The 72,089-nt window shown below is 48.4% G+C and overlaps 1 protein-coding gene across 1 annotated transcript; it reads right to left on the bottom strand.

Moving 5' to 3' along the window:
• Positions 1-41,974: 41,974 nt before the first annotated feature.
• LOC142587538 (uncharacterized) lies at positions 41,975-66,079 on the bottom strand. The gene is made up of 5 exons (XM_075698622.1): positions 65,698-66,079; positions 64,686-64,784; positions 59,840-59,959; positions 46,037-46,335; positions 41,975-43,605 (listed from the first exon to the last, which is right to left on the bottom strand). The coding sequence occupies exons 1-5, from the start codon at positions 65,917-65,919 to the stop codon at positions 43,326-43,328; spliced, it is 1,020 nt and encodes a 339-aa protein (XP_075554737.1). The 5' UTR covers positions 65,920-66,079; the 3' UTR covers positions 41,975-43,325.
• Between the last annotated feature and the right edge of the window lie 6,010 nt (positions 66,080-72,089).

The following is a 72,089-nucleotide window of genomic DNA, read 5'->3' as shown; positions in this document are numbered from 1 at the left end:
ACGTTCACACTCCTATTCTAAAGCATTGAAACAATGCTGAAACAATTGTCCGCTAGAGCAGGACAGGGATCGACCACGAATGGCGTTTCCCCGAGTAAAAGCGCTCGAGAGACTGACCCACTAGAAATGCGCTGGAGAGGATGGCCCACTATAGCATCCCTCTTCCACTTTACAATTACTCCCAGGAGCGAAAAGGGAGCCATCTGGTGACCTAATAGCTCCTCACTACGAGTGGGCCGTAGTGCGGCTTGAGGCACTCGAAGTTGACAATGTCTTGTTCACGACGGCGCGTGAACGAGTTTGATCACGGAGTTGGCGAGGGATGCGCATTCAACGACATGGTAGGACCATTCAAATGTCGATAGTAGTTTTGAAGGGAGACAAGCTGCAGCGGAAAGAACATAAGTGCTCCACAAAGGAAAGTGGAGCCAGAAGTGGTGTCACCACGAGTGCTCTTCTGGCGCTCTTAGTCATTGGAGGTAAAGGCCCGAGTGAGGTCGCGGCACTCTTCAGCACACCTTGCCGTTGCAGAAATGGGCGCACATTCAGATGCATCCGGCCGGTATGATGGAATTATGTCGATGGTGTGCGACGGGTGCCAACCGTACAGTAAGATAAAGGATGAAAAACCGGTAGTGCTCTGAGTAGCGGTGTTGTACGCCTAAGTAACGAATGGTGCAAGGTTGAAGCGTTCCACAGGGCCATTGGTTTGAGGATGGTCGCCGTATTTGTGCGATGAACAACGTGGCAGTCTTTAAGAATGGCTTCAACTACTTCGAACAGGAACACACGTCCGCGATCACTGAGCAGTTCCTGAGGTGGCTCATGACGCCGAAAGAATTGACGAAGCAGGAAGGAGGCAACATCGCGCGCTGGAGCAGCCTAGAAGGCGGCAGTTTCGGGGTATCGCGTAAAGTGGTCAACTGCAACAATGGCCCAGCGGTTTCCAACGAATGTCAGGGAAGGGGCACATGCAAATCGATGCCGACGCAGAAGAGATGCAGACGAGAGGCGGGTGAAGATTTCTTGCGCTGACAATCAGGACAAAAGCCAACGGAATTCTGAACGTAGCTCTACATCATTCGCCTATAGTACCGCTGTAGAAGGCGCTGGTATGTTTTGAGAACTCCCAAGAATGCACACTGTAGATCGGCGTGGAAAGCTGCGCAAATTTCGGAATGGAGACTGCGAGGTACTATTAACAACCACTGGCGCCTGTCGGAGTTATAGTTGCGTCAATGACGAAGGTTGTCGTGAATGGCGAAACGGTGAGCTTGACGACGCAATGTGCGAGTGGTTGGTTGTGTTGATGATCCAGGAAGCAAGTCTATAAGGGAGGCAATGCAATGTTTCTTGCGCTGCTCAGAAGCGATGGTGCTAAGGTCGAGCTAAGAAGCGGCAAACTGGGACAGTGAGCACCAGGCATTGTCTTCAGGTAAGGGAGAGCGCAAGAGGGCGTCGGCGTCAGAATGCTGGCGTCCGCTGCGGTACAGCACGCGGATAACAGACCTGCAGGCGAAGCGCTCATCGGGCAAGACGGCCTGACATATCTTTCAAGGACAACAGCAGTGAGACTACATCAAGTGGCCGGCCATACAAATAAGGCCGGAACTTTGTAGGAGCCCAGATGATTTTCGCATTTCGCACGCGAAAATTTGCATTTGCAATTCGCATGACCTTAGCGACCACTTACCAGTTCTCCCTCTTTCTTCCGTTACACCTAATAAACCTAATTGCACCGACAAAACGTATCGCGTCATAAATCAGCTCGCATTTCAAAAATTTATCTCGGAAATAGCGCTTAAGAACTGGTTTTTTTTTTTGTGTGTGTTTACTCCGGACAGGATTCCGATCGCGCATATAGCGTTTTCTTTCCTAAGGTATCCCACACATTAAACAAAAAGGAAATTCGTAAGCCAGGGATTAGCACAAGCCTTCACAAAAGAATCAAGATAAAAAATTGGCAGTGGCTTAGCTCGGCTATGCCAGGATACACGTAGCGAAAGCTAAGGCATAGCATGGTTAGCTTTGGTTAATCTTGATTGCAAGTCCAGGTTAATCTCGTTGTCTAGCTATGTTGCGGCGTTTAGCCAGTCGTTCGGCGCACTGTTTGTCTGTTTCCTGGGCGATTCGTTTCCTCTTCATCTTGTTCCGATGTCGATTCCAGGCCTCCTCCTGCTTATCAGAATTATCGCCGTCCATACTGCCGCCTCAACTGGGGTCGCGGCGCACGCGAGCTCTCCTTTTCAATCCTCCGACATGTTATCAGGTATGCGACGCAGCTGCCGAAGCGAGCGGAGGCGAGCGTAACGACGACGAATGCGGTCTGACGTCATACCAAAAGGCGCCGGCGGGAAGGCGTGGCGCTGCGCAGCGGCGGTACACCTGTGGCGCGGGCTACTAGTGGCGCATGCGCAGTAGTGACTAGAGAGCGAGAGAGAAAGAAATATCCGTGGCGAGGCGCGCGGTGTGACATCATGTGCCTCCTCGGAGCACCGCCACGGCAAAATCGCAAGTTCGCGGCCAGTAAAGCTTTCGCTTTAAAACAATATGTATCATAACTTTGTTCGAACACGAGACCTAGCCACTCTAAAAAAAATTCGAAACATACCGCAATAAACCAAATGCCCACACACGAAAAGCCAAGATGATCTATTACGAATGCCTATTCGCCAATATGTATAATGAACCTCGCAAACTGTGGAATGCAGTGAATAATCTCGGACAATTTGCCCAAAACAAAACGCGTTTCCACGTCAAGGCCTTCTTCCAAGACATGAGCGATGATGCACGAATATTTTGCCCACTCCGATGGCTATTTGCCACCTTCAGAACAGATAATGCAAGAAAGAATTTTTTGTAGAGCGAGACAGCCTAACACAATTAGTTTAGCCCCAGTGCCACCTTTTAAGCTATTGAGCTTGGTAAATATACTATGTAACAACGCCCCCACAGGCTGTGATGAATTAAGTGCTGCGCCTATGAAGTATATTGGGATGTCATCTCAGAGCCCCTGACTCATATTGTCACGTAGTAGTGACGGTGAAGAAGGCAGTAAAACCGTGATTAATGAATCTAGAGTTTTATGGGCGAAATTGTGCCCTCAAAAGCAGGCTACACTCAAAGAACAACAACAGCGGCGAACACACTCGGCAATCATCGAAAATCTGATCAGCGGCTCAAGCGCGTCGGTTTTTTATACATCAGTCGGCGAATGTACCAGAGTAATCGTTGGAACCCGCGTGTCTTCCACAAAGTTCTACACTATTCGCGGTGCGCATACATGCAATAAGATTACACAAGGTTCGGTAACCGACAGCGGATGGAATCATTGATAACATTCCACAAACTTCCGATACATGCAGGCGGGTTGTGCGATGTGCGATAACATTTGTTAGGTGGTGAAACGTGGTCTCCCGACAAAGATAAACAAGTACACGTGTCGATATCATTAATTGTATTGACACGTGAACTCGTTTATCATTTACGGGTGAGCGCTTTTAACGAGTGAGAAATGTTATCACTAAGCGAAGGACGCGTCTACATGTATCGGAAGTTTCTAGAATGTTATCGATGCTTCTATCCGCTGTCTCTTGTCGCCGAACCTTGTGTAATCTGATTGCATGTATGCGCGACGCAAATGGTGTAGAACTTTGTGGAAGGCACGAGGGTCCCAGCGGTTATTCTGGAACATTCGACGACTGATCTATAAAAGCCGACGCGCTTGATCCACTGATCAGATTTTCGACGATCGCCGAGTGTGTTCGCCGCTATCGTTGTTTTTGGAGTGTAGCCGCTTTTGAGAGCACAAGTTCGCCCAATGAAACGCTAGCTTCGTTAATCACAGATTTGCTGACTTTTTCACCGTTACTACTACGCCACATCTGGTGGAGGTGCTTTTCGTTCATGTACCGGACGCCCCCGACAAGCCGGGACCCAAGCCCTGACCGCGAAGAGAACACCAACGTAGTCCTGGACCATCTAGCAAGCCGCCGTCTTCAACAGCTGCCGCCGGAGCACGGACTTCTACCTGAGAAGACCAAGAAGATTGTGGCCAAGGCAACCACAATGGCAGCCCCAGTGCCACCCATCGTATTTCAACAGCCCAGACAGCCCCGTACCTTCCGTGGAGCTACGTCGGAGGATCCGAAAACCTGGCTCGAAACCTCCGAAAGGATCTCGACATTCAACAACTGGACCTCTGAGGATAAGCTACGATATGTGTACTTCTCCTTGGAAGATGCCGCGAGGACTTGGTTCGAGAACCGGGAGTCCACCCTTACGACATGGCACCTGTTCCGCAGCAACTTCCTAAGGACGTTCACGAGCGTTGTCCGTAAAAAAAGGGCCGAGTTCTGCTGGAAGCCCGAGGCCAACTACCCAATGAGACCATCGTCATCTTCACGGATGAGATGACCCGTCTTTTCCGGCACGCTCACCCGAAAATTTTCGAAGAGAAAAAAGTGCGTTTCATGATGCGAGGCGTAAAGCACGAACTTTTCGCCGGACTGATCCGAACCCAACCGAAGACAGTAGCCAAGTTCTGGATAGAGGCAACGACGATTGAAGAAACATTAGAAATGCGCACTCGGCAAAATAACCGCCAAGTGCGCACGCCTCAGTCAGCCATCCAAGCACTGGGCTCCGGTGATCTCCAAGAGACCATCAGGGCCATTGTGCACGAAGAACTGCGCAAGGTCTTGACTTCGTCGCAGCGTCGATCGCTGACATCGTGAAAGATTAGGTTCAGCGATCGCTGGGAGTTCCTAAGGTGCAACCTCAATTACCGCAGCCCCAACCAGAAGCGATGACCTACGCCACCGTCACACGCCGTCAAGGTCCCCATCCGCGAACGCCCCAATTCCGTCGTCCGCCGCCGCCGCCGCCGCCAGCAAGCACACCCGTCGCCCAGCGCACCTACGCGAGGAAGAAGGCCCTTTGGCGCGCCCCCGACCCCCACCCGCTCTGCTACCACTGCGGCGAAGCCGGCAATGTGTACCGCCGATGCCCATACCGCGACCTGCGATTGAGAGGCTTCGCCGTCAACGCAGGGCGCCCGACGTAAGGTGAACGCCGTCGTGACATCGCCGACTACCTCGCCGCTACTCAGTGGAGCCCTCGACAACCGTCCTGTTCGGCGTCACCAGGTCGCTACCTGTCGCCGCAGCGCCATCCATATACTGCCCCAGCCCGGGGCGGTCCGTGAGCCCATATCCGGCAAACTAAAAGCAGCAACCAATGGAGGTGCGTTCACTGTTCGTCGAACTGACGAAAATCCTCCGCTACCTACGAAGACTACGAAGAGGCTACCTCGACGACATAAGGACACGTCGCCGTTCCGACGAAGTTTGGAAGCAAGGACTGCGCAGACGAAAGACCACCTGACGACGCCACGTACCAGCTACAGGTCAACGCGACGCAGCCGTGATCCGACGCCAAGACCCAACTGCAATGCAAGACAAAGAACCACCGACCTCGACGTGCTTCTAGACGGCCACGCAGTCACCGCCTTAGTAGACACAGGAGCCGATTACTCTGTCATGAGTGGACCCATCGCCGCCCAGTTGAAGAAAGTTAAGACTGCATGCGAATATACCTCATAACGCCGACTGGAATCTGCACGGCAAGAATTACCATTCATGACCGGACTTACCTAACCACCCTCGTTATCCTCCAACAGTGTTCACGAGACGTCATTCTCGGCATGGACTTCCTGAACCAACACGGCGCAATCATCGACCTGAAGTCGAAGTCAATAACGCTGTCGGAAGATCAAGCTATACCGCCGGAAAGCCCTCGTAGTTACCACGCCTTCAGTGTGCTCGAAGATCAAGTGTGCATCCCGCCTCGCTCCAGCATTGTTATTTCGGTCGGCACCCAAACACCCGCTGACGTAGAAGGCGTCATTGAAGGTGAACAACGTCTAGAGGGATCGCTCGACTGCGTGCAGGAAACACGAAAGTGTTGCTGACAAACTTCAGCCAGGAGTTCAAGCACATTACCAAGGGCACGACGATCGCAGATCGCATACATCGAGGAAATCCTGGAGACCAGCAATGCGTTTGTCATCTCGGATTCTGCCGCATCTACCCCGACGACCGTAGTTCCCGAGCCAGACTTCGACATAAAACCAAGTCTCCCCGTGATTGAGCCGCAACAGCTCAGAAGTCTGCTTTGAGGATACAAAGACTGCTTTTCCACGTCATCAAGAATTCGACAAACACTAGTCACAAAGCATCCCATATTAACCGAAGAGTGCGCTCGACCACTCCGCCAGAGCCCTTACCGAGTTTCGACGCAAGAACGCGAAGCTATAAGACAACAAGTCGACGAAATGCTGCGCGACGACATCATCCAGCCGTCGAAAAGCCAGTGGGCGTCTCCTGTTGTCCTAATGAAGAAAAGGGACGGAACCCTACGTTTCTGCGTCGATTATCGTCGACTGAACAAGATCACGAAGAAGGACGTATACCCCCTCTCACGGATAGACGACGCATTGGATCGTCTCTGCAACGCTAAATACTTCTCGTCAATGGACCACAAGTCTGGCTATTGGCAAATAGAAGTCGATGACAGGGATCGCGCAAAGACCGCCTTCATCACGCCAGACGGCATCTACGAGTTCAAGGTTATGCCATTTGGACTGTGCTCGGCGCCTGCAACGTTTCAGCGCGTGATCGACACAGTTTTAGCGGGATTGAAGTGGCAGACCTGCCTTGTTTACTTGGATGACGTCGTCGTCTTCGCCGTAAATTTCGACGATCACCTTAGAAGGCTTGCGACAGTACTAGAGGCCATCAATCATCAGGGCTTACTCGGAAGCCTGAAAAGTGCCGCTTTGCTTATGATGAGCTTCTGTTTCTAGGCCACGTCATCAGCAAATCTGGAGACCGCCCCGACCCGCAGAAGACAGCTGCCATCGCAAACTTCCCGCAGCCCATCGACAAGAAGGCAGTGCGTAGATTCTTTGGCATGTGTGCCTAATATGGGCGCTTTGTAAAGGACTTTTCGCGCATCGCGGAGCCGCTAACTTATCTAACCAAATGTAATGTCGAGCTCAAGTGGGAAACGCCGCAGGCCGATCCATTTCAAGAACTCAAACGACGCATGCTGTCGCCGCCGGTACTTGCGCACTTCGACGAGGACGCCGATACCGAAATCCACACTGACGCCAGTAGCCTAGGCCTCGATGCCGTCCTAGTCCTGAGGAAAGACGGACTTGAACGGGTGATATCTTATGCTAGCCGGTCGCTGTCAAAAGCGGAAGGCAATTATTCTACGACTGAAAAGGAATGCCTCGCCATCACTTGGACTTCAGCGAAATTCCGCCCTTGCCTATATGGCGGGCTATTCAATGTGGTCAGCGACCATCACGCGTTGTGTTGGCTAGCTAACTTAAAGGACCCCTCAGGATGATTGGCACAGTGCAGCCTCAGACTGCAGGATTATGACGTGACGGTAATCTACAAGTCAGGACGAAAACACTCTAACGCCGACTGCCTATTGCGCGCCCCCATCGATCCCCCGCCGCAAGACGACGAGGACGACGACGTCGTCCTTGGAATAATAAACGCGGAAGATTTCACTAAACAGCAACGAGCAGACCCGGAGCTAAAAGGCCTCGTCAAGTATTTGGAAGGGAAAACCGACGTTGTCCCTAGGGCATTTAAGAGTGGATTGTCTTCGTTCACGCTATAAGACAACCTGCGCGTGAAGAACGTCTCACCAGTCCGCGCCAACGACCTTCTTTTTGTTCCGTTAGCACTGCGTCCAGATATACTGCACGCCCTACATGACGATCTAACCACTGAGCACCTCGGATTCTCCCGGATGCTGTCGAGGATAGAGGAAAGGTATTACTGGCCGCGTCTGACCACCGACGTCGCCCATTACGTCAAGACGTGCCGAGACTGTCAGCGACGCGAGAAACCACGGAAAAGGCCAGTAGGATTACTACAGCTGATCGAACCTCCTTGCCGACCATTTCAGCAGATCGGGATGAATTTGTTGGGACCGTTTCCGACGTCAACATCCGGAAATAAGTGGATCATCGCGGCGACGGACTATCTCACGCGCTTCGCTGAAACTAGAGCTCTACCGAAAGGCAGCGCAGCCGAATTGGCGAAATTTTTCGTCGAGAACATCCTGCTACGGCATGGTGCTCCAGAAGTCTTCATCGCTGACAGAGGAACGGCCTTTACACAGCAGAGTTCACCCAAGCCATTTTGCAATACAGCCGGACAAGCCACAGGAGGACAACTGCCTACCACCCGCAGACGAATGGTCTCACGGAGCTCCTGAACAAAACCCTCGCCGACATGCTAGCAATGAACGTCGACGTCGAGCACAAGACGTGGGACGCGGTCCTGCCGTACGTAACCTTTGCTTACAACACGGCGGTGCAAGAAACAACACAGATCACGCCATTCAAGCTGGTTTACGGCAGGTATGCGACATCCACGCTTGACGCCATGCTGCTGCACGTCTGTGACGAAGAGAATCTTGACGTCGCCGCCTATCTCCAGCGCGCCGAAGAAGCCCGACAGATCGCCCGCCCGCGTATCGAGAACCAACAGAGGACCGACAGCCGACACTACAACCTTCGACGACGCTACGTCGTGTACCAGCCCGCCGACCGTGTTTGGGTTTGGACCCCTATACGGCGACGAGGACTGAACGATAAGCTTTTACGCCGCTATTTCGAACCATACAAGATCCGACGCATTGGGGCACTCGACTATGAGGTCGTGCCAGACGGCATTTCGCTATCACAGCGGCGCCGCTCGCAACCTGAAGTAGTTCATGTTGTGCGACTTAAGCCATTCAACCAGCGTTAATGAACTTTCGGGACATCGCATAGCTGAACTTTGGACTTCTTTTGGATTGTGTCACCTAGGGCTTTGTTGCTGTTGCTAACAAGTGACCTTTCGTGTTTCACTCTCGTGTTATGTGTGTAGCATCGGGACGATGCCTTTTGAGAGAGGGGAATCGACACGTGAACTCGTTTATCTTTTACGGGTGAGCGCTTTCAAAGTCTAAGAAATGTTATCGCTCCAGCGCAGGACGCATCTACATATATCGGAAGTTTCTAGAATGTTATCGATGCTTCTATCCGCTGTCTGTTGTCGCCGAACCTTGTGTAATCTGATTGCATGTATGCGCGACGCGAATAGTGTAGAACTTTGTGTTAGGCACGTGGGTCCCAGCGGTTCCTCTGGAACATTCGACGACTGATCTATAAAAGCCGACGCTCTTGACCCACTGATCAGATTATGATTGCCGAGTGTGGTCGCCGCATCGTTGTTCTTTATGTGTAGCCTGCTTTTGAGGGCACAAGTTCGCCCAATAAAACGCTAGCTTCGTTAATCACAGTTTTGCTGACTTCTTCACCGTCACTACAACGCGACAGTATGTTCGTTTCTGGACTTTTGCCTTCCAGTCTCAAGGTTGCGCGTGTAGTCCCTGTGCATAAAGGCGGTGCTCTAAATAAAATTTCGATCTATAGGTCAATCTCTGTCTTGCCTGTACTATCGAAGATGTTTGAATCTGCCATAAATTGCGGAGTAAGGAACTTTCTTAGTAAGCATAATAAACAATGTTCAACACGGATTCCAGAAAGGCAAGCCCACCGAATCAGCCCTATTAAACGTAAAAGAAGAGATACCAAACAATAAGGAAAAAGGACTATATACAGTTGCATTGATTCTTTATCTGAGAAAGGCTTTTGATAGCGTAAAACATGATACCCTAGCACAAAAATTATTCGACCACAGAACACGCTGTGCTGTTCTTTAACTTAGTAAAAATTACTTATCTGCCAGAAAACAATAGGGTAAAGTCGGAAGCTTAACGTCGGCAGAAACTGAACTTAAGTAAGGCGTGCCACAAGATTCGATCTTAGGAAACTTATTATTTATACTTTACATTAATGATACATGTATTATATCTCTTACACAGAAAGACTAGTTATGTATGCCGATGCCACGAACGTCTTTTTTAGCGCTGAATCAATGAACATTCTCCAAGTTACTGTGACCAGTTATTTAAGGCATCTGGAACTATGGCTCCATGAAAACAAACTTGCATTAAGCGCAATAAAAGAAGAAACGTTATTTTTAGGCCTACGAACAAACCATGTACTAACTTGAAATTCTCCTTTCAAGCGACTTCGTTAGAGTGCGTTAGTATGCAAAAATATCTAGGTGTTTAGTTTGAGCCAAACAGGTCGTAGATTACCCATGTGTCAAAGCTTGCTTCTGAATTAGGCAAAACAGTAGGCTGCCTGTACAGGTTATCAAATGTAGTACCATTATGGCTAAAGAAAAAGCTATATATTACGCCCACTTCTCCTCTCGCTTGTCTTACTGCCTGCTAGTATGGGCAAGAGCGTCTGCCTAAACCTAAACAGACTCGAGATGTTGCAGAAAAAGGTTCTAAGAATACTTGATAATTTTTATGCGCACCCTCGCGAACTATGTACTCATCAGCTGTTTATAAATCACGATATTACTAGAGCAAGTGATCTTTATACATTTATATTACTACTTCATACAAAGAAAACCAAGCTTAATTCGCATTCATTTGATAGATCGCCCCGACACAGTCTCCGAAATCAATCCATACCAGTTCCTTTACCCCGTACAATCTACGGAGAGTGTCTTCTTCAGTGCCATATACCAGCAATATTGAACAAATTTTTAACTTGTACCAATTTCGACCTGCCTGAATGTAAATTCAAGAAACATGTGCAAACTGTGCTTTTAAACGTATAGTAACCGCTGGAACACCAATATCTTTCTTTGTTATCTTGATGTATGATACATTTTATGCATAAAATTATTTTTTTGTCATTGCGCAAGTGTTTGCACGGATTGTGTTACATATGTATTACGTAGGGTTGCGTTGTGTGAATTCTATTTCATGTCTAAATTTTGGCACATCCTTGTACTGTGTTTCAGGTGATTACTTTTACTAACTGCCTGCTGCTGTTTAATGGGTCTTTGGGCACTCTCAAGGTGTATGTGCCACCTTTTCGCCTATGGAACTCCGACTCGATGTTGGAAATAAACTTTACATCGTACAGGGGACCGAGAAAGGATGTGTTCAATCGTTTCTATGGTTGCACAAAAGTCCCACATGGGCGTATCCCCCATTGCAATGCGGAACGAGTAGGCCTTCGTAAATGTCACCCTGAGCCAGAGGCGGCCCAATACTGTCGCCTCAGAACGGGAAACTTCTGATGGCACTTGTAGTTTTAAGGATGGATGAAGCCTACGAAGATGACACTTCGGGAGGTTGGAAGAGGACCAATGTTTGTGTGCCTAGTTTTAGCCAAGATCTGAAGCTTTCTTGCAGCGCTGGTTCTGAATAAGGGGATTGGAATTGATCGGGTTTCCAGATGGGCAGACCGGGCGGCTTTGTCGGCGGTGTCATTACCAGCAATGCCGGTAAGCACAGGTGGCCACTGAAATATAATTTCATGCCCTTTAGCGATAGCTTAATGGTGGTCTTCTCTTCTTTCATACGTCAGCTGCTCATGAGTCCTATGATATAGGGCAAAATGCAGACTCTGAAGTGCTACCTTAGAGTCGCAAAAGATGACCCATTTCTGAAGTGTCTCTTGCAGGAGATATTCGGCAGCACTACGCAGGGCAGCAAGCTCTGCCACCGCTGATGTTGTCATGTGTGACAGTTTGAATTTTATTGTGATTTCTTTAGCCGAAATGACAACGACACCTGAAGAGCTGGTAGATGACACCGAACTATCGGTATAGATGTGTATTCGGCCCCGTATGCCTCATTGATTATTAACAGCGTCATCTGTTTCAGAGCTATGTGTGAGTAATTAGCCTTATTTACACCCGGAATACTTAGGCGCACCAGAGCCTGTTGGAGACATGACAAGGGCAATGAAGGCCTTGCTGCTCGTATTTATCCTAATGGAAGACAATCTGTATGAATGATTATAACTTCAGGCCTTCAGGTCATCGCAGAGACCTCGTTGCACGAGGTCTCTGCGATGGCAACAACGCCAAGTGATGATCGGGGACGCGGGAAAGATGATGGATATGCGTCCTGAGACAATCCACAGAAACATATGTTTGGATGGGATCGCCTTTGCTGTTGACGCACAGCAAGGAAGTCCTAAACATATGCGCAATGCTTGGCCCTTTAAGCTCTCCAATGAGAGAATATTAGTCTTGCACGTACTGGACAACATTGGAAGGCTGTAGCGTATATACCCTAGGAATAGAGCTCTGCACAACTGAAGCATGGAGCGTACAGATGTACCCCATGTTTTCCCGCATATGAATCTCAGTACCTGGCAGTCGACAACAGTTTTTTTTTTTCATGTGCGTGCAATGAGGGCTCCAGGAACGATTTCGGTCGATTATTACACCCAAGAATTGATGGGTCTATCCATGGGTGATAGTGCGTCCATTAATGGAAATAGGGTATGGTGTCATAGGTTTACGTGTGAATGCAATCAATGCACATTTCTCGGTCGATACAGACAAGCCTTGTGTTTGAAGGTATGCTGATGTTGAAGTTGCTGACACAACATGGACCATTTCAGGTCGCGAGCGGCGCCGCTGTGATAGCAAATTGATGCACTTGACTTTGAGGTCGACGCTGCGATGCTACTTCGGACTCTACAAGATTATCCGACGAATTGGCGCACTTGACTATGAGGTCGTGCCAAATGCCCTCATAGTCAAGTGTACCAATTCGTCGGATAATCTTGTAGAGTCCGAAGTAGCGTCGCAGAAGTTTCTCACTACGACCTTGGCGTATTGGTGTCCAAACACAAACACGGTCGCCGTGCTGATACTCCACGTATCGCCGTCGGAGATCGTAGCGCCGGCTGTTGGTTCTTTGCTCATTCTTCATGCGCAGCTGGGCGAGCTGTCGGGCTTCTTCGCGCGCTGGAGATAGGCGGCGACGTCGAGATTCTCTTCGTCGGTGACGTGCGGCAGCATGGCGTCGAGAGTCATCGTCCGGTTCCTTCCGTAAACCAGCTTGAATGGCGCAATCTGCGTTGTTTCTTGCACGGCAGTGTTATACGCCAAGGTTACGTACGGCAGGATCGCATCCCACGTCTTTTGCTCGACGTCTACATACGCTGCTAGCATGTTAGCGAAGGTCTTCAGCTGCTCCGCAAGACCATTCGTCTTCGAGTGGCAGACAATTGTTCTCCTGTGACTTGTCCGGCTGTATTGCAGAATGGATAAGATGAGCTCTGCTGTAAAGGCCATTTCTCTGTCGGTGATGAGGACTTCTGGGGCATCATGTCGCAGCAGGATGTTCTCGATGAAGAATTTCGCCACTTCGGTTGCGCGACCTTTTGGCAGAACTTTCTTTTAGCGAAGCTGGTGACGTACTCCGTCGCCACGACGACCCACTAATTTCCGGATGCTGACGTCGGCAATGGCCTCAATCAGTCCATCCGATTGGTTGTAACGGTCGGCAAAGAGTTTTGATTGGCTGTAGCAGCCCTGCTGGCCTTGTTTGGGGTGTCTTGCGTCGCTAACAGACTTGGTAAGTCTTGACGTAACAGGCGGCGTCGGGGGTGAGGCGCGGCCAGTAATACTTTTCTTGTATCCTTGTGACCGTACGGGAAAATCTGAGTTGCCCGGCTGTCTGATCATCATGCAGGACATGCAGAATTTCTGGCCGGACTGCCACGGGCACAACGCGAAAACACTGTGTGCGGGCTGGTGAGAAGTTCTTTACGAAGACGTCATTTTGCATGGAGAACGAAGACAATCCTCGTCAAAATGCCCTTATGACGACGTCGGTGTTGCCTTCCAAATATTCGACGAGGCTCTTCAGCTCCGAGTACGCTCCTTGTCATTCAGCGAAATCTTCCGTGCTTATTGTTCCTAGGAAGGCGCTGTCGTCATCGTCGTCTTGCGGTGGCGGGTCAATGGGGGCGCGTGATATACAGTCGGCATCTGAGTGTTTGCGTCCGGACTTGTAGAGGGAGGTCATGTCAAATTCCTGGAGTCTGCGACCCGAACGTGCGAGGCGTGCTGAAAGGCCCTCTAAATTTGGCAGCCAACACAAGGGAAACTGGTCGCTTACCACTTCGGAGGACCTGCCGTAAAGGTACGGACGGAATTTCATGGTAGCACAAATGGTGTGCTACCACGAACTTTGTACGTCGTAGAATAATTGGCTTCCGCTTTCGACAGTGACCTACTAACGTAAATCCTTAAAAATTCGAATTTAAAAGCTGCTGAAGAAGCGTTCACTCGAGAATGATAAAGTACACCTTTCGCTATGTAGATTAAATTACCGCGGAAAAACTCAGGGTACGGATTGCTCAGCTAGCACAGTAAGCTAACGAAAACGCACAAAAGTTAAGTGAGAGCAATTGGCGTCTGTTCAGCGACTGGCTTCGAGGCACGTTTACTACAAAGTAAATATGTCGCATCCTTCGAAGTATGATTGACCCGGGTAGAACAAGAACAGTCGCGAAGCGCACGCTCACGCTCCTGGAAAACGCAAGGTCGGGAAGCCGATATAATAGACAAAATTTAACATATGTACGTAGGAACTGTTCCGACCGGGCAATCCACCAAACCGGTTTACGAAGGACAGGACCAGCCGCAACTTAATGCCCCCATAATTTTTTATGAGGTTTATGCAGCGGCACATTCCTTCAGGAAAAACACGGCCCCAGGGGCAGGTCAGGTCACGAACGCAATGATTCGCAATCCAAGTGAAGACGCGCTAAAGAGCTTGACCAAGTTCTTCCGCGACACGGTCTGCACAGAGGACGGCGTCCTTCCAACAGAGAGTAAGGAAGAAAAAGTTTTTCTCATTTCGAAACCGGGCATATCCCGTAACATCAACAACCTTCGACCAATCTCCCTAGCGTCGTGCGCTGCGAAACTCTTTGAAAAGAATCTACAGGTCCAATTCTCCAACCACATAGTACTAAACGACATGTTCCCGTGTAAGAGTCCACCTCCTGGGCTGTCTTTTCCAGCCGCTGCTGGTTGGCTAGGGCCGCTCGTCTGCTCCTCTCTCGTACAGCTGCATCCAATCATCATCATCATCAGCCTGGTTACGCCCACTGCAGGGCAAAGGCCTCTCCCATACTTCTCCAACTACCCCGGTCATATACTAATTGTGGCCATGTTGTCCCTGCAAACTTCTTAATCTCATCCGCCCACCTAACTTTCTGCCTCCCTCTGCTACGCTTCCCTTCCCTTGGAATCCATTCCGTAACTCTTAATGACCATAGGTTATCTTCCGTCCCCATTACGTGTCCTACCCACGCCCATTTCTTTTTCTTGATTTCAACTAAGATATCACTAACTCGCGTTTGTTCCCTCACCCAATCTGCTCTTTTCTTATGCCTTAACGTTACACCTACCATTCTTCTTTCCATTGCTCGTTGCGTCGTCCTCAATTTAAGTAGAACCCTTTTCGTAAGCCTCCAGATTTCTGCCCCGTACTTGAGTACACGTAAGACACAGCTGGTTATAAACTTTTCTCTTGAGGGATAATGGCAGCCTGCTGTTCATGATCTGAGAATGCCTGCCAAACGCACCCCATCCCATTCTTATTCTTCTGATTATTTCAGTCTCATGATCCGGATGCGCAGTCCCTACCTGTCCTAAGTAGGTGTATTCCCTTAACACTTCCAGTGCCTCACTACCTATCGTAAACTGCTGCTCTCTTCCGACACTGTTAAACATTACTTTAGTTTTCTGCAGATTAATTTTTAGACCCGCCCTTCGGCTTTGCCTCTCCAGGTCACTGAGCATGCATTGCAATTGGTCCCCTGAGTTACTAAGCAAGGCAATATCATCAGCGAGTCGCAAGTTACTAAGGTATTCTCCATTAACTCTTATCCCCAATTCTTCCCAATCTAGGTCTCTGAATACCTCCTGTAAACACGCTGTGAATAGCATTGGAGAGATCGTATCTCCCTGCCTGACGCCTTTCTTTATTGGGATTTTTTTGTTGCTTTCTTTATGGAGGACTACGGTGGCTGTGGAGCCGCTATAGATATCTTTCAGTATTTTTACATGCGGCTCGTCTACACCCTGATTCTGCAATGCCTCCATGACTGCTGAGGTTTCGACTGAATCAAACGCTTTCTCGTAATCAATGAAAGCTCTATATAAGGGTTGGTTATATTCCGCACATTTCTCTATCACCTGATTGATAGTGTGAATATGGTCTATTGTTGAGTAGCCTTTACGGAATCCTGCCTGGTCCTTTGGTTGACGGAAGTCTAAGGTGTTCCTGATTCTATTTGCAATTACCTTAGTAAATAGTTTGTAGGCAGCGGACAGTAAGCTGATCGGTCTATATTTTTCGAGTCTTTGGCATCCCCTTTCTTATGGATTAGGATTATATTAGCGTTTTTCCAAGATTCTGGTACGCTCGAAGTCATGAGGCATTGCGTATACAGGGTGGCCAGTTTCTCTAGAACAATCAGCCCACCATGCTTCAACAAATCTGTTGTTACCTGATCCTCCCCAGCTGCCTTCCCCCTTTGCAAAGCTCTCAAGGCTTTCTTTACTTCTTCCGGCGTTTCCTGTGGGATTTCGAATTCTTCTAGACTATTATCTCTTCCGTTATCGTCGTGGGTGCCACTGGTACTGTATAAATCTCTACAGAACTCCTCAGCCACTTGAACTATCTCATCCATATTAGTAATAATATTGCCGGCTTTGTCTCTTAACGCATACATCTGATTCTTGCCAATTCCTAGTTTCTTCCTAGCATCCAATCAGCAGCGGCCGAAATGGACAGTCCAGTAGGTGCACTCTCACAGAATACCCCCCCCCCATATGTGACTGTGTCATCACAGCGCCACGTGCCACCAGTGGCAAACGCCACCCGTATCTAGGAGCCATCAGAATCTGGAAGATATATAGCTGGGATTACCGCGGAACTCTTCACTTGGCAGCTGAGGAAGCGGCAACGCAGCATACCGCTGATTGTTTCCCGTTACTTACCGAGATTGGTTGCAGTTGCTTCATGGCATAGGAATTTCTTTTCATATTTCCTTGCCGCAGTAACTGCTGCCAAATCAAAATGTCAACTTGTACTCAGCTGTCCAGAGACTTGGAAGCATTTCGAACGCAAGTTGGAGAGTTGCGTACCAGCGTCACCCTATTCAACGAAATTTTTCAAACAATGTAGACTAAGCAGGAAGGACTGGGGCACTATTATGTCAAGGTATTCCAACCTTTCTATTCCAATTCTGCAATCAGCCCTCCTTGATTGGTCAAAAAACTTTTTGGACCACCCCCACTTCGCCTGTTTGCCACGTGACGCCACGAAAACCGCAATAGCTTCCCATCTGATGTGAAGCGTACACACTGATTATGCACGATTGTACCAAACGAAAGAAAAATTATTTCTGATTTGATGCCTTTTCACCATTAGACCTCGGCTATTGGTCCAAAGTTTTAGGGCTGCACCCACTTCACCTGCCTGTCATGCGACGTCACAGAACCACGAAAACTCACCGCGTCAAAGCGACGTGTACGCGTTAAAGTAGCGTTAATACGCCGAATAAAACTGAATGTTTTTCTGTTTAGCCGTAGGCTAGCCCGATCAGAAAGGAATAAAAGATGGCTACCGCCGAACCCTCAGGCACTCACTACTCGCACTTGCCGGAGAGCATGGGTTTATTTGCGACAATAAAGCTTTTTGCGCAGCCGTGTAACATTTTCGAGCCCTTTCGGCATGTTTGCGACCTCGTTATGCCAACTCATTTTTGCTGAGGATCCGGTTCGACAGCATTTTTAACCTTCCGTTGGAAGGCCCCGCGATTTTCTACTAGCCACCGCAAGTTAAGAATGGGAAAGCGGACCAATCGCGGACGCCGGCACCAGCCTCTTCATCCGGTTATCCATTTTCAGCGCACTGGCTCGGCCCCATTGAATCCCTCTCTACTTGAGCGTGCTCCTCGCCTCTTTTCACCTAATTAGATAAGACAAGCCGCTTCATTGTAGGAAATGTTATTCGTTGTTAAAGCAAACAAAAGTGACCTCCTATAAATGAGGAGAGCATTTTATTTGTCTCTTCAGACAAACCTGCGGGTGTCCACCCGATGCTTGCGCCGAAGGTTAGGAAAATTTGACGTCAGAAGATTGGAATAAAAACATGTTGGAATAGTTTTACGTTATAGGGCCCCTGGTCAAAGAATATAAGGAGCTCTCCCGAACGAATGAGGACCTAACAAAACAGGTTGCTGAATTGCAGCAATACTCAAGCTTGAACAATGTGGAAATCAAAGTTGTAACGGCAACAAAGGGCAAAAGCTGTGAAGCAATTCTGCATATAATCACAGAAAAAATTTGTTGTCCTGTGCGACCTGCAGAGATTGACGTTGTGCACAAGGTCCCAGCCAAAGGTGTCCTGAACATTATTCCACGTTTTTTGTTCTCGACAAACGAAGGCTGAATTTTCTACACAGCCAAGGAAGGCGCGTCTATCAAGCAGGTCCACTGGCATAATGAATCAGGATAAGGCCATATGCGTGAACGATCATCTGACTCAGGAGAACAAGTGACTCTTTACTCAAGCATTGACTCTTAGGAACAAAAGCAGTGGCAGTTTTTCTGGATTGAGACCTGCCGTATCAAAGCGAGAAATCCTACAGGCGAGGGTACCGCAGCTCTGGATTTGGTTAGCTGGCTATTTTTTACTTAAAGGCACTGTCCCTTGCCTTGATGTTTGTGAACCAGCATGGCGTCACACACTGTTCACAAGCTGAAGCAACTCCTTAATGTTCGCGCCCTTCTCACATTTCCATCATACATCCATCCACCTCGCTACGGACTCTATCCCGGACGAGTTGATTGTCGACAGGCTCATAGACAAGTACCTGCCGGTCGTGGATAGCTCTGCCCCTACTCAGTTCCCAGACTACGCGGGGTGTGCGGTGCTGGAGCTGGACCAGGACTTTACCGCGGCCGACATCCGAGATGTCCTCTTCTCACTCAACGTCAAATCTGCCCCTGGCCCAGATGGCGTCACTAACAGGATGCTGAGGAATCTCGATGATGAGTCGATCGACTTCCTCACTGAAAGGATTAATGAAGTCTGGCGCAGTGGACAGGTCACCACGCCGTGGAAGGCGGCCTGCACGGTACCCATCCCCAAACCCGGTAAAGCACCAGGAATAGAGAATCTGACCAATTTCCCTGGCGTCCTGTGTCGGTAAGGTTGCAGAGCATGCCCTGCTCTACCGGCGCAAGGTGCACATCGGGGCCAATGACATGTATACCCACAATAAGATTGGTTTCAGAGCCGGCCTCTCGACACAGGACGCCATGAAGCTGATAAAACATCAGATCATCAACCGGAGCACGGGAGATACCAGAGCCATCCTTGGATTAGACCTGCAGAAGGCGTTCGACAATATTTCACACGAGTTCATTCTCCAGTCTATTGCCGGCCTCGGGCTCGGGAAGAGGGCCTGCGACTTCGTCCGATCCTTCCTTAGCCAGACAACTGCCAAGCTCAAGATTGAAGGATACGTTTCGCAAGAGATCACCCTCCGTTCACGCGGCACGCCTCAGGGCTCAGTCATCTCGCCAAGATTATTTAACATCGCAATGATCGGGCTTTCTAAGGAGCTCACGAACATTCAATGAATCAACCATATCATCTACGCAGATAACATCATCATCTGGTGCGTCGGCGGGTGCGACGGCCAAGTTGAAGCCGCCATGCAGAGCGCCATCGATGCGACCAAGCGGTTCCTCCGCCCCACTGGGCTCAGATGTTCTCCATCGAAAGCTGAGCTACAAGACCCAGAGGCGGCGGCCATCGTGATTGGAAACCGGCGTCTGAAAGCGAAATACGGCTTTTCACTGGTGACGGGTCTCCGATTGCCAGAGTGGACTCGCTCCGAATATTGGGAATGTATATCGAGTCTAACGGTGCCAATGGAACCGCACTCAGAAAGATCACCGCCAAGACAGAGAGTGCTCTCGGCCTCATTCGGAAGATCGCCAAAAGGCACCGGGGAATCAAGGAAGACAATCTCATCCGCATTATACATGCTTTTGTTCTCTGCCACCTCTCATACTCGGCGGCCATGCATAATTGGCATGTTGCAGAGAGGAACAAGCTCAATTCACTCACCAGAAAGGTCTTTAAGCTTGCCTTCGGCTTACCTGCAAGCACCCACACCGAAAACCTTGTTTGGATCGCACCGCTGGTACGATCTGTTGGGAACTCGGCGCTGACGCCCGTGGTTGTACCTGGGTCGCAAGCCCCAAGGGTAGCGTTGGCCTGGCGGCCTGGGGTACAACTGGAAGCATCCGAAGGTCCCGGCAAAGCATGAGTCGACTGGTAACAACAAAACAACTTGACGTAGTAGTTATGCGGAAACCCGCAAGGTGGAGAGAAGCAATGAATAAAGGGAAAATGAGACATCCACCCGTTTTGTAGCAATTGCTACAAAGGAAACCCATACGGATTCCTCGAAAGAAAAGCCTCATAGTTGAAGAAAAAAAAAAAAAAAAAATTCGTCCAGGTCCGGGACTCGAACCCGGGACTACCGCCTTTCCGGGGCAGCCGCTCTACCATCTGAGCTAACCAGGCGGCTAGCAGATGGTAGGGCGAAGTCGAATTTGTCGACAACACGAAGCAAAGGCAAGAGTTTGACGTAGTAGTTATGCGGAAACCCGCAAGGTGGAGAGAAGCAATGAATAAAGGGAAAATGAGACATCCACCCGTTTTGTAGCAATTGCTACAAAGGAAACCCATACGGATTCCTCGAAAGAAAAGCCTCATAGTTGAAGAAAAATTCGTCCTGGTCCGGGACTCGAACCCGGGACCACCGCCTTTCCGGGGCAGCCGCTCTACCATCTGAGCTAACCAGGCGGCTAGCAGATGGTAGGGCGAAGTCGAATTTGTCGACAACACGAAGCAAAGGCAAGGGTTTGACGTAGTAGTTATGCGGAAACCCGCAAGGTGGAGAGAAGCAATGAATAAAGGGAAAATGAGACATCCACCCGTTTTGTAGCAATTGCTACAAAGGAAACCCATACGGATTCCTCGAAAGAAAAGCCTCATAGTTGAAGAAAAATTCGTCCTGGTCCGGGACTCGAACCCGGGACCACCGCCTTTCCGGGGCAGCCGCTCTACCATCTGAGCTAACCAGGCGGCTAGCAGATGGTAGGGCGAAGTCGAATTTGTCGACAACACGAAGCAAAGGCAAGAGTTTGACGTAGTAGTTATGCGGAAACCCGCAAGGTGGAGAGAAGCAATGAATAAAGGGAAAATGAGACATCCACCCGTTTTGTAGCAATTGCTACAAAGGAAACCCATACGGATTCCTCGAAAGAAAAGCCTCATAGTTGAAGAAAAATTCGTCCTGGTCCGGGACTCGAACCCGGGACCACCGCCTTTCCGGGGCAGCCGCTCTACCATCTGAGCTAACCAGGCGGCTAGCAGATGGTAGGGCGAAGTCGAATTTGTCGACAACACGAAGCAAAGGCAAGAGTTTGACGTAGTAGTTATGCGGAAACCCGCAAGGTGGAGAGAAGCAATGAATAAAGGGAAAATTCATTGCTTCTCTCCACCTTGCGGGTTTCCGCATAACTACTACGTCAAACTCTTGCCTTTGCTTCGTGTTGTCGACAAATTCGACTTCGCCCTACCATCTGCTAGCCGCCTGGTTAGCTCAGATGGTAGAGCGGCTGCCCCGGAAAGGCGGTGGTCCCGGGTTCGAGTCCCGGACCAGGACGAATTTTTCTTCAACTATGAGGCTTTTCTTTCGAGGAATCCGTATGGGTTTCCTTTGTAGCAATTGCTACAAAACGGGTGGATGTCTCATTTTCCCTTTATTCATTGCTTCTCTCCACCTTGCGGGTTTCCGCATAACTACTACGTCAAACTCTTGCCTTTGCTTCGTGTTGTCGACAAATTCGACTTCGCCCTACCATCTGCTAGCCGCCTGGTTAGCTCAGATGGTAGAGCGGCTGCCCCGGAAAGGCGGTGGTCCCGGGTTCGAGTCCCGGACCAGGACGAATTTTTCTTCAACTATGAGGCTTTTCTTTCGAGGAATCCGTATGGGTTTCCTTTGTAGCAATTGCTACAAAACGGGTGGATGTCTCATTTTCCCTTTATTCATTGCTTCTCTCCACCTTGCGGGTTTCCGCATAACTACTACGTCAAACCCTTGCCTTTGCTTCGTGTTGTCGACAAATTCGACTTCGCCCTACCATCTGCTAGCCGCCTGGTTAGCTCAGATGGTAGAGCGGCTGCCCCGGAAAGGCGGTGGTCCCGGGTTCGAGTCCCGGACCAGGACGAATTTTTCTTCAACTATGAGGCTTTTCTTTCGAGGAATCCGTATGGGTTTCCTTTGTAGCAATTGCTACAAAACGGGTGGATGTCTCATTTTCCCTTTATTCAACAAAACAACTTGTTTATTTTAACATCGCAAAGAGTTGGCGGTCAGGTTGACCGAAGTAGAGAGACGGGAGAGCACTTTACTCAACAGAAGAAATCGGAGCCCTCCTTTTGGCGTCCGGGGGCAGCTGTTTTTATAGTCTCGCAGTTGAGGGCAAGAAGGAACCCCTCAAAAGACGAGCACGTGAATGTACAATGGGCTAATGGTGACGCACACTGTCGTAGCGCTGCCGTAGCACCATGTCGAGCACGATCTCGTAGCACCCTGTCGTAGCGCTGCCGTAGCACCATGTCGAGCACGATCTCGTAGCACCCTGTCGTAGCGCTGCCGGTCGGGCACAATGACTGTAATGAGAGGATGATCCCTGCTTTCGCATCGCCTGGTTCGGGCACAATGACTGGAATGAGAGGGTGATCCTTTGCGGTCGCATCGCCGCAGTCGCGCCTGGAAACACCTGCCGATGAGCGTTGCGGCGACGATGATCGGGCCAAAATGTCTGCCGCCCCGCCGCAGTCGCGCCGGCAAAACCACGTGTCGCAGGCGAAACGCAACAGACCGCCCCGCCGGGGGAAGGAGATCCCGATGGACAGGGGACTGCATCCGCTGTCCGGAGGGATGTCGCTCGATGATGCTCATAACCGAAGTCGGGCGTCCCTCGACGTTTCTTGAGCGCAGCGCACAGAGAAGGCCTCGTTCTCTCGTTCAGGTTCGCACGGGACACTGCAAAGTGACTTCGGGAGAGTTCACATTTTTGTTCTCGTTCCCGGCAAGCGTTAGAACTACGCTGAAACTCAACCGCTCAGTCAGCAAGCACGGCACAACCCTCACTAAGCCCTGCCAGGCTCTTTCCCCTTTTTATACCACTGCCTAGTTCCTTACAGTAGTCTAGCATCACTCAGAACGCGTCCACAAATTGAAAAATTGCACTAGAAAGCATATCATCACTTTGAAACACTAAACAAAAGCAATATGTTAAAAAAAATCCTGCCTCAGGAAGAAAAACATCAGTAACAAACAATTTTGAGGCTGATTCCTACGTTAGGGGCTTCGACTTAAGCCATCGGCGTTACCGTTGAGACTCCCCTTTTTGTAACGCACCTCAAAGGAATATTGTTGTAAAGCGAGGCTCCAGCGCAGGAGGCGGCCATTTTTGGGAGAGATGGTCTGCAGCCATTGGAGAGGGCAGTGATCCGTCTCAATGATAAACCTCGAGCCGGCTAGATAGCATGACAATTTCTGAACGGCCCACACGAGACACGCACACTCTTTCTCGGTGGCGCTATACGCCTGCTCACGACTGGACAGCTTACGACTAGCATACAGGACGGGGTGTTCTACTTCTCCATTTTCCCGTTGGCACAGTACAACGCCCATGCCTCGCTCACTAGCATCGCACTGAACAACGAACCCTTTTGTATAGTCTGGCGATCGTAGCACAGGCTGGTTTGTTAGGGCACTCTTTAGGGCGCTAAAAGCTCTTTCCTTTGTCTCGTCCCAGACGACTGTTTGAGGCTCTGTTTTTCTTAGAGCATCCGTCAGGGGAGCCGCGATATCAGAGTACCTAGGGATGTACCTCTGATAGTAGCCGGCGACACCCAAGAACGACCGAATATCGGTCTTGGTGCGCGGTTGCGGAAAGTCTCGCACAGCGGCCACTTTTATTTCAGAGGGGCGGCGACGACCCTGACCAATCACGTGACCGAGGTAGACAACCTCGGCCTGTGCTAACTGGCACTTAGGAGCCTTGACTGTCAAGCCCGCTTCGCGCAGGCGGGTTAGCACTGCCCGCAAGTGTGCCATATGCTCAGACCAGGATGCGGAGAATATCGCTACGTCGTCTAGATACGGTAAAGCGAATTCTTGCTGTCCCCGCAACACTTTATCCATGAGGCTTGAAAAACAGTATGGCGCGTTCTTCAAACCAAAACTCAACACTTTAGGACGGAATGTTCCCATTGGTGAAATGAACGCCGCATACCTACTAGCCTCTTCTGTAAGTGGAACCTGCCAATAACCCCTGACAAGATCTAGGGTGGAAATAAACTGAGCGCTACTAACTTTCTCAAGGCGCTCCTCGATGTTAGGGATCGGATAAATTTGATCCTTAGTGATGGAATTAAGCCTGCGGTAGTCGACGCAAGGACGAGGTTCCTTGCCCGGTACCTCAACTAAAATCAAAGGGGAGGTATAATCACTCTCACCTGCCTCAATAACACCGAGCTGTAGCATTTTCTTTACCTCAGCCTCCATAATATCGCTCTGGCGGGGTGACACCCGATACGCCTTGGATCGTACTGGCTCTGTGGAGGTAAGTTCTATATCATGAGTAAGTACAGAAGTCCTACCAGGCCTCTCAGAGAACAGACCTTGAAACTCTTGTAATAGCTGGTGTAGTTCGGTTTTCTGCTCGGGCGACAGCGGTGCTTTACTGATAAGGTCACTAATGACTTGACCGGTGTCTTCCCTGTTCGTCACTGAGCCTAGTCCCGGAAGCTCGACCGGAAGCTCTTCAGGAACGTTTACCATCATGCACACCACTGCTTCCCTTTGTCTATAAGGTTTGAGCAGATTACAGTGGTAAACTTGCTGTGCTTTCCGCTTTCCTGGCAGACTTACCACGTAGTTAACGTCCGACAGTTTCTGAACAATTCGTGCTGGGCCCTCCCACTGCACGTCTAGTTTGTTGTTTAGCGATGTGCGCAATATCATGACCTCATCGCCAACCTCAAAACGACGGGCCCTGGCTGTCCGATCATAATAAACCTTGGCCCTCTGCTGGGCCTTTGTCATTGCTTCACCTGACAACTCCTCTGCCCTTCTTAAGCGTTCGAGGAGCTTAAGCACGTACTCCACCACGACTGGGTCGTCGCCCCTACCTTCCCACGATTCTCGAAGCATGCGAAGCGGAGATCGAAGCGAGCGACCGTACACCAGTTCAGCTGGCGAAAACCCCGTAGCCGCATGCGGCGCGGTCCTTAAAGCAAACATCACCCCAGGCAGACACAGCTCCCAGTCAGTTCGATGTTCAAAACACAACGCTCTCAACACGCGCTTCATGACGGAGTGGAGCTTCTCAACGGAATTCGACTGTGGGTGGTACACTGAGCTGTGTAACAGCTTTACCCCACACCTTTCGAGAAAAGTTGTCGTCAAAGCGCTAGTAAACACTGTGCCCTGATCTGATTGGATTTCCGCAGGGAAACCAACTCGCGCAAATATGGACAGTAGTGCATTAACTATCTCAACTGAGCTGAGTTCTTTAAGCGGCACTGCTTCAGGGAACTTTGTCGCTGGGCAGATCACAGTCAAAATGTGTCTGTACCCCGTGGCTGTTACCGGCAGAGGTCCCACTGTATCAATAACGAGCCGTCTAAAAGGCTCCGTTATGATAGGTACCAATTTCAACGGCGCCCTTGATTTGTCCCCTGGTTTGCCCACCCGCTGACAAGTGTCACATGTCCTCACGAAATGGTCTGCGTCCCGAAAACACCCTGGCCAATAGTACTCTTGCAAGAGACGGTCCTTAGTTTTCTTAACTCCTAGGTGTCCGGACCACGAACCCCCGTGTGACAAGCGCAACAGATCCTGACGATAGCATTGAGGCACGATCAGCTGATCGAACTCTACTCCTCTTCGGTCTAGATACTTCCGGTACAGGACTCCACCTCTTTCCACAAAACGCGCATTTTTCCTGGCGATACCTTCCTTGACATTGCAGCGCACGTTTTCCAGGCTGCCATCCTTCTTTTGCTCGGCTATCAAAGCCGACCGGCTGACTTTTAGCAACCTATCAAGTCCGTCTGACGTAGGCGCGATGAGCAAATCTGTAGATAGCTCTTCTAACTTTCCCTTATCGGGCATTTCCTCTCCAGTATCTGGCGCCTTCAATGCTACAGACTCAATTTTATTCAGTTCGGGCGTGCTCTGAATATCAGCTTGCTGCGCCTCTGACCCTTTTTCGTTGTTTGATAACGTCGGCCCCGCAACTACCGCCTTTGCAGCGAGCTCCCGAACCTTCGACCTGGTTAAGGCCTGAACACTAGCTTCACCAAACAAAAGCCCCTTCTCGCGCAGGAGGTGATCGGACCTGTTTGAAAATAGGTACGGGTACTGGGGTGGCAGCATAGATGACACTGTCGCCTCCGTCTCAAGCGCTCCGAAAGGTCCTTCAATAAGCACTTTTGCTACCGGCAGACACACGCTATGAGCTTCCACGGCTTGCTTGATCCATGCGCACTCGCCCGTGAACATATGGGGTTCTACGTAAGACGGGTGAACTACATCCATCGTAGCTGCGGAATCGCGAAGCACTCGGCACTCTTTCCCGTTCACGAGGAGGTCTCGCATGTAAGGCTCGAGAAGCTTCATGTTCTCGTCAGTGCTGCCTATTGAAAAAAACACAACTTTTGGTGTTGTTTCCGGACACTGCGCCGAAAAGTGACCCGGCTTCTGGCACGTATAACAAACGCGCGCTTGCCTCATCTCGAACCGCTTTCTGCGTTCGGCTTCGGCTGCTGCCGTCTCCTTAGGTTCGGTCGCACTGCTTCCACTCGCATCCGCACTACGCGTGTTCCCCTTTGCTCTCATGGGTGTGAACTTCGGCCTCTCAAACTTCGAGCCAAATTCACCCTTTTGACCGTCCTTAGCTCCGCGAGCCCGACGCGTCACAAACTCCTCGGCTAGCTCAGCGGCTTTAGCCACCGTACAAACGTCTGGCCTATCCAAGACCCAGTATCGCACGTTCTCCGGTAACCGACTATAAAATTGTTCTAGCCCGAAACACTGCAGAACTTTATCGTGGTCACCAAACGCTTTCTCTTCTTTGAGCCACTCCTGCATGTTTGACATAAGCCTATACGCAAACTCTGTATATGACTCACTTTTGCCTTTCTCATTTTCCCGAAACTTCCGACGGAACGCCTCCGCAGACAGCCGGTACTTTTTTAGAAGACTCGATTTCACTGTGTCGAAATCCTCTGCTTCCTCTCTATCCAAGCGAGCGACTACGTCGGCCGCCTCGCCGGGTAACAAAGTGAGCAAGCGCTGTGGCCACGTTTCCCGAGAGAACCCCTGCTTCTCGCACGTTCGCTCAAAGTTAACCAGGAACAAACCAATGTCCTCTCCAAGCTTAAACGGCCGCATTAGGTCAGTCATTTTGAACAATACGCGTTCTCCTGCACCGTGTGCCTGACTTCCATTACGAGCGCGTTCCATCTCTACCTCAAGACGCTTCATTTCCAAAGCGTGTTGACGGTCACGCTCTTGTTGCTCTCGCTCTTTCTGTTCTTTACGTTCACGCTCTTCTTTTTCTTTTGCAGTCTCCCTCTCTTCAATGGTCTCAAGGCATTCCGACAGCTCGTCATCCTCAGCTTCTAACTCAAGAATAGCCTTTAGCAGTTCTGGTTTTCTGAGTTTGTCTGAGACATCCAGACCCAACTCTCTTGCAAGCTCCAACAATTTCGGTTTGCGCAACGACTTCAAATCCATGGCTGCTCTGAATGCTGCTTTCTCTACTGCTTACTATTGTCTTGCCGCAAACTAACCCGGCAGCAACGACAACCACAATTACCAGCTCTGTTTCTGACACTAACAAAAGCCTGGCAAAGCTCAGAAGAAGAAAGTCCCGCACTCACCAAACCTCGCAGGCAGGAATTCCGCGCAGTCGTTCCGCTGCAGGCAACCAGTCGTCACACAGGGCTCGTTGCACTGCTCCCGGATCGTCGTTGAGCTGCTCAGCATACAGTCAACTGCATCTCTTCGCTGCTGGCCTCCGTTGTCGCGGTCTCACCGCTGGCAGACAGTTGTTTGAAGTCGGAGGCGATCTCACCGCTGCCAACCAGATGTTTGGATCGCACCGCTGGTACGATCTGTTGGGAACTCGGCGCTGACGCCCGTGGTTGTACCTGGGTCGCAAGCCCCAAGGGTAGCGTTGGCCTGGCGGCCTGGGGTACAACTGGAAGCATCCGAAGGTCCCGGCAAAGCATGAGTCGACTGGTAACAACAAAACAACTTGTTTATTTTAACATCGCAAAGAGTTGGCGGTCAGGTTGACCGAAGTAGAGAGACGGGAGAGCACTTTACTCAACAGAAGAAATCGGAGCCCTCCTTTTGGCGTCCGGGGGCAGCTGTTTTTATACTCTCGCAGTTGAGGGCAAGAAGGAACCCCTCAAAAGACGAGCACGTGAATGTACAATGGGCTAATGGTGACGCACACTGTCGTAGCGCTGCCGTAGCACCATGTCGAGCACGATCTCGTAGCACCCTGTCGTAGCGCTGCCGTAGCACCATGTCGAGCACGATCTCGTAGCACCCTGTCGTAGCGCTGCCGGTCGGGCACAATGACTGTAATGAGAGGATGATCCCTGCTTTCGCATCGCCTGGTTCGGGCACAATGACTGGAATGAGAGGGTGATCCTTTGCGGTCGCATCGCCGCAGTCGCGCCTGGAAACACCTGCCGATGAGCGTTGCGGCGACGATGATCGGGCCAAAATGTCTGCCGCCCCGCCGCAGTCGCGCCGGCAAAACCACGTGTCGCAGGCGAAACGCAACAACCTGTTGAAGCTGTGAGTCCACAACACGCTCGAAGAAATTATCGAGGCACAAGAGCACTCACAGCTGCTCAAGCTATCCGGCACCCCGACGGGCCGCAAGATACTCGACGAGATGGGCCTCAATCCTGTCGACCAGTGCCCCGACGCCGTGCGGATTCCCAGCGACATCAGGTCTCAACTGCACATCGCGCCCCTTCCCCGCAATATGCACTCCGCAAACAACGTCGGCAGACGTCGGACCAGAGGTACAGCTCTACTCGACCATGTCCGCAATAACCACATTGAGGCAAACTTCGTGGATGCCGCGGCATATGTCCAACAAGAGGCATTCGCCGTCTCCATCGTAGACTCCTATTCAAGGCTTACTTGCTGCGCTACGGTACGCACTTCGAGGCCCGTGGTAGCCGAACGCACTGGTTGTGCTCGATGGTCGCAGAGAGGCAATATATAGTGATTCCAAGGCAGCCATTAAGGCCTACCAAACTGGTATGGTCTCCCCCCAGGCCCTCCGCATTCTCCAAAGCGCCAAAAGTATCTCTCCGCGTTCTCTCATTTGGTTTCCCGCTCACTTGGGGTCGACTGAGGGTTCTCCCTCTAACCCTAACGAGGGCACACACGAGGCCGCGCGAGGACTCACTGACCCCGCCGCCTCGGCAGTCCCCCTGCCCCGCGGGGAACCCTTGCTTACGTTTAATGAAATCACCACACACTACTATCTGTCAAGACGGGTATTCCCCCTTCCGCACCCCGCCTTATGCAGGGCGCGAGCGGTTACCCTTCGACTTCTACAAGCCCGTGCGTACCCTAACCTCGCGGTTCTTCATGCCATATACCCTGAAAGATATCCCAGTGCGGACTACCCTGCCTGTGGACTAAGGGCAACATTAGGCCATGTGTTGTGGGAGTGTGAAGCCATCGGCTCCTCCTTCAGCGAGGATAGGTGGGCTGCGCTCTTGGGCAGCCCCGAACTCAACGACCAAACGCTGGCCGTCCAGAGTTCCCGCGATCGGGCCGTCAAACTCGGCTTGGCGGTCCCTACGTGGGACTAATCGCGTGGCGGGGGGTCTCCCCTGCGTCTTCTCTGGACCAAAATAAGGTTACTTCACTCACTCATACATCATAACGTCCGAAGCTTACCAGAAAATTTGATAATATGGTCAGCTTTCATATTTTAAGCGATCGCCCCTTTTCATTCATGCGTCTATCGGAAACATGGCTACCTGCTGCTAACGCTAACCTGTTTTCCATGCCGGGCTGTCATGCTGAACTTTTTGATCGTCTGGCTGACTGCCACGATGGACCACCAATATTGATTTCTAACACGTTATCATGTAAACTGCGTGCTGATATCATAATTTCCATGGCTAAATGTAAATCAGAATTTGATCATGACTTTCTTCTCTCCAGCAAAAGAAATGGTCAATTTAGCGTTCCCCGTCATCATCTTACGATGATTTTTTGTGGTGAACTTGATAGTATACTAAACTAGTTCATTACCAATATACCCAATCATTGTAGGCGACATTAGCATTACAAATACTAACTATAGTTTTTTTTGCCCAGTACTCCAAGTGCTTCATTGGAGATGGTTTAGTGCCGCTAATATATTCTCCGACACGATGTAGTCCTTGCAGTCGGAATAAGCTTATTGAGCATGTACTTTAATCTAAGTCTGGTGCAGTCAATTTTGAACTGACAGACCATTATATAATATTTCTCTTACTAAATTCTCATGCTAAATGTAAAAATATAATGGCTAATAAATGTTCTTTAGATGCTGCAGAATTTGTGGATACAGTATCCTGCCCTGACCGTGGGCTATTATCCAAAGAATCTTGTTTTAAAAAAGCATTCAATACTTCGAGAAACCGACAGATATTAACTCTTGTACGTCTGTATCATCCATATCGCCTTGGTACTCTGACCCTAGATATCCGTAGATTACTAGAGGTCTATGGCGCAGGTAAACAAAAAAGATATTCTTCACAAAAAATAAAGCCCCAACCATTACAGCTCACCCTAAAGGCCCGTTTTAAATTGTATTAACAAACTCTCACCATCCTACTGAAACAGGCTAAAAGAACCTACTATCGGAATAAATTGCTCAAAAATGGGAATGACTGTAGAAAGAATTGGAACTTAATTAAATAATTTTTAAATCTTAATCAACAGGATGTGCTTGTGACAGAATTTACGGACGCCACCCAAACTTTAACTGATCCTATAGCTGTCGCCAAGTCATTAATTGAATGATTTTTCAAGAGCTCTGCATCTGTTGTCACTAACCTGCCCAGGTTGTCTCGCTTGCCTCAGTATTTTTGCTTAAAACCCACTTCTCCAGATGAAGTTCGCACTATAGTAGGTATGAAGACCACAGGCTGTGGCCAAAATCGGACTTGTTGCTCTTGAGTTATCTCTTGTCCTTTCTGATGGGGCATTGAATTTCGTACCGACGTGTTTTCCAACGAATCTCAAACAACAAAAGTAACACGTCTATTTAAAAAGGGAAGTCGGAAGTTTTTTTAATTTATCGGCCTATAAGCGGTCCTCCCAATATTTAGTAAAGTAATTGAGAAGCTCATTATTAATCACCTAATGAACTACCTAACAAAGTTTACCATTTTTAAACTTAAGCAGTTGGTTTTAGTGCTAACCTAACAACCGCATTAACGCTGATAAATCTGACAGCCAAAACAGTTTATCGATAATGGGCTATGGGAAGAAACGGTATTTATTGACACTATTTGACACTATTAACCACTGCATTTTCTATGCTAAACTTGAATCCTTGCGAACTTGTGTAGATGCTTTAGCCCTTTTTGAAAAGTTACCTTACCAACAGAACCCAAGTTTTTATTTATGGACGTGCTTTATCCTCTCCAATAACAGCTAATCAGGGCGTCCCACAAGGATCAATTTAGGGTCCTCTGTTATTCTTTTCCTAGACTAATGACTTACCATCATCACTTAATAATTCTGACTACATACTCTATGCCGGTGATACAACAACATTCAGCGGAGATAAAGACGTTAGTTACGTATTACCAAAGTTAAACGCCGATATTACGAATCTTATTTCTTGGTGTAAGAATAACTAGCTGCTAAATCTACACCTTGTTAAAACAAACTTTATATTATTTCACTCGTCCCAAGAAACTCATACAATAACTCCTGAACTAAACATTGATAACTGCGTCGTTACCCCGTTTAATTTTATTGCTTTTCTAGCTGTTACATTAGGCCCTCGACATAAATACAACGTTCATGTAAATTATTTTAATAAGAAAACTGCTTTTGGCATCCGCGTACTCATTCGAACAAGACGTTTTCGGGAACGTATTCTAAAACTACTTTACTAATCAACCGTCACCTTACTTACTTTGTTGAATCGCGAGGCAACACATTTCCAACATGGCTGACATCGCAGATTCATCTTCAGAACCGGGCGTACCGAATAATTACGCATAATTCATACACCGCATCAGCAGCACCCCATTTTAGAGCGCAGCTCTTTGGCGTCCGTTCCTGGGTTTCGCGTCGTCGTCGGCGTTGTCGTCGGCCTCGTAACCAGCTCCGCCCCCCTTTCATCCCCCCAGCGCTAGCAGCGACCGATTGATACCGCTGGATGCCGCTGACGCCGCTAGAGAGTCAAGATAACGTGACTGCATAGAACACCGTCGCCGCCATGCAGAAAGAGGAGGAAAGGGTCCCCCCCCCCCCCTGTTCTTGTGTGGCGGATAGGGTGCTCTTCAGTTGCCGACGCGCCGGTTATTTCACGTAGGCCCCGGCACGTCGACGAATACGTGACCACCTTCCCACGGCTAGACCTGGTTCTTAGCGCTGCGGAAGCGAGGGTATCATATTGTTTGTGTCGGCATCGGCGGCGTTGTCCCTGAAACCAACTCCACAGCTGGGGTTGACTCACTATTGGCGTCAGCGGCATCAGTCAGTCGCTGCTATCTCTTCCCTCCTCCCTTTATCGTGTTGTCCGCTTGCTGCGCGCGTTTCTGCCCCCATCGTTTGCCGCTGGGTGTACACGCCGCCCCCCTCCCCCCTCTTCCTGCGAGTCTCCGGTTGTCAAAGCGCCGGCTCGAACTTAATTCCTTTCTTCGCTCCTCCTCCAATGCAACCCCTGTGCGGTGGCAATCAGAGAGCCAGATCGGTGGCGGCGGATCTGTATATGTGCACCGCCCGAGCCGAAATTGCCGCTGCCGTTCGCCCTGTGCGGTGGCAATCAGAGAGCCAGATCGGTGGCGGCGGATCTGTATATGTGCACCGCCCGAGCCGAAATTGCCGCTGCCGTTCGCCACTGCGAAATTATCTGCCAGTTCTGTCTGAGCCATGAGCGAGACGACCGATGGAAGTCCTCCGTCTGCTGCTGCTGCTGCTGCTGCTGCTAAACGAGCTGCCAGAGCAGAGGCCCAGCGCCGTCGCCGTCAGAATCCAGAGGTGCGTGCCGCCGAAGCAGAAGCTTACCTAGTGGAGTCTTTGTTAAAGGAATACGTGTGAAAAATAAAAAAAAAATTCTGTGATAGCGCATACATGTGTTGCTCGATTTCTTTGCCTCAATCTATCGAAAAGGTGAAACAGCTTATTTGCTGCGCTCAAATTTCGCATTAGGAAGTAACGTAATCGTCGGTAATTTTTTTTTTGCACTCTTCAAAATTCTACCATTGACTTGAATGCTTCTACTTAAACTTGGTCTTTAATTGTTCAGAAGTAGAAACAGTGACATTGCCACTAAGCTACGTCCCCCAACTCAACGTTGTAATACAAAGAACACGCAGTTTCTTTTTTAAATAACAACCGCTTGCTTCCAAAAGCAAACACTAACTACGGTAAAATGCCAGCCTTCTTTCCTGTAATTTCATTTTGGTAATCTCTGCATCAAATCTTAAATCATGCACTGCCCTACACTGTTTCCGGTGGCTTCTAAAAAAAGGTTTTGGTAACAACATACTTATTAAAAATGATATCTACATTACTGTGTAGCTAAGAATAATTTTTCTTCTCTGTTTATGTTCCTAGATATTACTTGTTTATAAATTCATTTGTCTTCTGTGTTGGATTGCGCACTGATGTTATATAACCACTAATTCCTATTCAATTATTGTTATTTTGTACGACCATGTGCACCTCAGAACAGAATTATTCTTGCTTATTTCTTTGTAATCTGTAACTTCACATATTTTGATTAGTTACGTCTAATATGTTGATTTATATTTATTCGTAATCGTAAACCTTAGGTGACATGTCTCGTTTATTCACTTTTGGTATATTTGTATTTTCCCACTGTTTTTACCTTGGTTTGCCAATCGCACGTTCTACAATTTTGTACATGTACTAACAGGAGGTCCCCATGACAGTTCTTGCTTTAGGACACCCTTCTGTATTTCACTGACTTTGTAATTGTATTAATGTCTAATAATAAAATGATTGTTTAATAATAATAAATTAAGGATTGCGTGGTTACTTCTTGTGTTTCATTCTCTCTTTACGTATTTTTCCTTCAGCGCCTGCCGTTTTTGAGGTGGCAAGACAAGATGGCAAGACGTGCTTTAGGCTTACAAAATGTACAAAGACCACACTGAAATTCTCGTCTGATTGTTCACAGGCGGTTTGCATTCCACTGCATGGAATCTCATATGACCACCTTTATTTTCTTATTTTTGGCAATGCTGAAATAAACAGCTGCATTAAGTGCTGAGCACTCTTTGTTCTAATGATGGCAGCCGCCATTTGCTTGTAATTGGAAGTACTAGCCCTGTCTTGCGCTATCTCATTTCATGTTGTGCCCACGAATTTCGTAATTTTATCACCCCATCTAATCTTCTGCCCTCCTGAATTGCCCTTCTCTTCCGTTGGCACCCATTTGATGGACCACCGGTTATCTACTCTACACATTGAATGGCTTGCCCAACTGTATTTCGTTCTTTTGATGCACGCTAGAATATCGCCACCCCCGTTTACTCTGAAATCCGCAGTGCTGCATTCCTCTCAATAATGTTACGCCTATCCCTTGTTGCGCAGTTCTTAACTTCTCGAGATTCTGTGTTGAGCTCCAAGATTCTGTGCCATGTGTTAATTCCTGTAGAATGCAATGATTGTACACTCTTCAACGGCAGCGCTAAGGTCCCGGTCATGACTTGATAAAGCCAGTCCTATGCGCTACAACCCGTTTTTATTCTTGTGTAGATGTCATTCTCGTGATCAGGATCCCTTGTAACTACCACAGATAGGTTGCATATTCCTGTATAAATATATTCCTGTATAAATTTGATAAGCTGACTGGCGATTTTGGGTTTTTGTTCTCCTGCCAGACTATTCAACATTACCTTTGTCTTTTGCATATTGATACTCAGCCCTACTGCGTCACTTTCTCAGTTAAAGTCCTCAACCATTTCTTGCAACTCATCCCAAGTGTTGCTGAATAAGGCTCTCGGAAAGAATTTCAGTGAGACTGGAAATAATTAGGGACTAAATCAAAATGGCCAAACTAAAAAGCTGCCACCCCGCTCGTATAATGCGTGGCGTCGACTGTTCCGCTGTATCAGACAAGGCGGCGCCACCACTGAGGGGCGAGAACGCGCGAGGAAAAAAGAGTGCGAAGTGGGGGAGGGCGGAAGAAATGGCGCTACATTTAATCATTGAGTAGTTTTACTAGGTGCGGCAAAGCAACGCAACCTAGATAAAACTTTAGGTGGCGTTAAAAGGCCCCTTCCCAGGCCGCATAGCAAGTTTTGTTTACACGCTGAAAGTACTTACGTGTCCTCCAGAGAGCGTTCTGCCGCAAAAAAATTTCAAATCGGCTCATTAATGGCCGAGATAGAAATGTTTCAGTGCCGCGAACCTATGATTTCAGGAGGTGAGCTCCACTGCATAGCGAGACACTCTCTCCACTCGCCCCGTCTAACCTCCGCAAGCGAAATTCCTTCCCTGCGTTCTCCCATACCGATCTATACGTCACGGGCCCCGCCTTCATTTTCTTCTCGCTTTATTTTTTTCGGCGCTGCACACGAGTTGTCTGGTTTCGCGCAGCGCAGGATTTTGCGCGCTGTGTACAAGGACACATAAATAGCGGTACAGTTCGGTGCTACAGGAATACTGAGGGAGAACAAGCGGATCGCAGAGCGTCATCACGTGCTGGGACGCGGTAGAAAATGGCATAGTTTCGGTACCTGCGCACGTGACTGCACGACCATGCGAACAAGCAGACAAAGCGGAAGTACATCTCTCTTGCTTCGGTGCCAAGTAAAACAAAAAACACGCCAACATTCCATTTGTGTGTTTTATTATTTCTCTAAACTTTAATTCGTCAATTCAAGCAGCAGATCACACAAATAACACATGGTGCCTTGAATAATACTCGAATTCAGGTCTTACCACGAGCGACGTCACTCTGAGGACCAGAGTACGTAGGCGAAGGGACGCGAGTACGTCACTGTCCGGCTTTGAGCGCAGCGGCCGCAAGGAGAATGGAAAACGGCGTTCGGATTGAAATTTCAGACCTTTCCGCGGAGCGTAGCAATGTAATTCTTTGCAAACACGATCGTTAGCGCGCACTGTATGCTCAAAGTGGCCAGACCTGGTGAGGGGCCCTTTAAGACAAGCGGCGAAGGAGACAGGACGCGGAGCATCGCGGAGGAGGAGGGCAGGTGGAGGCACGCTAGGCATACCTTCCCTAGCAGTTGCTACGGGTTGCATGCGCGTTATGGAGATGCCGAGTTCCTCCCGTGGCGAGTGCGCTGCGCACACGAAGGTATGAGACGTATGCGCACCTAAACTCTGCCGCGCGGCAGCGAGCGAAGCGACCTTCGTGCTGTCTATCGCTTTAAAGCAAATTCAGCGGCAATAACGCTGCATGCACAAAGGTATGAGCCGTCGAAGCGCCTAGATTCTACCCCCAATGCAGACGCTTTAAAGATAGGGCGCGTGCTGCCGCGGAATACGCAGTTTCTGCAGGAATACAACGCAGCCCCCTCCCCTCACCCCGAAGCCTATCGCGCGACGGCAGACGGCGCGCATCCTTTTCGCTTTCCTCCCTGGCATGTGCGAAATTGAGCCGTCGCACGCTTTCACTCGCACATACATCATACGGCGCGCGGGGACGATGTAATCGCCTCTGCAGTTTATACGGAACACCGCGCCGGCGACGACGACGGTAGAAATGCACCAGGAATGTTCATATTATTGCTATCGCAGTTATATGCGGGCACGGCACCGCATATGGCACCGTGCGGGCACGATGCGGGCACGGCACCGCATCGAGTATGCAGCGTACTCAGCTACTGCTATTGCAGGTGACCGTCACTTGGGCCGTTTGCTCAGCACTTCCCGGCACGTGCAGACTGCGCACCGATGACGCGACACCACCTCGGCTTGCCTTGGTAATCGCAGCGCCGAATCCATACAAGACCTTCGCGCACATCTGGCAACGGCGATTGGGTACTACAACGGACACCACCGGAAGAGGACTTAAAAGCCAGCCAGCAAGCGTCCACTTCGGGCACGGCACCGCATCGAGTATGCAGCGTACTGAGCTACAGCTATTGCAGGTGACGGTCACTTGGGCCGTTTGCTCAGCACTTCCCGGCACGTGCAGACTGCGCACCGATGACGCGACACCACCTCGGCTTGCCTTGGTAATCGCAGCGCCGAATCCAGACAAGACCTTCGCGCACATCTGGCAACGGCGATTGGGTACTACAACGGACACCACCGGAAGAGGACTTAAAAGCCAGCCAGCAAGCGTCCACTTCGGGCACGGCACCGCATCGAGTATGCAGCGTACTGAGCTACTGCTATTGCAGGTTAGTTACGTGCGGTGTGCTTCATGCATTAGGAGTAACAACTGCTGTTTGATCGCGGTGTCGTGCCCAGTTGAGTGGATTGATGTTTTAAAGCGTTCTAATTTACTTCTGTGTTCGCTCTACTCTGCAATGTTTGAGTTGCTCCTCTTGCTTTCTGGCGACGTTGAGTCGAACCCAGGTCCAATGTCAAAAGCTGAGGCAGATGCGTTTGCCTCCGCTCTTGAGGCGATACAGAAACTAGAGGCCGCACAAGAGGCGCTTTTGGCGGAATTAAAAAGCGCAAAGGACAAACAAGCTGCCACTGATAATGAACTCGTCATTCTAACAGCCAGGGTTGCGGCGCTTGAGTTAACCACTTCCTCAGAAAGCGTTGCAGACTCAGGCGTGAAGGAAAAAGGGAGTAAGACTTTACGTGATGTCTCAGATCAGCTGCAAAGAATAACTTCTGGATGTGATGACGCAGAAAACAGGCTCAGACGAAGTAATTTGCTGTTTTTCGGGATAAAAGATGACCCTAAAGAAGACAGGGCTACCCCTGAAAAGAAAGTCATAAAACTGTGCTCTGAAAAACTGCAAATTGCAACAATCAGTTCGCAATTTGAACGCGTACATAGGCTTGGGAAATACCAAGAAGGAAAGAACAGACCTATAATAGCTAAACTAACTTTTTTTAAAGACAAGCAACGCATCTTGTCATCTGCACACAAATTAAAAGGCTTAGAATATTCAATCGCTGAAGATTTCTCGCCAGCTACGCGACAAGCTAGAAGGAAGCTGCTTGACTTCGTGAAACCTCAAAATGTGTCTTTTAAGCTGTCAGTAGATCGGCTGCTTATAAATAACCAGACTTACACGTACGACAAAGTCACTGATACCGTTGTCATGTCGCAAAGATAGCTAGACATAAGCACTTGCCCACGGGCTCTTCCACAGTCAAAGCTACCTATCACTGGGTCTTTGTTGACACTATCTTACGCAAACATACGAAGCATCATGCCCAAGCGCGAATTAGTTTGCTCCCTGCTTGACGATAACGAATCTAATATTCTTGTTATTACCGAAACTTGGCTAAATGCTGACATTACAGACGACGAAATTCTTCCTGATAACCATTCTTATAATATTTACCGCAAAGATCGAACTAGCAAGAGAGGCGGTGGCGTTCTGCTCGGTGTTAAAAAATCTTTATCTTCTCTTATTATCGACTCGAACTCATCTCTTGAAATTGTGTGGGTTGAAGTAATCACAAATACGACTAAACTACTGGTAGGTGCCTGTTACCGTCCACCTGACTACAGCACTTCTTTCGTTACAGAACTGCGCAATAGCATAAACACGGCCCTCCAGCTCTGTCCAGCGCATTCTGTTTACTTATTCGGTGATTTTAACTTTCCGCTCATAAATTGGAGTAATCTATCATCATCCTGTCGAACATCAGTGGATTTTCTTAACTTAACTTTAGATCTTAACCTATTCCAGGTGGTTAACAAACCTACCCGTGGTACTAACATTCTAGACCTTATACTCACCAACACTCCTGAAACGATTGAATCCGTAATTCATCTAAACGGCTTTAGTGATCACGATCTACTTCAGGTAACAATCAGTGTTCCACTACCCTTTTCAGGGATCTCAAAGAAAATAATACGTGATTATAACAAAGCAAACTACTCTAAAATAAACGATGAACTTGAAGTATTTTTCAACCGCACGCTACTTCCTTCTTTTTATAGTCGCTCGGTGGAAGATAACTGGGTATGTTTCAAGAATAAAATGTCTGCTCTAATTAACAAATATATCCCGTTGATCTCGATAACAAATGACAAAACAAATCCTTGGTTTACTAAGGCCCTACGTAAGTTCAGGAATAAAAAGAAACGTCTGTACAATACCGCTAAACGCGTCAATAATGCTCCTTCGTGGGAAAGATATAGGATTTGCTTAAAAACGTACTGTTCCGCCTTAGCTGCAGCTAAAGATAAATATTTCTCCACAGATTTACCTTCTCTCTTACATTCGAATCCGAAAACGTTTTGGCGGGTTATATCACCTGACCGTGACTCAAACCGGATAGCCTTACATAGCGATACAAATACTCCTCTCTCTGACAATGAATACCCCTCTGCGTTTAATAAGTTTTTTTCATCGATTTTCAGCCGCGAGGATCATACCAATGTACCTGATGTTGCTGATTATGACTGGCAATTCATGGAAGGTATTGAAATCTCGGTGGAGGGAGTTGCATGTCTTATTAATAATTTGAACTTATCTACTTCATCTGGTATTGATAATATTAGTTCCAAGATATTAAAAAATACCATTTCTATATCCAGTAACATTCTGTACCATATATTCAAGCAGTCTTTGTCATCGGGACAGCTGCGCAATGACTGGAAAATGGCCAAAATTATACCCATATTTAAAACTGGGAATAAAAACTCCCCGAAAAATTACCGTCCAATTTCATTGACCTGCATTTGCTGCAAGATGCTCGAGCATATAATTGCTTCTCATATTTATAATCACCTAGAGTCCAATAATTTCTTTTTTCGCCATCAACATGGTTTCAGGAAAGGATTATCATGTGAGACACAGTTACTCGAATTCACGACTGACCTGCACCTTAACATGAACAATAACCAGCAGACCGATTGCATTTTTCTTGACTTTTCCAAAGCATTTGATCGTGTAGCTCATTGTCGCCTTATTGCAAAATTAACTGCACTTCGAATTGACTCCTTCACTCTAACATGGCTTCGTAATTTTCTTTCGAATCGTCAACAGTTCACAGTAGTTAACAATATCGCTTCGTCTCCTACTTACGTTACTTCTGGTGTGCCTCAGGGCAGCGTTTTGGGCCCTTTACTCTTCCTAATTTACATAAATGATTTGCCACTTAATGTTTCTTCTCACTTACGTATTTTCGCTGACGACTGCATTATTTACAGATCAATTAACAGTACTGACGACCACCTGGCCCTTCAAAATGACCTTAGCCTAATTCATAATTGGTGTAACACCTGGTTAATGGCTTTAAATGTATCAAAATGTCAGGTAATTTCTTTTAGTCGTAAGCGTGACAACTCACATTTTTTATACAACGTGAATAATAAACAATTGTTACATACAGTATCGTATAAATATTTGGGTGTTCACCTAACCGAAAACCTCTCCTGGACAGACCACATTGCAGCCGTTTGCGCAAAAGCTTCAAGGACTTTAGGTTACCTACGTCGTAATCTGGGTAATTCACCTTCCAACATTCGCAAATTGGCTTATCAGACATTTGTTCGTCCACAGCTCGAGTATGCATCATCCATTTGGTCCCCGCATCCTACATACTTAATCGACATGCTTGAATCAGTCCAAAACCGAGCTGCCCGTTTCATTACACGTAATTATAGCCATCACTCCAGCGTAACGCAAATGAAACTCGATCATTCCATACAGCCTTTAGTTCTTCGCCGTAATATCGCTCTGTTATCCCTGTTTCACAAATATGTTTACTATGCCACACAATCCACACTACATATCCAGATCGCCTCGAACACGTCTCGCCGATTAAATAACCACTTTAGTTTTGCGTGCATGTACGGTACGACACATGCTTTTAACTTTTCCGCGCTCCCTACGGCCATTCGCTTGTGGAACAATCTGCCTGATCACATTGCTTCCGAGTCAGATAAAGAAAAATTTCGTCATCTCCTACACGAGCATTTTTCATAATAGCACTTACAAATCACTTTATCTTGTTTCTTACCCTTGGCAATGTGCTTCGAACTTCTTGTGATTTTTTTTTTATAGATGCATTGCTATCTCGCTCCTATGAATTGCTATTTTATGCTGCGCCACATGTTCACTTGTATGCCTTGTATATATTATAGCTTTTTTGCGTCTATTTCCCTAAATATCCCTTCAAGAATTGTACTCTCTGATATGTTCATTTTTCGTGTATTTTACTTTATAGTATTAGTACCTTACTTTGAGTTTTACTCGTGTTATTTCCTTAAGCGTACCTTTGTGGCCTTTCATTACTTCAGTTGTTTCTTTTACATGTTTTTGGTAGTAATGAGCCCTGCATTGAGGCGTATCTTTGGTATTACACTTTAGAAGGCTGTTTACTCTTTCTTTTCCCCTTTGATTTTGTACCCCCCTTACACAATGCCCGCATAGGGCCTGTAAGGTATTTTAAATAAATAAATAAATATAGGAATGACACCCATACGTTCCTGCGCAATCCGCGTTCACGATGTGAAATGTCACTAATTTTTCACGCGTATACAGACCTGAGTTTCTACATTTAGTTTTCGAAAACGTATCAGCTAGTATAAAAAGAATACAAGCTTACTGGGTTAGTTTTAGCGCGATAGCCTTAAGGACCCGCCTCGCAGAAAATCCGGCATACCGCGTTTGGCGTCGGACGTCGCATCGTTAAGAAAGATTTTCGAACCACGTATACCGAGGCCTTCCATACGATGCAAGGAATTGACTGAACTAATCGAATTTCTCAAGCTAAAATACGTAGAAAAAAGCATGAACTACGACTTGCACACAACCTGCAGACATGATAGCTCTCGAACCGTAATTTGTCTATACGATAAAATACAATTATGTTGCGCGAACACTCAAAGAGACCCCTTCACACACACAAACCGGCCGCTGCGTCCGCCATTTTGCGCGCGCGGGCACGATAGGTGTCCTTGGGGCCTGGGAGCGGCGCGCTCACTTCCTTGCATTGACTTCAGCTGGCACTCGCCTCTACCGCACCGCGGCCCACGCGAGAGGCCGTGGTTCCACCACAAAGCTCGCCTTTGTGCACAGCGTTCGCGGCAAGCGTTTCCAGGTACGCATTACGGTTACATACGCTCCAGTTGCCGAGAAGCGTGAGAAGCAGTCGGGGATCTTCGAGTGCTATTGAGTTCCACTCCTAAAGGCGAAGATGAAGCGTCCTACAAATTTTGATTGTTCTCAATCGCAATCCACAACGAATCGCATGAATTAAGAACGTATCAAGATGTTCTGCTGTGTTTGGTGGTGTGTTGAAGCGCAGTTGTTTTTGGCGCTTACTACTCATTTGATGTCCTTTAGCCGTCCGTGAAGGTTTACTGACGTTTTTATATTCACATTCTACGTAAAACAAGCAGTGGACGTATTAATTTTACTTTCGAAGGAGAGAATACTTGAAGGTGTTTCGCGCATTCACAACGTTGTATGTGAAAGGAAGCGCAGGAGCCAATCTACAACGCAGGCCAAACAAGCCTGAGCATTTCACACTGCGGTCGCTTTTTCAATACACGTCAAAGAGACTGAACCACAAGACCAGAGGAAAAGAAACTTTCGGAATACAAAGAGTATATTGGAACTGCCATCTGCTTTTTTCACTGAAACGAGCTGATTCGTCTCGAGAGGAGGAAAATATTAAAGTGGGCTAGCGCCCACAGTCGTGCATGAAATATTGGGACACCTTCTGTGATGCTTGAAGGGAAGGCCAGCCATTTCGGACCTTCGATAGTAGAACCAGACGGCGTTCTATTGAAAGGTGAGCGCGCGGTAACATTATTTCAACGGGGCGCCGATGGCGAGGTCGACCAGTCGAGTTCCGTGAAGTCCGGCATGAAGGCCAGGCTGGAGTCCGAGCGGCGCTCGCTGGTCGAGCTGAAGCTGACGGGAACCCTGAGCGGCAGCCTGGTCCGAGGCTTCGGGCGCGGCGGCGATTCACTCACCACCCCGGGGTCCGATGCGCGGGCGCTGGGCTCCGCGTTCGCCGCCAGGAGGCGCCGAGGCCGCGGCATTGGTCGCAGCTGGGGTGAGCTGCGGCACACGCCTTCGTCGCCGCTGGGCCTGTCAAAATATTCACCGTTACCGCTTTAGCGGATACTTCGCTAAGACTGGCACATTTTGGTTAGTGGACAAAATATTTCCCCGCTGCATCATCTGCCCCACGGTCCAGTCACGACTCTCCCCATAAGCCCAATACCACTACGCTTCTGCCGTCGTGGGTAATGCTACGAGTTTTCCCCGAAGTACAAACATTGTCCTCCTGACGAAGATGATGAAGAAGTGGCCCTTGTGCAAGTTGTCAGCTATGGATTGATCAGCGTTACAATTCCTTTTTAAATGTACCTTGGAAATAGTTTTCTGCTTAATTAGTGCTTCATTCGCCCGACCATACGCCTTAAGTGAGTAGTGTACTCTTTGCGGATGTCAGATGAAACAGTTCCTAACCAATTTTCGGCGGATGTCCGCAAGTATCTAGTGGAAGTCTATAGGCTTTCTTAAATAAATGTTATTGATAGGGCACGGTCACAGTGGGTGTACATCAGCCTAGCAGAGAACAGTGTCATCGTAAGCAGCAGCGCTTGCGAACATATAAGACACATTATCAAGCGTGAATATGTAGTACCAAATAATTTCCTTTAATTGCGAACACGTAAGTCCTGAAAAACAGGAAATGAAGTTAAATAAATGGCATAACGTCGTGGTTCCGAAGCTATGATTCTGCGGCACCTCCGTGTCATACAGCGTATACGTCTGACTTTCACTACATTCGTGCTCACCCCGAGCACTTCTTTTCAGATTCACGTTCGACAATTTCTCAGGAGTGGTGACTGAGTTCTCCATAACATATACAAAAGAATGAAGCGCACAAGTGCCGTGCCTACGGAGGACCCACAGATGTAGTGTTCTCACTCGTGTGCCTCCGGAAGGAGAACAGCGCATCGTGTACTACGTGACCAATCTTACAAGTCATAATACACTGTAACATCTAAACACATCTAAACAAGGCCAAATGCGTTAATAAGACGTTTGCTACGAGGCGAGTCCCACTCATCCATCAGCGCCTACTAAGAAGTAAAACGCAGCGTTGACCCCGACTGCTGACGGGACCACAAAAGGCACCTCCGCGCCCCCCCCCCCTCCATTACCTGACAGCCTGAACTAATGATGAAAAGGGCCAACGTCAAATGCTACCGAAGAGCGGCGCCCATTTGGATTACCAGGGTGCTATCCTGCCACATATTCTATACTATCGGCGGTGGGGGAGGCGGGATGCTTCGGAGGCTGAAATGCTGCAGAGCGTTGCGATAGCATGGGCGTAGTTCGCAACCGATTCGACAATTGTGATTGGCTGCGATAGAGTCATCAGATTCCCTAGCCGAGTCGCCTAGGGAAGACGACGGTAGTGAAAACTGAGACTTTTCGTGCAGTGGGGCCGACGCGTCCTGATGTGAACTCGGACTCAACATGCTCCTACATGGAGTGAGCTTCCGTAACTGGAGCCGTGCAACTACTGTGGAATAAGCTCTTTATATTCATTCCTACGAATGGACGTATTTGTCGATGGGCTTGGTGGATTCCTTGCCACCACGAGCCGCAACAAAACGTACAGTGCTCAGCCATTGAAACGCGATGCTCAGAGCGCGCGCCTCCCCTAGGTTGCCTAAATGGTAGACCATTTAGGCTCCCTAGTCTCTCGGCAGTTCTTGTGCCACTGGTGGGTGATGCGGAGACCGAGCTGGTGCGTTTTTGTATCACATGAAATCGAGAATCTTTCTGATGCATTGTGAATGACGCCCCCCCCACCCCCTCTCCAGGTGATCACCCAGAGATCATCGGTGCCGTACTGCGTTGTAGGCGGACTTATCACAGATGTATCGCGTCTGGTTTCCTTGAAGAGTTATAATAATGGCAGCATCAATGTTTATCAAACATGGCGTGCATCATCACATTAATTCATCCGCGCTCTGCGATCGGCTAGCCTGGTTAACTCAGATGATGGAGCGACCACCCCAGAAAGGCGTTGGTCCCGGGTTCGAGTCCCGGAACAGGACGATTTTTTTTTCTTCAACTGCGAGGCTTCCTTTCTGAGAAACGTATGGGTTTCCTTTGTATCGTCGTGCTGCCATTCGGGTGGATGCCAATTTTTCCCTCGCATCGTAAATGAGCCACCATATACGTAGTAAAGATTAGATGCTCTCTGGCAGATTGTTTCTGCTCACTAGGCAAAGTTATTAATGAGAATAGTGGAGTCATTTTGCTTGATGGGTAATAAAGGCAGCAACAACGCAGACTGCTCTTTCTTATTTCGCACATTTTCTCATCGCACATAATTCAGTTCCCCGAATAAGCAACTCGCTCGTACTCAGCACCCATGTTAGTTTCCTTCCCGTAGTCATGTTCATCGCTGTGTTTGCTCAGTGTGCCTACGTGAATAGCAGCTAAGTCTCACGTGGCGGGTCACACGAGGCCGCAGAGGGACAGCTGTACTCACGCATGGCTACCGGTGGGCGTCCCTCTCCTCCTCCTCCTGCTCGCCATCAGGTAGGCCTGCGGGTGCTGCAGCCCCACCAGGTGGCGCAGGCGCAACGGCTCACGGTCCTCGCACGACGACCCGAGCGCCGTGGTGCTGCGCGTGACAAACACCTCCGAGGCTGCGGTGGCCGGCCGCGGGGGCGCCGGTGGCTCCTGCCCGATCTGCTGGCAGATGTACAGCGTCTCGTCCAGCGTCGACGCGCGGCCGAACGAGGCCGACCGCTCGCGCAGGTAGTGGGCATTGCCGGCCATCAGCACCTGTGCGTAGCACCCACACGCCGTGGCGTGTGCCGGTCGCCGTTGGTTTGTGTTTGCTTGTTTGTTGTGTGCCCGAAGTTAACCCTAACTTGGACTTTTTCTCACGGTCTACAGCGCAAGTAGTCCCGGTTCTATTACATTATAAATTGACGTTCTGCCTCAAGGCCTCGGCCAAGCGTTAATTCTGCATGTGGGCAAGTGCGAAGGAAGTAACTGCATGGTGTGGCTGTTGAGAGAAGGGCGACGGTGGCCATCGTCGGCATCGTCCCTGTGTCCACTGCAGAATGAAGGCCTCACGTAGCTATTTCCAATTGCCCATGTCATATACGCCAGTAGAGTCCCTCCCATGGCAGCAAATATTTTAAATTCGTCAAGCCGCCTAATTCACTGCAGCCCTCAAATAATCGCTATTTCCCAATTCATTTGCTGTAACAGACCACCGATTATCTGTTCTACGAATCGCATGGCCTGCACAACGTCACGTCCTCCTCTTAATCTCCCCTAGACTATCGGCTACCACTGTTTGCTCTATTATCTACACCACTGTCTTCGGGTCTCTTGGCGTTACGCCTATCATTTTTCGTTCCATGGCACACTCCGAGGTTTCCTGTAGCTTAATTCTACTTCTTTTATTATGCGGTTTGAGCCCCACTAGATAATATTGATATAACATCATTTGTACACTTTGATATCACTTTATTTTCAATAGCGATAATCTACCATGCATGGCTTCAAAGTACGTGCACTATATATGCTTCGCTATTCCGCAGATTCGCACAAAACGCGAAGACTTTAAGCTCTTGAGGCCCGCCAATGGAAGCTTTGTCCAATATATTGGACAACCAAACACAGCGTTCCATGGCTATTTAAACTGATTTTTCCTCATGGACACGGCTTATTCGGCTGCTACTAAGACCCGTGCTGCCCTCTATTGACTATACGGCCAAAGTCGCGCTGTTTCCCGCGTTTCCAGGAGAGTTTAAAATGGCCGGACTGAGCGTGAGCGCCTTTTGCGGCTGCCGCCTAAGAAATAAATGAATTTACATTGTCGCGTATACCCTGCTGTAGTATACACGCTGGATGAGGATCCAGGCGTTCGCACTTTACGAAACGTAAGCATCTAGGCGCGATGCTGAGACGAACCTCGTTATCCTCTTCTTCAGTCCCCTTGATGTGCCACACCACGTGGCATTACCCTCTCTTCAAAGAAAGAAGGAAAACACACATAGGCTTGACGTGAGGGCGCCGAGATGACCTAGGACAAACACATAGGCTATAGCCACAATTACTGTGGTGTGCGATATTGTCACGTGGTAGTGACGGTAAAGAACACAGTAGTAGTACTGGGAAAGACGAAACTAACTTTTATTGGGCGAACCTGTGCCCACAAAAACAGGCTACGCTCAAAGAACGGCGACAGCGGCGAACACAGTCGGCGTTCGTCGAAATCTGATCAGCGGGTCAAGCGCGTCGGCTTTTATAAGTCAGTCGTCGAATACTCCAGCGTAATCGCTGGGACCCGCGTGCCTCCCACAAAGTTCTACACTTATCGCGTCGCGCATACATGCAATCATATTACGCAAGGTTCGGCGACAATAGACAGCGGATAGAAGCATCGATAACATTCTAGAAACTTGCGATACATGTAGACGCGCCCTGCGCTGAGCGATAACATTTCTTAGACGGTAAAAGCGCTCACCCGTAAAAGATAAACGGGTTCATGTGTCCGTATAGTCAGAAGGCACAGAGCGATGAGTAACAAACTAACCTAAGCGGCTGAGAACGTCGAATATCAGGAACTATAGTACGGTTTCAGCCGCACAACGTGCACAATCTCAGATTGCGGTTGTCGACCTCGGGGAGGCTGGTTTCCCTCAGGAAGGTCTTCGTAATTCACGTCACTAATTCGCTGCAACACTCTATAAAATCCGAAGCAGCGACTCAAAGGCTTCTTGGATAGTCCTTTTCGGCGCACGGGAGTCGAGACCAAAACTTAATCACTAGGTTGGAACTCGACTTGTCGACGGGGGAGTTTGTAACGGTGCACATCGATGCTCTGTTGTTTCTTTATGTGCACTCGGGCAAGCTGACGGGCTTCTTCCACGTGTTGCACGAAAAGTTCGACATCTTGGGCGAGGTCGATGATCCATGTTCTCGCACGGCAGCATTGCATCTAATAGTCTGCACTTCACGGCCGTAAACGACGTAAAGCGGCGTGAAGCGTGTTGTTTCTTGCGTAGCAGTATTATAGGAACAGGTTACGTAAGGAAGTATCTCGTCCCACGTCTTGTGCTGTACATCTACGTACATAGACAGCATGTCAGTCATCGTTTTGTTCCGTCGTTCGGTCAAGCCGTTTGTCTTCAAATGATAGGCAGCTGTCCTTCGATCGGTAGTGCAGCTGAGTTTAAAAACGTCTTCAATGAGCTGTGTTGTAAAGTCTATGCCTCGGTCTGTGATGACGTGCGATGGGGCGCCATGCCGTAGGACGATGCTCTGTATGAAAAACTGGGCAACCTCGGAATCTGTGCCTCGACGCAGCGCCTTTGTCTCAGCATACCGCGTTAAATAGTCTGTGGCGACAATTATCCACCTGTTATCAGAAGACGACAGTGGAAATGGCCCCAAAAGATCCATGCCGACCTGGTCGAAAGGTTTGCCAGTTGGGTCAATCGGATTCAGCAATCCCGCAGGCTTCACAGCTGCCCACTTTCGGCGCTGGCATTCACGGCAGCCTTGGACGTGCCGCTTAATAGACTCGGCAAGTTTCGGCCAGTATTAGAATTTGCGCACTCTATCAAGCGTTCGCGTAAAACCCAAAGGGCCAGACGGAGGCTCGTCATGACAGGCTAACGAAGCTTCGGCACGGGGGTCTGCTGGAACGACCAAAAGGTAGGTCTTGTTGTTGGCAGCGGAGTTCTTCTTATACAAGACGCCATGTCGTAAACAAAAAGACGACAATCCTCGAGCGACATGCCGGGGTATTGATTGGTTTCGTCCTTCCAGATGTTCGTATATAGGCCGTAGTGCGTCGTCTGCGCGCTGCCCTGTGGACAAATCAGTAACGCTTACGGCCCCAAGGAAAGCGTCGTCGTCCTCAATGTCGTGGTCGGTAGTGTCGATAGGGGCGCGCGAGAGTGCGTCAGCGTCTTCGTGTATGCGGCCCGACTTGTACTCGATGGTCACGTCGTACTCCTGCAAACGTAGACTCTACCGTGCCAGTCGTCCAGAAGGGTCCCGCAGATTTGCAAGACAGCATAACGGGTGATGATCTGTTACAACTTTGAATGGACGGCCGTGGAGGTAAGGTCGAAATTTGGACAGCGCCTGTACGACGGCAAGACGCTCTTTCTCCGTGGTGGTGTATGGGGTTTTACATGCCAAAACCACTTTCTGATTATGAGGCACGCCGTAGTGGGGGGACTCCGGAAATTTCGGCCACCTGGGGTTCTTTAACGTGCACCTAAATCTAAGTACACGGGTGTTTTCGCATTTCGCCCCCATCGAAATGCGGCCGCCGTGGCCGGGATTCGATCCCGCGACCTCGTGCTCAGCAGCCTAACACCATAGCCACTGAGCAACCACGGCGGGTAGGTGGTGTAGTTGGATCTGCACGCGATAGTGTACGACTTGCGTAGGCGATCACTCTTTCAATACCTTCCTGCCGTTGTACAAGCACCGCACCAAGACCAACGTTACTGGCGTCTGTATGAACTTCCGTGTCTGCCTCCTCGCGAAAGTGGGCTAAAACTGGTGCTGACACCATACGCTGTCTAAGCTCTGTGAAAGCATTCTCTTGCTCTGAGGCCCAGACGAACGATACGTCGTCCCTCGTGAGGCGAATCAGCGGCTCCGCCATCTTCGAAAGATTGTCGATGAAACGCCGGTAGTATGCGCAAAGGGTCACGAAGCGTCGGACGCCTTTCTTGTCGGTCGGTGTTGGAAACGAGGCTACAGCGGCAGTTTTCGCGGGATTGGAGCTACCGCCTTCCGGTCTGACCACGTGTCCCAGAAACATCAGCTCCTTGTAGCCGAAAGGACACTTTTGTGGCTTAAGGCTGAGGTTAGCCGATCGGATGGCTTCGAGAACTTGCCGCAGTCGTTTCAAGTAGTCGTCAAATGTCGCCGAAAAAACAACCACGTCGTCGAGGTAGACGAGGCAGCTTTGCCACTTCAGACCAGCGAGAACGGTGTCCATCATTTGCTGGAAAGTTACCGGTGCCGAACAGAGACCGAAAGGATGTCGTCTGAATTCGTAAAGGCCATCTGGAGTGACGAAAGCAGTTTTTTCGGGGTCTCGTTCATCTACCTTACTTTGCCAGTAACCGTTCTTTAGATCGAGAGACGTAAAATACTTAGCTCGCCACAACCTGTCTAAAGAGTCATCGACACGTGGTAGTGGGTACAGGTCCTCCTTGGTAACATCGTTGAAGCGTGGATAATCAACACAGAATCGAAGCGTTCCGTCTTTTTTCTTGACCAGAACGACTTGGGAGGACCACGGACTGTGCGAAGGGTGAATGACACCATCATCTAGCATCTCCTCGACATGGGCATGAATTGCCTCACGTTCTTTGACGAGACATGATAGGGCTGTTGTTTGATGGGGCGTGCGTCGGCGGATGTCGTTATTCGGTGCTTCGTGATTGATGTTTGGCCCACCTTAGTATACCAAGCGAAGCACGCGCGTAATTCGATCAAGAGTTCCTGCAGTGCGCTCTTTTGGTCGTATAATAAGCTCGGAGTTTACATCGATATCTCTGAGCGAACCGTCGTCTGTGTCCACTTCAGAAGCAAAGCAACTAAGACTTAGTATTTCAAACATCACTAAACAGGCCAGCAATTATTCCCTGAAGGTTCACAGGGACAACGCCATCTTGAGAAACCTAAGCGATGAAACCCTGCGAGCCTTTACAAAGCAGCTGAATGAAGAAATATGGAGACCGGGCGGAACATTACCCGAGGAATGGACTACCGCTCACATAGTCCTTATATCAGGCATGCATGCAGGTTTTTTTTTTGGGGGGGGGGGGGGCAACCCAAGGTAACATTTCTGTGCAAATGAGGGCGACGGTACTTCTGCTAATACAAATGTGAACAATGCCCACCATTCGCCATAAAGACGCGTAAACCCGCAGAAGAGAATTGAAATAACGTGCATCTCACAGGTGCATTTATGAGATACGCCTCTACTTTAGTTGGCAAACAAAGAACCACATCAAATGGACTCGGGCATAAAAAATGGGCAGGAAGAACCTTGCCTGGAACAAATTAACAAGCGAAAGTGCAAAATAAAGATTTCTAGTAGCGTTTTTTGAATTAGCTCTGGAAGAATTACAGAGAAATGATTCTTTTTGCAACAACCACAGTTCTTTTGGATCCCTCGTTTACTGCTCTACCCAGTGCCAAAACCGACTCGTGTTGTTATTTGGGAAGTTACGTAACGATGCGTGGTCACGAGTCCCGTAAAACCGCGTAGAGAGCAGGACGCTGCTGTTCTAGACGTACTGCACCCACCACGGAAGGTTAGAAAAACATCCCCATTAGCACAACAGGGAAGTAGCTACGTCAGGCGGCTCGATTGATAACTGTAGAAGCGTCATTCAAAACACACGGAATTATTTGCCACATGCGGCGGCGTTTCTTCTACTTCCTTTTTAAATAAAAAGATGTTGATTGATAAATAATTTTACGAACAGTTTTCGCTTTTTCTCCCTGTTTGGCTGTCACCTTGGCTATCTCCCTTAGTAGATAGCTTAATTTCTCATCTCCTTATGACTCCTGTTTCCAGTTGCCAATATTGCACGAAAAGTGCTGTACAATTAGGGTAAAATCAGACGAGGTAACGGGTGACAGTCATATTGCTTGTGAGTTTAACGGTTATTGCAGGGTCTGATGGTGGACGCTGTTTCGCAATATCTAATTTTCCACCTTATCTAACCCATAACACGCATATATGGTCCCGAAGATCGCCAGCGTCGCGGCGAGCCGTCACTCGAGGAAATAATAAAGCAAAAGGAAAAGTTAAACGTAACTGACAGTTTCTCCGGCAACAACTCGTTTCACGAGCGTATACAAACCAGCTGACTATGAACCGAATCCATTTCTTGGCTCCTGGATCAGTCTAAATAACAAAGGTTGAACTAACGAAGCAACAGCGGTGCGCGTGATCATTCAATAGATGGTCAGATAAAAATTTTGTTGGGCATTATAAATAAAATATAATATTATAAAACAATAAACTACGCCCTGCCTGCTGCAACAGATGGTCACAACTGAATTCGTCTTGAGTTAGTATCGCGGGCACCGAATCGATGAGAAAACTTGTCTTCACACCCCAGGAGATGCCGATAACTATCGCCATCCAAAAGGAGTGCAAAACTGACAACCATTCCACTCTGTGAAGATGTAATGGCAGCGAAAGCTGACGACAGTCAAAGCTCTCAAACGAAAAGCAAAGTGTTTCACCTCCGCTGTGGTCGGCCTGAAGATAATGCAATATCGGGCCGACCCACGGCGGAAGTGAAGCCGGCGTTAAGCACCCTGCATACGTGGACCGATCCCGAAGATAGTGCAACAGCGGGCCGACCCCCGGCGGAGGTGAAGCAGGCATTAAGAGCTCCCCGTACGTAGGCCGATTCTAAAGATATTGCAATACCAGGCCCACCCGCGGCGGAGGTGAAGCAGGCGCTAAGCGCTCCTCATACATGGGTCGATCCCGAAGGTAGTGCAATGCCTGGCCGACCCCCGGCAAAGGTGAAGCAGGCATTAAGAGCTCCCCGTACGTAGGCCGATTCTACAGATATTGCAATACCAGGCCGACCCGCGGCGGAGGTGAAGCAGGCGCTAAGCGCTCCTCATACATGGGTCGATCCCGAAGGTAGTGCAATGCCGGGCCGTCCCCCGGCGCAGGTGAAGCAGGCATTAAGAGCTCCCCATACGCAGGCCATTTCAAAAATATTGCAATACCAGGTCCACCCGCGGTGGAGGCGAAGCAGGCGATAAGAGCTCCCCATACGTGGGCCCGTCCTGAAGACTCCGGAGGGCGCGTTGTAGGTTCCCTAGTCCAAAGGGGTATGTGCCATTGATCTTGGACCCTTTCTGCACTATCACCAGGATCGGCCCACATGATGATTTTTTCTGTTGACGGAAGCCGAAAAAACTACAGAAGTTAGTCATACACTGCTTTCGCTGTAAAAGTCGGCAAAATGTTCACCGCCAAGTAGATTGATTTGCGGTTCTTTAGGAATGTGTGTGGGGAGTGGTGGCGTGGGTTGATAGCGGGAGGCGGGGGGGGGGGGGGGGTTTCGGGCGGGCCACCCCGGGACCTCCCTTGGGTACGTGCCTGCCTTATTCCCAAACCGGGAAAACCGCGCAGGCTCGATCAATTACGACCGATCTCGCTCACGTCTCTCCTGGGCAAACTTCTTGAATGAATTAAAAAAATATGGGGTTTTACGTGACAAAACCACTTTCTGATTATGAGGCACGCCGTAGTGGAGGACTCCGGAAATTTCGACCACCTGGGGTTCTTTAACGTGCACCCAAATCTATGTACACGGGTGTTTTCGCATTTCGCCCCCATCGAAATTTTTATTTTTATTTAGTATGGTAATGCGGCCGCCGTGGCCGGGATTCAATTCCGCGACCTCGTGCTCAGCAAGCCAACACCATAGCCACTGAGGAACCACTGCGGGTTTTGAACGAATTCTACTCACTCGAATAGAACAACACATGGAAGAACATGGACTACACCCCAATTGCATGTACGGATTCCGCAAAGGCATGTTAGCACAGGATGTCTTCCTACACCCCAAGGAAGAAGTCCTCAACCCACAACCGGGCAGCAACAACAACATACTCCTAGCCCTCGACGTGGAAATAGCCTTTGATAATATAGCACACGAAACCATCCTAGATGGCCTCGCCGCCATAGGATGCATAGAGCGAGTATATCAGTATAGACCTCAGACTCTGCCCAGGCGGCGCTGCGGAAAAAGCCGTCACCAGCGCCCACATCGGAGCCTTCGCGCAAACTGAGTAGTGCATGGAGAGCTGTCCGCAAGCGAAGGTGCATTGGCCACAATGGACCCTTCTCTTTCGTTTGTGTTGAGGCACGGTTTCCTAAAAATCAAGGACCTGGAAAGCTTCTTCCGCCCATCCACGCTTCGGAAAGGAAGCTCAGCAGAGCGAAGTACTTGTACAATATAAAATAAAGTCTCAAGTGTTATTTCGGCGTGCTGCAACTCGCAAGTACAGAGAGCATCAGGTTTGTCTGTATGCATATCAGCATAAAAATCTAAGCATTTCAAAATGGTTCATATTGAATATGTCCTGAACACAAGACTTAAGTATCTCCTATATTTTTATGCATTTTATCGTAATGTTTAGTCTCGCAATTATTTACAGAGAGTATCCTTTCATAACCTTTTCCAGGGCAGCAAACAGCGTGAGATCATAACGAAAGAAGCTGCCTACAGTGCCTACGCGCTGCATCTTTCTTTCTCGCAGGAGCTACAGCATCGCCCGTACCTTAATTTGAACTTTTCGCAGACGCTTCGAGCAACAAGCGCGCACAAATAAATGTAAATACACACGACATTCTTTTTCTTTACACATGTGCGTTACTTCGCAATTACTCGTCCAGTGCTCCTACAGCAACTTCATTGCTCACATTTGAAAAACGCAGTCGAGCAGGCTCAGCACATTGCGAAGCGTGCTTGTATCGGCGCAGGACATACAAAATACCGAAAGTAGAAATGAGTTCGCGATACAACGATGCTCTAGAACAGGACTTTGAATTCATAAATGAACCAAAATGTTTGGTTAAGCTGACCTGCCAAATCTCTCCGTTCCACTTGTTGAATCAAGCGGAGGCGGACGTCTGTTAAAAGGTGGAGATATCGATGGCACATAAGCAGGATGGTTCGCAACGTTGTCTTTTTCAGTTACCAACGAAGTGGCGGCTGCAAATTCTTGAGTTCTCGCTCGGTTACCACGGTCCTCCGTCAGGGCTAGGCAACACAATTACAGAAGAACAAAATTGTCGCACTTTCTCATGCGAGCCGCTGTGTTGTGGGGAATGCAAGTAATCCGATTACCTAACAGGTTGAACGGCCCGTAATCAGCGCTCTCGCCTTTCCCCTTCATACGATCGCGATGGAAATCGGTAAAACTGAACGTTGTTATTCCGTCCTTCACGTTCATGGCAATTCACAACACAACAGTAGCGTCGATTGCGGCGTTTCTTCGTAGCGCGCGGAGCTAATGCGGTTGCCGTCGTTTCCGCCATCAGTCTGAAAAGTGAGCCAGCAAGCGCTTTATGGCAGTTCGGCGGCGCGTCCGACTAGCGTAGAAATTCATAGCTCTCTGTCTGGGTGGTAAATGCGCAAAACACTCGCAATATGGATCAAAATCTAGTTAAATTGTTGTTTCGCCGTCGCTAGCTGCATAGGCAACTTAGCAAGGGAGTCGGGCTCCGCACTACTCAATTACTGCCTCTTCGCACCGGCAGGTGGCGCTACGCGTCTTACAAAACTCCAGAGTCCGACGTCCATACCGTGGCTTTTCTCAGCCACCGCAAAGCCCGCATCGGCATACCAGGCCTACAATCAGACATATATGATCTACCGCAGAAGGGTACTCAGCAAGGATCAATAATATCTCCTCCTCTTCAACATCGGACTTAGAAAACTTGCTTTACAACTGGAAAACATCCCAAAACTCGGATGTGCCTTCTACACCGACGATATCAGCCTATTGGGCAACCAAGGGTTCATACGGCGGCAGAGAAAACACATTACTCAAAGCTATCGGACGCATCGAGTCATACCAAACAACAGCAGGAATGAGGTGTGCCCCACACAAGTCGGAGTACCTTCAAGTTCGGCCCAAGCAAGCTAAGGAACATCGAGCCCCGCCTATACATCTCGAGATTACCGGGCAACCTATAAAACGCGTCCCGAGAGCACGCTTACTAGGTATGCACGTCCAGGAGAACAACGGAATAAAGGTAGCCTCAGAGAAATTAAATCACGTTATAAGAAGCATAGCATCACTCATCGCCAGAGTAGCGCGCAGCAAAGATGGTTTCACAGAGGACGAAACCTTAATACTGGTACAAGCCCTCGTCATCAGCCGTGTCACGTACGCACTACCGTATCAAGTCAAGCGCAAAAGCGAAACAAAGCGCATGGGCACTCTTATAATGACGGCGTACAAAACGGCCTTACAGCTACCGTCGAGCACAAGCACAAAGAAATTACTAGCGCTAGGCGTATACAACACCTTTGAGGAGCTAGCAAGTGCCACGCTCATAGCGCAGAGGGAGCGCATCAACAAGACTCAACAGGGAAGACACCTTCTTCAACGGCTAGGATACCCGCTGACCCCCCAGTACTGCAAAGAAGAGAGACAACTCTTGCCTAAACACATTAGAGAACATTGTAGTTGAGCCTATCCCCATGAGCATGCACCCCAACCACAATCAAGAGAGAAGAGTCGCGCGGGCCTGCATGTTGCACAAACGCTGTTTCAGAGACCCAGATACATACTACATGGACGCTAGCCCGTATCCCTCGTCGCCACGTTGCGGGCCCAAATACACACTCGCCGTCGTCAATGAGGGGAATCTGGTAGCCTCTGCCTCCATCCGCGCCACATACAGCGCAGCAGCAGAAGCAGCAGCGATCGCTCTCGCACTTCGCGACGCCGAGAGCAAGGGAAGGTCTGCCCGCGTCCTTGCGGACTCACAAGCGGCATGTCGTTTATACATGAATGGAACACTCCCTATACAAGCCATTCGAATCCTGGGCCGCTCACTAGAATGGACCCACGGTATCGTCTGGTGCCCCGGGCACGACAGCCTGCGGGGCAACGAAGAGGCGGACTGCGCAGCTCGAGGTCTCACTAGCCAAGCGGCAAACCACACCGTTCTTCAGCCCCCGACAGACCGACGAACGACCCACGAGTTATTAACCACAAGTCAACAAATACTACAGGACCAACGTCTCAGAAGAACACAATACGCTCCTCAACATAAAGCTCTCTATAAACTCCAGGCAAAGGACTGGTGCCGCCTGCAAACGAACACGTACCCACAGTTGTCTCGTCTACACGCAATCTCCCCAGACAGATATACGTCCCGGACATGTCCCTGGTGTAGCAACCACACAGCGATACTCGCTGACATAACATACGAATGCACCGACCATCCGGGCGACGCAATTTAGCCACGAGTCACAACACACACACTCACTACGTGGTCTTGGGAGGCGAGACTCTCCGAACTGGACCTGAGAAGCCAACTGGCGACCCTCGACCAGGCCCGGCGAGCCGCTATCGCCAGTGGAGCGCTTTCAGAGGGAACCGCCCAGGAATAAACCGCGCAATGGTTTCTGCAATAATAAAGTTTCATCCTCCTCCTCCTTGCCGTGCCACACGATGTGGAAATATGTTTTTTCGCATGTGGTAAACGATATTTAGTCCTTGGTTTGGGTTGGTGAGGAATCAAAGAACACCGAGAAACGCGTATTTTAACTACGAATGCGGCAGTTTTCACCAGTGCGCGATGCATTCTACAGTGGCAAATAAATTGGACATGGCGTCTCAACGGCAACAAAAATATGGTAGTACGCACATGTAGTCTGTTGGCACTACTTAGCAAATAACATATGTTTGGCTGCAATTACCTGCAATTACTAACTGTCTCAACACAGTTGAGACAGTGTGTGCATCGAGAACTCAACCCCGATGGCCTAAAAAATTTTGTGCTTGCGTTGCCAAGTGGCCTTATTTTGGATTTTGAAAAGAATGAAGTCCCCTTTGTATCAAGGAAGTTCTGAAATTGGAGAGTCAGCCGTGCTCAGGCTTGCAACCAATCTCGCTCATGGAACACACCTCTTTCTTGACATGTATTTCACGGCTGGTCTGTTACTTGATAAATTGTTAGTAAAGGACACATCTGGTACCGGAGCAGTGAAGAGCGATCGAATTCCAAAAGGTGCGAACCTGTCTAGCGAAAGTGAGCTTAAAGTTAAGGGACGAGAAACATCAAAGATGGTGTTGAGAGGTGATGGGTAAGAAATTTTTGTTAGATGGCACGACGACAAAGCCATAACACTTATGTCATCTGTTCTCGGAAAGCATCCTGATGACACGTGTCGCAGGTGGTCCAGCAAGGAAAAAAACATGTGAATCTTTCTAGGCCAAGTAATGTATGTTTGTACAAGAACAATATGAGAGTTGTACGCATGACCGATCGCATGATCAGCTATTACCAAATAAGGCCTTATGGCCAACACCTTAGGCCAAGAAATGGACTATAAGGTGCGTTTTGCGCTTGACGGACACGACCTTAATAACTCATGGTTACGCTACAGAAGAAGTATGCGCTACCAGCAAGAACGACCCAGGGACACATTCCAGTTTTTTTTTCGCGTCTCTGTGGCAGAGGCTCTGGTCACTGAAGCACTGCAAATTCCCACAGACAACGACCATGATTCATACTGGCAGCCACCCAAAAAGCGGGCTCCACCGCCTCCTCTTCAAGTCTGATCAAAAATAATCGGTAATTTGCCACGACTTTCAGAAGCTCCAAACGCTGCTCGCAGCAGGATTGAAGATTGCAGCATGAAAACCAAGTTCTTTCTTTTTTTTTTTTTGCACGAAGTGTCAGCTTTTGTATTGCATCCCAAAGGAGCGACGATGCTTTGAGAAAGCTCACTCCTCCTACTCTAAGAGATTCATAAGCGTGGATCTTGTTTGACATTGTTGATTTGTACTTTCATATTTGTAGCAACCGCTAACAAAAGATTATTTTTGTTGCAAAATCCTTTGTTTCAGCCACTGGCCCCAACTACGCTATTCCATCTGTTTACGGAAAAAAGAACCCCTGTAGGCCCAATATCCAAGGTATAGGACATTCTGCCAAGTCCAAACTACGCACCACACTGCAAAACTGCGTAACGCTTTTCATCTATGCACCACAAAAACGTCTTTTTGAAAGCTTAACAGAAATCCGGGAACCTAAATTCACTCTGGGCCTCAGTTAATGAAGATTCACTGAGCACCTAGCAAAGCGATTTCGGTCACATTCACCTCAGCTGCGTGATTTGTGCAAGTTGACAGCGGCTAAACACTCTTACACTTTATGATTATCTGTAGCTGGTCTAATTCTTGCGCTTTAAATATTTTCATCACACGCCGTTTTTAAAGATAACGATAAACTTTTCATTTCACTGTTACACGAAAACTTGTGATGCACAAACTTTCAATTTTGCTAACACTAGTAAATCGGAACAAGTTTCACGAATGTCATTCACAAGAGTCTTATTCATCTTTATTCTAAGTTCAACGATATTCCCAGAAGTTCGCTTACCGTTTGCCTAAAGAAAGCATTAAAATCATTTAAGAAATGCATTAATAGGATGATACGATTCGGCCCCGCACTAACTAAATATTTCTCTTGGAAAGCAAGGCACGTATTCCACGGGATAAGCCTTACCCGCATCATCTGGGAGTGTCTGTCGTACGCATCGCAGAACGAGCTCTCCAACTTGGCAGTGGTGGCCCGGCTGACGCTGCTGCATGCCTCGGTCTGCACCGCCGATGACCGGCGGCTCATCTGCGCATACGGCCGGAGCCATGAGAGAGTAATTGAGCACCGCTTGTTGAGCGTAGCAAAAAAAAATGTCTTCGCTAGATCGTTCCTTATTTTCAACTAGGATTGAAGTATGCGTCGGTGCTCAAGTTCGAAAAAAGGAGATGAACCAATCTCTACCGAAGCCTCTTATACGCCGTTCAGTGATCAGTTGTATTCTACAGAGCGTTCTTGCGAAGATGACTAGACCTATGGAATACTTATGCGGGAAGCGCATTAAGTTGCTGCACCGCGCGCAGCAACGTACGCTATCTGTCCGGAATTTTATAGCGATTTTATGTGGCAGTTTGAGAGCACTTCCTGAGTGACCATACTTTCGGAGCAGGACCGCTCCCATAACTAGCGTGTCGGCCGTGTGCTTCAATACCTGATGGAAAGCAGCTGTGCAGCGCGCATCAGTCCGCGAAGCAATCGAGGGCTCCAATACCGGGACCGCGGGAATAACATACAACTTCACACAGCACATCGAAAACTACACTGAGCCAGCGTAGTATGGTTGCCTGCTGCGAATATGACCATTGATAAGACTAACAGAATTAATGCAAAGCGCGAACTATAACTCTCAAGTCGTAAGATCAAAACTAACGAGCGAAACACTTTTCTATTTTAACATCACAACCAGAGAGTCGGCTAGGTTTATTGTTCGTCATCGCCACACTCAATTGCAGCCGCTCACTCTGTGACTTGACGCTGAATCCTTCCCAGCTTTCGGCCATTCTTCTACTGCTTACCACAGCGTCCCATAAAATGGCAATTAAGTTAGCCTTCGGTGCAAACGAGTGTGTCTGCGATGTAGCGCTGTATTATCATGTGCCATCAAACACGTCATGGGAGCCCCGCCAAGATTCAGAAGTCAAGAAGGCGCTGAGACACGCGTATTGTTTGTTTGTTTGCTTGTTTTATGGTAAAGAAGTCCGACACGGTTGTGGACGACACGAAGGACGCGGACAAGAAGACGCAACAGCGTAGGCTTAGCCAGTCAAAACCAGGAACAGCGTCTAGCCCGAGCCCCACTTCAGTCGCGCTGGCGATCCGGCTGCGGAGCTCGGCACGGCGCACTTCTTCTTCCTTACAACTTCCCCCCTCGCTGAATACGGAGCCGCACAGGAGGCTTAAGAGGAAGCTTTAGCTCGAGTGCTCCTATCTAAATACATGTAAAAGGAGAATTCGTTTTGCTCGGCAACCACTGCACCAAATTTGACGAGGTTTGTTGCATTTAAAAGACAAGCTTAAAATCTAGTGACTGTTCGTTTCGGATTTTTGAGTTAGGTCGTCAATTTTTTATTAAATATTGGCAAAAATCGTAAATTTTCAAAAAACGAAACTATCAAGTTTACAACTCTGTAACTCAACCACTAAAAACGATAATACAATTCTGTGAATCGCATCTAATAGTACGTTTAAAGCGGACAAAATTGATATGTTACACATAAATATAAAACAATTTAATCATAGGGAAATACAACTTTTGCAAAACCACTGTAACCAACGTAACAAATTCACGTAAGATGTAAAATGACATATAGAACTTGTCCGCTTTGAATGATCTAATGGATGCCGTTTACAGAACCGCGATATCAGTTCTTGATGCAGAGCTATGAATTAGTAAACTTCGTGCTTCTATTTTTTTCAAACGGTCAAATATTTGAAAATCGTTTTAAGAAAATTCAAGTCCTAAATCGAAATTTCGCTTCCAACAGTCACTAGAATTTAACTTTCTCTTTCAAATGCAACAAATTTCATCAAAATCGGTCCAGGGGTTATCTCACAAAAACGTTTTTGCGTTTTACATGTATTTGAATAGGCCGCGTCGGAGTTGGGACCGAGCTAAAGCTTCCTCTTAAGGCGTCGTGAGGACGAAGGGCTCATGATACGGCTTGAGCCGATCTACGCGCACAATTTCCCGGCCTCGGCGGCGCAGGTGCGTAGGGGGCGTCAGAGGTTTGATAACGTAGTTCACCGGAGAAGTTTGGCGTAGAACCCGGTAAGGTCCATGATATCGGGATACAAACTTGGAGGAGACGCCTTGTGTCGAAGTAGGAGGCACCCACAACCAAACAAGAGCGTCAGGCGAAAACTGGTGGTGGGGGCGCCCGTCGTCATGACGAAATTTCTGTAGCGCTTGTTCTCGCGTTGTAAGGGCGCGAGCTAGTTGCCGACATTCCTCTGCATACCGGGCGGCTTCGGAAGCCGGTGTACCCTCTGATAAGTCGGGACGGTAAGGGAGAATAGTGTCAATGGGAAATGATGGTTCGCGGCCATATAGAAGAAAGAAGGGAGAAAAGCCCGTCGTTGACTGGGGTGCCGTGTTGTAGGCGTACGTGACATAGGGAAGGATGAGGTCCCAGTTGGTGTGGTTGGAGGCGACATACATCGAAAGCATGTCGCCAAGAGTTTGGTTAAAGTGCTCTGTCAATCCGTTTGTTTGCGGGTGATATGCGGTGGTACAGTGATGAATGACGCGGCATTCAGCGAGAAGTTCTTGAATCACGTCGGCGAGAAAGACGCGACCTCGGTCGCTCAGGAGTTCGCGGGGAGCGCCGTGACGTAGAACGAAGCGGTGAAGCAGGAAGGAAGCAACGTCACGAGCCGTCGCGGCTGGTAGAGCGGCCGTTTCTGCATACCTCGTGAGGTGGTCTACAGCTACAATGACCCAGCGATTACCAGCAGCTGTGTATGGCAGAGGTCCGTATAAGTCTATCCCAACCCGGTCAAAGGGCCGCGAAGGGCATAGCAGAGGTTGCATTGGTCCAGAAGGGCGGCAAGGATCAGGCTTGCGGCGTTGACATTCTGTGCAAGAGCGAATATACTTTTGCACAAATGTGTACATACCACGCCAATAAAACCTGTGGCGTAGTCTGGTGTAGGTCTTGGAGAGACCAGCATGTGCGCACTGAGGGTCGGCGTGGAAAGCGGCGCATACATCAGTGCGGAGCTGCCGAGGTATTACAAGCAGCCATTTGCGGCCGTCGGAACCGTAGTTACGGCGATAGACAATTCCGTCGCGGATGGCGAAGTGCGAAGCTTGTCGGCGCAACGCTCGGGATGGTGGGCGTGCAGGTGAAGTAGAGATGGAATCTATCAAAGATGAAATCCAGGAGTCCTTGCGCTGCTCCAAAGCCATATCGACAGAAGCGAATGGGAGAAGTGGGTCGTCACGTGGATGAAGTGGACGGCGGCGGCACAGGCGTGCGACGTGTCCGCGAATACCGCACGAATAGGAGATGGGCCGATTGTCCGGTGTGCGCCAGGGATTAATTACTCGATGGGCTGGAGGTCGTGGTGGCGTGGGGGTAAAAACAGGGCTAGGCATCGGAGGCGAAGCCCGGAAGGTCGGTGGTCGTGGTCGTGCGACGGCGTCTGCGTAAGTCAATGGGGCGGTGAGTTGAGGCGCCCGTTCCAGAGGAAGGACCTCGGACACTTGTTCTTCTATAACGTGTCGTAGGGTCGGACTAAGAGACGAACTGGACTCCGGTGGGTTGGAGATCAGGGAGAGCTGGCGAGCAACTTCTTCCCGGACGAAAGCCTTGATTTGCGAGAGGAGGGTGGCATCTGGAAAAGGAGAGGCCAAGCCGGACAACGATTCCTGATGGGGAACAGGACGGCGAGTGAGGAGGCGTTGACGGCGGAGCTCGTCATAGCTTTGGCACAGTTCAATAACTTGGGCAACAGTAGAGGGGCTCTTGGAAATGAGCATCTGAAACGCGTCCTCGTCGATACCCTTCATGATATGCTTGATTTTATTGCCCTCAGTCATGGATGCATCGACGCGTTTACAGAGATCGATGACATCTTCGATGTAGCTGGTAAAGTTCTCACCAGACTGCTGAGAGCGCGACTGCAGACGCTGCTCGGCACGAAGCTTTTGTACAGCAGGGCGGCCGAAGACCTCGCTGAACTTTGTCTTGAACACCGCCCAGCTTGGGACTTCGCTTTCGTGGTTCCGAAACCACAAGTGGGCAATTCCGGTGAGGTAGAAAGGGACGGTGGTCAATTTCGTGATGTCATCCCATTTGTTGGTACGACTGACGCGTTCGTATGAGGAGAGCCTGTCATCAACGTCGTGGTCGTCAGTGCCGCTAAAGATAGGAGGGTCCCGCTGGCGGATGTGCCGGGGCAGACGGTAGACTGGGGAGCAGGAGGTGGGAAGCTCGTGGCACTGTCGGTGGTCATGATGGCAGGGAGAGTCCGGCTGCACCTCCACCAATTATGGTATAGAAGTCCGACACGGTTGTGGACGAAACGAAGGACGCGGACAAGAAGACGCAACAGCGTAGGCTTAGCCAGTCAAAACCAGGAACAGCGTCTAGCCCGAGCCCCACTTCAGTCGCGCTGGTGATCCGGCTGCGGAGCTCGGCACGGCGCACTTCTTCTTCCTTACAGTTTGTTTGTTTGTTTGTCTGTTTGTTTGTTTGTTTGTTTGTTTGTTTGTTTTGGTGGGGCGCGAGGGGAAGGCAGTTGGAGGAGTTGGAGGGGCTTTTCATTCTCAGTACAAAGGGAAAAAAAGTAGGAATTTCGTTAATAAATACAGAAAGCTTTCTAGTCTTGCTCAAATTGCAACGAACAAGGCACAGCGCCAGCAACGGTGCCTGATTTCCAACCGTTTTAAAGAAACCCGCATAGGTACATAAGTGGGTACCTAACCTAACCTAGCCTGACCTAACATAGATGAATGCTCGGCCTGTCTGACCTGGATTTCGGTAGCAGTGCTCCTGGCGCTCGAGTGCATCGGCGACGGAGTGACGAAGTCGCTTGAATCGCTGGCCGATGATGGCCGTGCCTGCACGCTCTGTAAAAATAACAAAAAGTAACACTCGTAATGCAATAGAGTGAGAAGTGTTCTTGTCCAGTAGCGTCTCGAACGGTTTACGTCGTATGCCTCTGCTGTTTAGATCGCAACAATGGGGCAGTATCATTAACAAAAAGAAGAAGAAAATACATCTGGCTCCTTGTCACGACAAACTGACTTCAGGAGATACACTGTACTTAATTGCAACAGTTTCCTTTTGATGGAGCTCATTTATTATATAATGATGTTGTCTTTTAACACATGTCGGGTCATACGTGATTTAAAACGAATGCACATATAGTGCAGGGACAACTGGACGCTCCGGTTTGGCGGCTGTGCGCTGTGTAAAACATTTACGACAGCAAATTGCAACAGCCCCCGACCACTGCCGTTCTTTCATTTTGCTTATTTCTTGAGCACCTTTCGCTGCGACGTGTAAAAAAGTGGCGCGCTCCACGTTAAATGTTAAAGAAGGCGCACTATAGTTTAGAGCAGTGCGCATTCACCTACCTAGGAAACGATATTGCAAGCGTTTGGTAGAAGCCTACTAAGACTGACAACTGAGCGAGTTGCTATACGTTTGTGGTGGAAGAAACAGCGCGAAAATTAGGACAGGACCCAAGCCCTTGCGCGATAATCTTGTCTTTTTTCCATGACCTAATTATCGCACTCTTTTATTCATCACGATTTTTAGAAAGGCTTTCATTGAAGACAATTTAGAGTAGTCCGAGGGTAGCGGATAGTTTGTACAGGGTGTCGAGGTCTTTAGTATATAGCAAAAAAACAAGTCAGTAGGATCATATCAGCACTCCTTCGAGACATTTTGATTGTCGCTTCCTGCTGGCGTTTTGGCGAAAGGGATTCTGAAATCATTCAAATAACGCTTCCGCCTTTCGTGAAACACTCTACATACCTGTGGAGTCCATGCATCCCCAGAGCATGCTGTAAGCACCGTGGCCTCCGAGAGTGTCCGAGTGTCCTGCTCCTCCGAGACCCCCGTCGCCTGCAGGCTGATGGCGCTGTCCTCGTCGACGTTTACCTGAGCCGAGAAAAACTGGCTTACCGCCTGCAGCAGCGCGTGACTGCTGGTTTGCGACGACAGAAATGCGCAGCTGGGCTTTTTCGGTGACGCCATAGCAGACAAACACGACCATTTTTCGACAATATAGGTGGCACCTGAGCAGGCACCTAAGTCTCATCGCCATTAAAAATGTTGAAATTGCGCGCTACACAGAACACCGAAAAAGAGAAATAATGAGCTTTAACAAGAAGGTCGGCTCAGTTGCCTAAGCAGGTGTGAGGCTTAATGGTGGCGATGGTAAAGCTCAAATTATATATATATATATATATATATATATATATATATATATATATATATATATATATATATAAATATATATATATATATATATATATCAAAGGCAGAAAGGCAGAACACGTGCATAATCTCGCGGTCAATCCAGCCATATGCGCACGAACTCGGATGGAAAATTGATAGTTTCGCCAATCGTTGGCCTTATTGGGTGACGCAGTCAGTGCCTCCAATGAGACAATTCCACGCAAGACCAGGACCACCCCACAATAGCCGCCTGACTGCTGAACGAGCACCGCTGTTGCACTTCACTGGCGAAGACATCGCATTCGGCTCCGTCTCTACCTCCTCCTCGTTGTCCAGGCGTTGCCCTTGATGACCTCGCGGTACTACGCAGGAGCTGGGGCTGCGTCAAAGTCGGCATGCCGGCTTCGCGTCCGCCCGCGCTCAAGTACGGGCCTGTTCACGCTCGAGCCGCCCATCGCCGCAAGCCGCACCGCACGCTTGCGGTCGCGCGAAAGATTGCACGTATCAAACACTTGTGCACAAATTTCCGTTTACAATGTGTAAGGTATACACTGTGTAGACAGTGCAAGCGGTAATTTGTGCACAAGTGCTGGATACGTGCAATTTTTCGCGCAAACGCACACGTGCAGTGAACAGGCCCTAGGACAAGGCTTACGGTATGCAAAGGCGCTTATCCGACTCGGCTCTCCTCCGTCCACAAGTCTAGGGTGCGTTGATGCGCACGCGCAGTCGCGTCGTGTGCGCCGGCGCGCGTACGAATCGACGCACCTTGCCGACGATAATGATTTATTGACATGCCCCTCAAAACGTGGCGGCGATAAATGCTCGCCTAGACTGCTTGAGCTAATCAGGTATGCTAAACATGCTTTCCAGTCGAGCATTTTGCCTATGCATCTCCTTGATCTTTTAATGCGCAAGCATTCTTCATTCTAGCGAATCCTAGCATTCTAGCATTCGTACTTGACGCAGAACTTCCTGGGATCTATCTATCTATCTATCTATCTATCTATCTATCTATCTATCTATCTATCTATCTATCTATCTATCTATCTATCTATCTATCTATCTATCTATTTTTTATTGAAATGATAAGAGACGTAGTCAGCTTACAATGGCCACGGCTACTACTTTTCGCCTAGCGAAAACAATATAAACATATATGTAATAAAATGAAAATAAACCACGTCATAGGGTTACAAATCAACAGCACAGAGTCCTTTACACATAAGAACATATAAATACAAAAGTGAAATGCAAGCTGCACCACAATGAATGAATGAATGAATGAATGAATGAATGAATGAATGAATGAATGAATGAATGAATGAATGAGCGAGCCGGTCGGGTCGGGTCGGTCGGTCGGTCCGACTTATGTCGGATGCTTCTTGTGTAAGAGGTTTAGTCTCGGTAAGAATTACTTTGTATGCAACACCAGTCCTGGGCTTCTCTCCTATCTAGATTGGAGTGCTGAGTCCGAGGTTTAAAGTATCTTGAAATGCCACATATATGGACAGAACCAAGCTAATGTTACCCGCCGTGGTTGCTCAGTGGCTATGGTGTTGGGCTGCTGAGCACGATTTCGTGGGCTCGAATCCCGCCCACGGCGGCCGCATTTCGATGGGGGCGAAATGCGAAAACACCCGTGTATTTAGATTTAGGTGCACGTTAAAGAACCCCAGATGGTCGAAATATCCAGAGTCCTCCACTACGGCGTGCCTCATAATGAGAAAGTGGTTTTGGCACGTAAAACCCCATAATTTCACCAAGCTAATGTTAGTCCTCGCTCGGAAATACTCAGATTATATACTCGGAATAGTCCGCCTAAAACACAATTACCCTTAAATAATTAATGACCTTCTAAAATATTACAATTATACGAAAAGTATGAATAAGAAAATTGAAGAACACCGCGAAAACCTGTTGCCTAATACGTGCTACATAAAAGTGTTTTTCCAAGCGTGAACGGATTTCAGGAATACATGCAAAATTGCCGCATGACTGGCCGCTCGCGGCACTTTGCGGGTATTCGCGGGTTTCTTTCACGCTCGGAAGAACACTTTTATGTAGCGCGTATTGAGCAACATAAAGCTGTATCGGGAGCTCTTCTACCGATAGAAACGCGCCTGTATAGTGTCTATATCTGCTATCGCAATAATATAACGAGAATAAGCGACGGTATCAGAACGTTTAGAACACGCCGTGATATATTGGTGCACTATACAGCACTGAAAAAAGCAACAGGTAAATATTGCGCGAGGAAAGCATTTGTTCATCTGTTTTAGTGTCGAGCACCTAAAAAATTGGCCAGAACCGCCAGCCCACAGAAATACCAACCTAACTTTATTTTAGGGGGGGGGGGGGGCAGAAATGAAACCAGAAGTACCCAAGAAGTACAAAAGTACAACAGTTATATCATCACAGAATAGGCAGGCGCCCGGCTTTTAGATTTGCGACTACGTGTTTTTCAAACATTTACACTGTGCTTGTAGCAAATTTGTTTTGCTATTACGTTGAATGCGGCAGATCAGCGTAACTTTGTATTTGTAACCAAGCGAATAAAAGATATTGACAGTGTGGTCACATCTTACTGTATAGAGTACAAAAATTCTCTGATACAGATATTTACTGTGGAACGGGTAAAACCTAGTATAATTTCAATCATTCCTGACCGAAAAAGATACAACGGTTCCATTATTTTTCATTCCATTGAACATTTTCCTACACATTGCACCTTTATGCTATATGCTTGGCAAAGGGGGGCTAGCACTACGTGCATGTCTAGGCTGGCCTGCCAATTAAGTCGTACACCAAGGAACTTAGTTTGATGTGATTTCAACAGGCTTTTCACAGCGACCCTGCGGCGAGTGTTCGGGCAGTGTTTGGGGCGAAAAGCAGAAGTTGTCCGTACCTCGCGAGCCCTTGAGTTGCCGCCAACAGCCTGAAATGTGGGCGGCGCATCCGGTGGGCTGCGGTCGTCAGGCGAATCGTCGCTCGAAGCCGGAATGTGCAAGCTCTGCACAAAGCGCACACGTCTGTCAAGCGAGTGTCTTGGCACCGATCGATGACGTTTTCGAAACCGAACGCGTGAAAGTGATCGAGAAGTTCAGTTTGGCAGCTCATATCCGCGCGGAAAACTGGCGCCGCATTAGAACAATGGCAGAATGAGCAGACACTGCAAATCGGGCTCGGTGGATTGCACTCAGGGCAACGAACACAGCTCGGCGCTGGCGCGAAAGGGCTGAGGTGGGAGTCCACGACACGAGCGCTGTCTCACAACTTCCCCCGAATATTTGCGCGTGCAGAACATACCGCACATACACGTGCACAGACAGTCTACCCAAAGTGTACACGTGCAGAGGCAAAAAGAAAACGTGTACCAACAACGCCGTGAAAACGCAAGTAAAATACTAGAAGCGGCACGCTGTCAAGCGACACACCCTGTCTATAGCTACTTATCAACGTAGGTATCTTTCATAACATGCATGCTGTTAATTTTGTTCTTGTTGTTTTTGTTTCTGCACATGTATACAGTGTGGGTAGATTCGAATAAAATTTCAGTTGAGAGTAGGCGCTCGCGTCGTGCACTTCTTTCTTCCGTCATTCATCACAGCGTCGACTTTTTGTTTGTTGTTCGTGAAAAAAAAAATGAGTGCCTTGTGAAGGTTAACGCGCATCAAGTCGGTCTGAGGAGACAGATTTTAGATGGAGTCAGGTAACTCCAGATACGAGCATCCGTGATGGTAGATTGACCGTGCTTGTGACAATCCCTTGTCCTCAGCAGCCGAACGCTATATAATGCACTGAGCCGCCATGGCGCGTTATTTTAATTTGGAAATTTGCACGAGAGCAGTGCATACAATTGTGCGCAGAACTGTTTTTGAATACCTGGCCAGGGATTATGCTTAGGAACGATGTCAAAGTTACATATTGTCGTAGGGACAAACATGAATAATTTTTCATTATTCTTTCATACTCATAGCGTTGCAGAATATAAAATATAGGAGGACATCAAGCGACCTTAATGAGTCCTCCTTACCGAAACATCTACACAATAAAAAATGAAAAAGAAACTGAACTTAAACCCTCATAAAGAACGGTCTCGAATATTGTCGAAACAATAAAACTGCCACTAAGACAGGATAAAAATGGTTACTACTGACAGAAATGGATAATTAACAGAAGCGACAATCAATGAAACACATCCTAAAAATGCTTATACATGAAGTTCAAAATTAAACAGGCATGCACAGGTTGTAGATCAAAAGCGAAATATAACTAGAGAGACAAGAAAGCATTAAACCAAACTAAGAAATTCACATACACTGCCAAATGCTAAGGAGGAGTGTAGCTAGTTACAAGAAACTTTTCAAGTACTTTTTTAAAGGCTGTGCAATGGCAGAAGATCTTATAAAGAATCTTATGGTATTCAAAAACTAGATAACCAATAAGAATATACCGTTCGGTTAGAGTAATTTGTTCGAATCAGTGGGAAGATGAAGTTTTGGATGTTAGCAAGCCTAGTAATATATTTATTTTCTATATACAGACAACGCTAGAATGCATGAAAAATAAAGATCTGGTGAGTTACAACTTTAAAGCCGGTCTTATAGCGGCGCTTTATTATTACACATTGCCAATATAGATATTTAAAAAGGTACATTCCCCGTCGAGCCAAACCACAGTAAGACAGCCCCAATGTTTAAAAAAGGCGTCAATATAAAATCGATAATGATAGTCTCATTTTTATTCTCTACTTATTCAGTAAAGTACTTGAACAGCGAATTTAAATGAGGCTGTCTAGCTCTCTTCATAAGTTTAACTTGCTACAGCCAAAATAGTTTGGCTTTCGGCCAGAACACGCTACTCATTTGGCAGTCATAACTTTAATTAAAAAATACTAACTAGAAATCGATCACAGTAATTACGTTGGCTCTACCTTTGATTATTTCACCAAAGCATATGACAACATTAACCATATTATTTTTTTTTCAGAAATAGAGTTTTAAGAGATGATGGGAATCCCTCCAACTACTTTAAGGACACCTCCACAATAGTAAAAAACTGTCAGCTCACCGTGAGTCTTATGTAACACAAAAGTCACTAACATAGCTTTACCTAAAGGCTCCGTTATTGGTCCAATTTTATTTTTAATTTATATTAACGATCTTCCTAACTGTCTCACTTCTTCCACAGATTAGTTGCTATACGTCGACGATACAACGGTTCTTACTACTAAACCATCATTACACAATTAACTTTTAATCTAAATCGGGACCTCATAGCTTTATAATTCTCGTGTAGGAGCAATGGATTTCTCATCAATGCCTCAAAATGTAAAGTCGTGATCTTTAGCTCAACATCAAAACGTTCAAATCCTCTCAATATTCACCACCATTTCTATCCATTTTAACCAAGGAAGTTGAACTCGACAGTCTCATGAAACTTAATTTACATGTCTTACTATTGCCGAAAATATAATCATATGGTATCAGAATTGTAGCATCTATGCAATGCTGGAAGGTGAACTTGACAGTTTCATGAAAGTTAATTACTGACTAATAGGGAAAATATTATCACATAGTATTAAAATTTCACTTAGAGTAGGAAAACTTTTGTATTGCGCACATTAATCACAAAATATTACGCTTTCGTTCAAGGTCATCTCAGCTACTGTATAACTTCTTGGCGATTAACCAATCGCTCTCATCTTGCACCTTCACTACTGACACATAACCAAGCTATCCGCATCATCACTGGTAGTCCACGCGATTGCAAAATCACACTACGGTATCGGCAGCTGAATATATCTTTAGAGAGTCTAATAAACAATAATATAGTTTATCTGATGTATCGAATCATTACAGGTCATAACCTACTTCAGCTTATTCGCAGAGAATAGTTACTAAATATTAACGCGACAATTATTGTTTCCATACAAACCTTTCTTTTGCCAAAGGTACGAACAA

The sequence above is a fragment of the Dermacentor variabilis genome, chromosome 7 (assembly GCF_050947875.1).
Source record: "Dermacentor variabilis isolate Ectoservices chromosome 7, ASM5094787v1, whole genome shotgun sequence".
Classification (NCBI taxonomy): Eukaryota; Metazoa; Arthropoda; class Arachnida; order Ixodida; family Ixodidae; genus Dermacentor; species Dermacentor variabilis.
This window is presented reverse-complemented; position numbering and strand designations above follow the sequence as displayed.

Excerpts from the sequence above, each read along its gene's own strand:
- LOC142587538 (XM_075698622.1), bottom strand. The coding sequence starts at position 65,919 with ATGGCGTCACCGAAAAAGCCCAGCTGCGCATTTCTGTCGTCGCAAACC. Across the intron at positions 64,785-65,697 it reads GGGATGCATGGACTCCACAG|AGCGTGCAGGCACGGCCATC; the intron begins GTATGTAGAGTG and ends TTATTTTTACAG. Across the intron at positions 59,960-64,685 it reads GCACTGCTACCGAAATCCAG|ATGAGCCGCCGGTCATCGGC; the intron begins GTCAGACAGGCC and ends CCGTATGCGCAG.